This window comes from Anastrepha ludens, chromosome 3 (genome assembly GCF_028408465.1).
Source record: "Anastrepha ludens isolate Willacy chromosome 3, idAnaLude1.1, whole genome shotgun sequence".
NCBI lineage: Eukaryota > Metazoa > Arthropoda > Insecta > Diptera > Tephritidae > Anastrepha > Anastrepha ludens.
In genome coordinates, this window is record NC_071499.1 from 121,659,783 (window position 1) to 121,731,871 (window position 72,089).

At 36.5% G+C, this 72,089-nt stretch overlaps 2 protein-coding genes across 3 annotated transcripts in view; both read right to left on the bottom strand.

Moving 5' to 3' along the window:
- LOC128856739 (sodium/potassium/calcium exchanger 3-like) overlaps positions 1 to 218 on the bottom strand; it is a 12,621-nt gene extending 12,403 nt beyond the window's left edge. Inside the window, exon 1 of the mRNA XM_054092054.1 lies at positions 1 to 218. This exon is cut by the window's left edge and continues 116 nt beyond it. Coding sequence (XP_053948029.1) covers positions 1 to 71 — 71 coding nt within the window. The 5' untranslated portion in view covers positions 72 to 218.
- Positions 219 to 20,033: 19,815 nt separating this feature from the next.
- LOC128858953 (sodium/potassium/calcium exchanger 3-like) lies at positions 20,034 to 57,872 on the bottom strand. Of its 2 annotated transcripts, XM_054095569.1 has the most exons (8): positions 56,856 to 57,871; positions 32,592 to 32,765; positions 30,642 to 30,829; positions 30,332 to 30,518; positions 30,081 to 30,161; positions 23,180 to 23,734; positions 23,010 to 23,111; positions 20,034 to 21,175 (listed from the first exon to the last, which is right to left on the bottom strand). In XM_054095569.1, exons 1-8 carry the CDS (start codon positions 56,887 to 56,889, stop codon positions 20,838 to 20,840), a joined length of 1,659 nt encoding a protein of 552 aa, XP_053951544.1. In that variant the 5' UTR covers positions 56,890 to 57,871; the 3' UTR covers positions 20,034 to 20,837. The 2 variants fall into 2 exon arrangements, with proteins under 2 accessions (XP_053951544.1, XP_053951545.1); XM_054095570.1 differs by lacking the exon at positions 30,081 to 30,161 and having other exon boundaries at positions 56,856 to 57,872.
- Between the last annotated feature and the right edge of the window lie 14,217 nt (positions 57,873 to 72,089).

Consider the following 72,089-nt stretch of genomic DNA (forward strand, 5'->3'; position numbering starts at 1 on the left):
CGCTTTGATGTGGCAAAAACGCTTTTCACGAAAGCGCGACTTTCACTTTTTCCCAACAAATTTTCGCCCATTATTCGCAGCGCAAGATGTAATGGCAATCTCGTTTGAGTTTTAAAACGCAACTACTGTCTATTTTTTTTTCTCCAAATACGAGCAAATATTTCTATTTTTTATTTAAGAAACACTTCACTTCACTTTGATGCGGTTTGGTAGTAGCCTTGCTGCTTATCCGCGTTCTAAAATGCGTTTCAGGGATTAGCGCAGCATTTATACGAGTAGCAGCAACGCATAGCAGCCCAAGCTGAGTTTTGTGTATTGTTTATCGCCGAAACAATGAATTTCCATGATAAGCGCTATTGTTGTTTCAATGGTCGTTAGAAATATGTAAACAAAAATTGATTGTGTATGTATATATGTGTACATGTATGCATGTATATTAACTAAGTGTGGGTGTAGCACGTGCGTGGAAAATTTTAGGTTGACACAGCGGTAGACTCATAGTATGATCATAATTATCGCCTTGGCTACCTTGGCTACTTCGACCAAAAGCGGCTGCAGGTAGGCCATTTTGCGGCATCCTTTGAATTTTCGAGAATACTCGATTTCAGCCAAAAGCGGGAAATTTAGGTAGTGCAAAATTCTTCTGTTTCTTAAAAAACAGGTTTTATAAGCATAGTTTTCTTTAAATAAAAAAAATATATATTTTTCTTTTTGTTTTTTGTAAATTATATTCTTCTCAGCTTTTATCAAAATTTTTTTTTTGTTATTTGCGTTTTTTTAGAAAGAAGAATATATCTATACCACTCGTATAAAGGTGAATGTCTGTACGTTGTCCGCGCATCACTACGAAACGACAACACCAAATGGCGTAAAAATTTTTATACATTCATATTTTCACCCAATGAAGGTTATAGGCATGTTTTTATAATGAATTCCATAGCCCCCAGGCCGCGCCACCACTCTCATTCGTCACTAATAATAGAATATTTGCTTAAATTTAATCTAAAAATTTTAGTTTTTCCTATTTCCCACTATTTATAGCACACCCTAGACTTCATAATCCGCATAAGCTGTTCAACTATGACCCAAATGCAAAGTTCAAAAACGGTTTGAGATAGAAAACTAATAAAAATAATTTTGCTTGATATTTTTCTGATTGGTTGTTTTGATTTTATTCAACGAGGCATAGCAACGGATACCGGGTATTGTAATATTATGGTTATTAATAAAAAAATATTTTCTATGAAATTATTGTTATTGTAATTCTTCTACTATATATACATATCCTAAATCCCTCAAAACTACTCCTACGCGAGCGGGGCCGCGGGTTAAAGCTAGTGAATGTATATGTATATTAAAAAAAAAGAGAAGTATAAGCCAGTTAACCGAAATACAAAATTTTTCTTATATAAGTTTAGTTTTGCTGAACTTTTACCAACAATTTTTAGAATTTGGTTTTTTACAAAATTCTTTATGGCACATTTATAATCGTTGGAGAAATGAAAGGACATTTTCGTATAAAAGAAAATATGTTTTATTTTTATTTACTCTTTTTCGCTTGATTTTCTCGTTTGTTTTTATTTCATAGAAGAAAAATACTTAAAATCTTTTCTTATTTTTATGTGTTAGAAAAATAGTTTTTTGTTTTAACATTTTAGAAAATATGGAAACATATTTCAGAAACCTTGTTTGATCAAAAATTATTAGTATTAATAATATTTATAACAACCTTTGTTTAAAAGAAAAAATGTTTTATTTACTTTAAAGATATTTTTTTGCTGGTATTTTTTCGTTTAGTTTTATTATTTAGAAGATAGAAAAATTAAACCTTTTGTATTTTTTTCTTGTTTCAACATTTAGAAAATAGAAAAATATTTATTTCAGAAAAATTTTTGTGATAAAAATAATTTTTTGAGAAATGAAATCTGAATTTTCGTTTTTAAAAGGAAAATATAATATTTTTTTTGTTTTTATTTGAAAAAAAAAATTATTTTTGTCACTTGAATTTTTTCGTTTGTTTTTATTTTTTAGAAGACAAATATTTTAAGTCATTTTGAATTTTATGTTTTAGAAAAAAATAGTTTTTGTTTCAGCTTCTTAAAAAATATAGCAATATATATTTCAGAAAGCTTTTTTACAAAAAAGTTATTTATGGAGCACTAATAATTGTTTGAGAAATGAAAGGATATTCTTTTTTTATGAAAAAACAATTTTTCGCTTGAAGTTTTTTGTTTATTTTTATATTTTAAAACACAAAAGATGTAAACATTTTTTAATTTAGTGCTTTTGTTTAGGAAAAATATATTTCTGTTTTAATTTGTTAGAAAACATAAAAACCTTTACCTTAGAATTTTTTTACAAAAGTTATTAATGAGCAATAATAAATGTTCCGGAAATGAAAAGACATTTATTGCGATTTTTTATTTTTTTAAAAGAAAATATTTTTTTATTTTTATCAAAAAAATTTACGCTTGAATTTTTTTTGTTTTTTTGTTCTTTTTTAGAAGACTAAAAATTTAAAACTTTTTGTATTTTTTTTGTTTGTTTTTAGAAAACGGGTTTTACGCTTGATTTTTTTGTTTGTTTTTTTTTGTTCTTTTTTAGGAGAGTAAAAATTTAAAACTTTTTGTATTGTATTTTTTTTATAAAAATTATTTATGGAAAGCAGAATTAGAGAAATGAAAGCAGAACTTGATTTTCACTTTTTTATTTATTAAAGGAAAAATATTTTTCTTTTTTAAAAAGGAATATTTTTGTAAAGATATGAAAAAATTTTAAATTTTCAAATTTTGCATCCATCATAGCGGTCGCCCCTGGGCAGGCAACGACGAGCTGTCGAGTGTATTTCTGTCATGAAAAAGCTCCCGATAAGAAACCATCTGGTGTCCGGAGGCGGCATAAAACTGTAAGTCGCTCCATTTATGGAAAAACATCAAAACTCTGTCAGGAGGAGCTCTGTTAAACACCTAATAACGAGTGTAAGTGCCATTGTATATATATATTTAAATACATATATATAAGATTATTCTATAAAATGTAAATTTTTATTCATTATTCAAAGGATAGTCAACTTCTCTCCACTTGTAATGATTCAGCAGACTTTGTATAATTAAGGAATTATTTTCAATAATTTAGTTTTTAGAAAAAAAAACAATGCTTCAATCCTTCTTTATTGATATATTTTAGGTAAAATATTTCCTAAACTATTTAATTTTTTTCATACTATTAAAACATTGTTTTATAAAATATTTGTAATACTGCTCACTCTAATGCTTCTTTGTAGTCAACAGTAAGGTAAATATTCACCAAATCACGTTTAATGTAATTTTCAGACATAGTTGTTTAATCAAACTTGGATTAAATATCCATCATATAAAAATGAAAGTCGAATATTTCGCTGTATTTTTTTAACATTTCATAGATAACTATATATCTCATATTTATACTCATATCTTATTATTTTTCGTAATCTTGCAGCGCGATATAGGACTGCAAGAGAAGTATATACGGCTATTTCGGCTTCACGAATTTCGCACGCCATCCGACAAACTGAGTGCTGCACTATTCGGATGGCTACCTTGCGTTTACGCATTAATTGGTTCTGGTCCGTTATTTCCGACTAATCTCCGATCTGAAAATTTTTCATTTTAATAATTTTTCTTGTAAAGAAACATCCATAAATTGTCAAATATCTGCACTAATTTCCAATGCTAAGGGCTTGCGTTCAAAATAATTATTTGTTTTTTGAATTCAGGTAGATTTGTTTTCACTCTTTCATATTTTTTCTGTCAAAAAAGTACCAGCAATTGTTAAACAAAACGCAAAATACTTGATTAAAAAAATCAATAAACATAGTTATCAAAGCACCCTTTAAACACGTTTGAAGAGATCATCTTCAGCTCCTTCAGCGAAATCTCCTTAATGGCCTCTACCGACTCAAAGCGGCATACGCGGAGTTTTGGGAAAAGGAAAAAATTCTGCAACATTTTCAACGATTCGGCACACGACATCCCGTTCAAAACACAAAATTTAAGACAAATTCTTTGGTCGATATTTTTTCCATAATTTCCAGTAGTTTCCATAATCCAATTCTTGTAGGGCCTCTATTTGTCGAAGACTCTGAAGCAAAGCAATCAGACACCCGAGCAAGAAAGAGGTCGCACAGTGGTGAAGCTAACCACACGTGACATATTGGCGCTGCCACTACCTCATACCTGAAGGCTAAACTAATTATTAAAAAATAACAGCTCACAACAGCAACAGCAAAGTAATCCGATAAAAAAACGGCAAGTAAGCATAGGGTTTTAATTTTAAAATTTCTTTTAATGTTGGCTGCGCTATCATTATGATTGATAAGCTTTTTTAAGTGCCAATTTTAAATCACTTTGTCATACATACTTGCACATGTGTGTGTGTGTGCAATAAATAAATGATAAATATAGTTTACGCATTTCAAAGTTGATCTCCCTGATTTGACTTGGCAGCCACTTACCAACGCAGGCAATGGCATTGATTACACTATGCAACGAAAAGAATTTACCGCCGTCATAAATAGTTATTAGCATTAATTGACGGGAAATAAAGTAAACAAATATGAAAGTCAACATAGTCCTTGGTAATATTAGATGCCTGTACCCGGCTAAGTGAGAGCAGAGTGGGTAGGGCAAGTAAATCTAAACTGAACAACGTTGAGGGATCGTTATTATATACTTTAATGTAAACTCAGTAAAAAAATATATTAATTTGTTGCTTAGTGTAATTATATAAGACAAAATAATCAACTTGTTTTTTTATTTTTTAATTATTATCAGCATTTACGTTATTGTTATATACAATCGATAAATCATTTTGTAAATTAATGCGTTACTTGTCGATCAAAAAGTGAAATCAAAAGCTTACAAATGACGTCCGAACTTTTTGGAAATAAATTTTCAGAAATACCTTTACATACGTCATAATTAATACAGTATTTTCTGCCTAATTCCAGTAGATAACTGGTCAGGTAATTAAAAAATGTTTTCTAGTAGTGAGTAGTAGCGTATATTGAAGGTGTGGAAAGGCGATAGACTTCTGTGTTGTTGGTACTTACCTGTATAAACCTTAGTATATTGCGACTGTTGAGCGATATCCTTTTTCTTATGTGATTTTTTTATTCCTTTATTATTCCACTTGGGAATATAGGGCTTCACTAAAAAATTCATATCTTATTCGATTCACAGCTGTTCGCTTTCCGACATCCCACGTTCGGTTAACTGCTTTTATAGTAAATCACGAAGGTTAGAACTTCTTCTTCTTTATTTGCTATTTGTAATCGAATGTAAGCGATTACACAATTTAAATACATTTTTTTTGTCTATGTTTTTTTTTTATTTAAATTTTGAACTCTATTTGAGAATAATTCGCGATCTCTAGTTGCTTCCAAGAGGGGGCCCAAATGTGGTATACCGGTCCACTACCTTATGTTCCTCAACCAAAAAAACTGCTTACGCCCGATACATTTTCTCCCTTCAATCTTGGTTCATGGTATATTGAGCAATCTCCGGAGAAGCCACATTTCAAATGCTTCCAGTCTATTCATGTCGGAGAGTTTTATGGTCCATATGTCCATGCCATATAGCAAAACTGACCATACATAGCGTTTTATGAAGCGCATTTTTAGTTAAAAATGGCCGCCGTAGCCGAATGGGTTGGTGCGTGATTACCATTCGGAATTCACAGAGAGGTCGTTGGTTCGAATCTCGGTGAAAGCAAAATTAATAAAAACATTTTTCTAATAGCGGTCACCCCTCGGCAGGCAATGGCAAACCTCCGAGTGTATTTCTGCCATGAAAAAGCTCCTCATAAAAATATCTGCCGTTCGGAGTCGGCTTGAAACTGTAGGTCGCTCCATTTGTGGAACAACATCAAGACGCACACCACAAATAGGAGAAGGAGCTCGGCCAAACACCTAACAGAAGTGTACGCGCCAATTATTTTTTTTTTTTTATTTTTAGGTAAAGACTGAAGTCGCGATGTTTTACGACTTTACCATATATAAGAGATGCCAATTATGCCATTTCGATGCGACATCTTATTTTTGTTTGGGCATCCCAGTTTTCATTCAGAAGACAACCAAGTTATTTAAATTTATTTACTCTTTCTACAGGAGCATTGTTGATTGTTAAATAAGTGTTGTTGTACGTATTTCTTCTGCTAACAACCATGAATTTAGTTTCGCTGATGTTGATTTTGAGGCCGTATAGTTGACTGTGCATTGCAACTTTGTCGATCAGTTTTTCAAGGCCAGTCGAGCTGTCACATAGTAGAGTTGTATCGTCGGCGTACCTGATGTTAATTATTTTATTACTTTCATACTATACTCAATGTTTTCTACTGCTTCCTGAAATATTCTTTCGAAGGTTAGAACGTCTCGAAGTATTTCGTGGACGTCCGTGTCCTGGAGGGTTGCATTCCAACGCTGTTCTGCTGATGCTTTCCCTGTCCTTTTCGAGAGTGTGTGCGATCCATCGCCATTTACGACCTCCCTTGGATTGGATCTTATGTGTTGATGAGGCTCTAAAATTATTTTTTGGTTTATCGCCAATACCAAAAAAAAATCTCTTTCATTTGCGAGGTGGCTTACACTGCCTTCAATTTCCTACAGCGCAAGAAAACAGCAACCGGCAGAGATTCTCTTTTATTGACTTTTTTCCAGTCTTTTGCTGATGCTGTTTATGATGGTTTCTGTTGTTGTTGTTGAAGTGGTTGAGTATTTCTACTGAAATAATTCTAATTAGCGACCATCACTTGTATGATGATGTCTTGTGTTTTCCCAGTTTTTTTGTGGTTTCTAAGCCAAACCCATTTTGTGAGATGCTGATTTCTAACTTGATGGTTTCTAACTAGATAAAATTTTCCCAAATTCAACAGCGCTGCTTGCACCATTTTGAGATGACGCTTTGTGCATTGCCAGCGGGTACTTTGTTTTACTCTTAACCGATTTTATCTGACTTTAGCATCAGCTCTAAATTGATTCCTTATGCTTAGGGTGAAATGAGGGCGCTTTGACTGTGCGCTGAGCTTGGGATATGTCATATAAAAACAACTACCAATGAGAATTTTTGCAAACCCCCTTTTTATGATGAATGTTTTAATCGTTTTAATGACTATAATTTGTACGTGGAATGTCGGTTGTCTTAGAAGGAAATAAAAAACTATAATTATAGTTACCGGAAAAAATTGTTAGTTTTTAAACAGGCCTTTAGTTAGTAAAAAGCCTTTATTGATCCTGCTAGGTAGACCAAGATAAGTTTCAAAAGAGTAAATTTACTTAGACAGTTAGTGTGCAGCTTAGACTTTCACCTTTTAGAAAAATTGTAGGATACGCTGTGCGTAAAGTTCTTGCAAATGGGCGTCGACACAGTAGAGTAAACCACCTCAAACCCGCTTGTAAGCTCGCATTTGACTAAGAGTAGTTAAAAAATGTTTCGTAAATTCTATGCTGATTGGGAATCGAGTAGGTCATAAAAAGTGTTTTCTGCCAACTACAAGTGGAGTACGTTAAAGGAATGTCTCGCAAAACACCTGTATTTTCGAAAATTTTGTAATTGAATGTTCATGAAAAAATCATAAAGGTATTATTTTGAGCTCACATACTTATTATAACAATAAATTGAAATGAAAAAAAACATGTGCTAAATAAAAAAATAAAATTAAGAAAAAGTAATTAAAAACTAATATATATAAAAAAACTAAAAAAATTATTAAAAACAAATTTTAAAAAAAATTTAAAGAAAAAATAATTAAACAAAATAATAATAAAAAAACAAAAACAAGGAAAAGTAATTAAAAAAAACTAAAAAAATAATAATTAAGAAGCAAATTAAAAAACAAAAACAAATTGCAAAAGAAAACACAATTTTAAAAAATTAAGAAATGTATTTAAAAAATTATGAAAAAAGTAATTAAAAACAAAATTAAAAACAAAAACAATTAAAAAAAAATTATTTAAAAAAATTTAAGATTGAAAAAAAATATAAAAAAGCTTAAAAAAATAATTAAGAAGAAAATTAATCAAAAATTAAAAAACAAAATATTTAAAAATAATAATTAAAAAAATTAAGAAAAAGTAGTTTAAAAAAAATATATAAGAGAAACCATAATAATTAAAAAAAACTAAAGAAAAAAAGTTAAAAAAATAAAAAATAAAAAGAAAATTAAGAAAAAGTAGTTAAAAAATATATCAGATCTAATCAGCTCTAATAGCATCTTGCTGTACTAAGTTTTAAAAAATTGAAATCACCAGGTCCTGACAACATCATTCCAGCAGAACTTCAAGAAGGACTGGAAATTCTACTGCCTTGGTTAACAAGGATCTTTAACAAGTGTTTAAATCTCTCTTACCTTCCGACAATTTGTAAGAAATCGAAGGTAGTATTCATTCCGAAAACGGGGAAACCTTCACACTGCAAACCAAACGATTTCAGGCCCATTAGCCTAACCTCTTTTTGCATAAAGGCTTTTGAAAAAGTCTTAGATGAGCAAATCAAAACCCAACTTGATACTAAGTTGATCTCTGAGGCACAACACGCCTACACTAAAGGTAAATCGACTGAAATGGCACTTCATTCACTGGTGCAAACAGTGGAAACTTCCCTTCACAATAAGGAGTACTCTCTTGTCGCTTTGAACCCAAAGCTATTTTGTCTGAAATTGCCAAATTGGGTATTAATTACTCCATCCGAAAGATGATCGAACAAATGCTCCAAAATAGACTAATCACTTCAGAGCTTGGGCTAAGCCGCATGAGAATGTTCGCCGTCAAAGGCACTCCTCAAGGCGGAGTAGTTTCACCCCTTCTCTGGAATCTCGCTGTAAACAGTTTGTTTCGAAATTTCGAAAAAGCAGGCTGCAAGGTTGTAGCCTATGCAGATGACATTGCTCTCTGCGTGTCAGGCAAACACCTGAATACCCTCACTGAGCTCATGCAACGCTCAATCAATATTCTGTCAAAATGGTGCACCGACTGAGGACTAAATGCGAATCCAGCAAAGACAGATCTTGTTCTCTTCAATAGGAAACAACAATCTCCTCCACTGCAAACAATAACTTTAAAAGGGAATCATTACTTCTATCAGATTCAGCTAAATATCGAGGAGTTATTCTAGATAGGAAGTTGAGTTGGAAATTGAACATTGAAAACAGATGTAGGAAAGCTTTCATAGCTCTTTATACTTGTAAGAAAGCTATAGGCAAAACCTGGGGTTTTTCACCTCGTATCATTTATTGGTTATACACCTCGATCATCAAAACGATACTCTTCTACGGTGTGGTTGACAGCATTCGAAAAACGGTGGACAGCACTCGAAAAACGGTGTAGAGTAGACACAATTGATCGAGTTCAAAGAACAGCCTGCCTCCTGATAACAGGATGCTTAAGTACAACACCTACTAAGGCCTAAATACGTTGCTTTACTTGTTCCCTATCGATCTGGCTGGTAAAGCGATTGCCGCGACACGCATGACTGCTAAATCGAAATGGAATAAGTATCCTGACCATTCGGCCATACTGAACAGGAACACTGTTATCTCTTCCGACATAGACTATCATGTAAGTCTTTCATCACCACCCTTACTATTCTCCTGTTCACTTCCAACCAGGGAAGAATGGAAAACAAATCTTACCGAAATCGATGGCCCTCTGATTATATATACAGATGGTTCAAAACAAGACGGGAAGGTGGGATTTGGAATCTTTTCCAATTCCCCTCACATCAATCTATCATTTAGATTACCCGACTACTGTAGTGTATTCCAAGCTGAAGTATGCGCTACCTGGTATGCTGCGAAAACTCTCTTAGAAAAGAGAATATCACTAGAGGATATCCGCTTTTTCACCGACAGTCAAGCGGCCGTTCGAGCCGCTTATTTTAAAATAATTTAAAAGAATTTGAGAAAAAAGTAATTAAAAAAATAAATATATAAAATATAATTCAGAAGTAAATTAAAAAAAAAATAATTTAAAAAAATTACAAAAAAAATAAATAAAAAAAAATTAAGAACAAAAATCAAAAAAATACGCTTATACAAACGTTGGTTATTAGATGTAGGAATGTAAGGAATTAGAAAATAGGTCAGCAAGTATTTTAGATGATAGTTCGTAAAAAAATGAAACAATTGCTTGGCAAATACGCTAGAAAGTGCACTATCCTTCGACAAAAAAAAAAAAAACAAAAATTAGCTCATTCGACTTTTTGCATAGCTTAGGGACTGAGTCCATAGCCTATTGGGAGCTCTGATAGTGTGTTTGTCTATAAGCATCTTACAAGCTCCTAAAGGTATATGTTAGCTTGATTTTATTCATTTAATCTTGTTATGTATAATAAAGTATGAAATTCACGTGGTAGATAGCAAGTGGGTTTTCAAATGTGTGTAGTTGCCAGATTTTTACAAACTCCGCCTCAACCCAATTGCTTTACAGTATTGTATGAATAAAAAAAAATAACACTTCAAAATTTTTCTTACAATACATTATACAATTAAAAAAAATACATCGAAAAAAAATTTTATCGGCTCGATACAACAAAAAAATTTAAAAAAACATATTCAAAATTTCAGCTTCATAGCGCCAGTTAGGTATTCGTGCCGGTCCTTGGGAAGATTCTTCGTAAGTATATCCGCTACATTATCTTCTGACGGGACATATTCAATATTTAATTCATTTCCATGATATTTGTCTCGAAGGTAATGGTAGCGAATGTCGATGTGCTTGCTTCGCTGATACACAATTGGATTTTTTACTAAGAATTGCGCACTCTGGTTGTCGAACATGATTGTTGTTGGCTTCTTAGTGTATTCATGCAGCAGACTTCTATGAAATGTAACTTCTTTTGCCCCGGATCACATTGCGATGTGCTCCGCCTCCATAGTACTAAGTGAAACCACCTTTTGTTTTTTGGATTCCCACGGAACAAAGCGAATCCACTGTAAGATTTTCTACCCGTACTATCAGAAGCCCAATCAGCATCTGTAAAGCAAATAAGACTATGGCTGTTAGGTAGAAAAGTGAATGTACCCTGAGGCCTAGATTTCAGGTATCTAAGCACTCTTTTTGCTGCCAACATATGCTCTCTATGTGGATGTCCATGAAATTGAGCTAGTTTGGATACCGTGTAAGCGATGTCTGGTCTCGAAACGGTATCCAAGTATGTCAAACCACCAACAAGCGATTGATAGTTTTTAGTTTCGTAGCCAAAACAGTCTGGATCTGAGCATTTACCCAGAACTGTGCCGCTAGCGAATGGCGTTGACGCTCCTTTGCATTCATCAATGTTCCATTTTTTTAACATTTCCGCCACGTATCTATGTTGGCATATAGATATAGAACCGCGCTGTCCATCACGACAGATCTCCATCCCCAAATAGTATCTAAGAGGGCCTTTGTCGACTGCCTCGCCGTGTGACTGAAGCTTTTTAATGATATGTTGTAATGTTTCCGCCGACGAACATGCTAGTATAATGTCATCGACATATACTGAAATTATGTTAACCCTACAGTAGTCGCGCCCCTGAAACTGACGTAATTGGTCGCGCGGTCTACATATGTAATCCATTTTAAAATTAAAAAAACCAAAGGTAAATATTTAATTCTTCCATTGCTTTTGTTTTAAATATTCTTGTTATTGTTTAATTTATTAATATTAATGAAAAATAACATAAATAAACTTTCTGTTCTTACATAAAATAAATCAAAAACCAAAACTTCATTTTTTAACAAAAAATTAAGATACTTCACAAAAGTATAAAATATATATAAAATAACCAGAAGATAATTGAGATGTTTAAATTGTTTTCGAAACATGAAAAACATACAGTCTTGGAATGATCAGGACAAATGCGTTTATTGCAAGCGTTACACACTTTACGGGTGCTTTTATTACGGGCCCTTCCACAATCGTAGCAACGACCGACGTAGTTATTTTGCGTTGGACCTTGATGAGCTACAACTTGTGGAAGATCCAGGAAGTCTTTTATTTTAAATGTCAGTGTTCTAGGTAGCGTGGTAAGTGTTAATCTTTGGTGAGCCAGTGGTTTCATCCAAGACAAGGCTAAGTCTATGAGAAAATCACGCCTTTTGACAGATTCATAGTTACTGTTTGCAGTGTAAATGCATAATGCGTTGAGAGCACTGAGGTTTACAAGATTATAGAACTTAGTCAGCGGCCACCTTCTCGAATTCCTAGATACGTCATAAAGAGAACACATCTTGTCAACCAGATCAACGCCATTTTTTGTGCGATTATAGTATGTTATTATTTCCGGCTTCCGTTGATCTCCGGTGTCAGAATCAATCGCTGTATCGTTGTGCATTGTAGACATGGCTATTACCACTTTGTTGGCTTTTGGTACATACGAAACCAGAGTATTTGGATAGTGGAATCCAAATTTTGAGGAGCATATTGGATTGTCTTTAGCTATTCTAAATTCCCAGGGAACTTCTCTTTTATCTTTTCGAACGGTAGCAACCATTGTAATTCCATTATCAAATAATTGCTTTGCAATTTTCAGAGAGGAAAACCAATTGTCCATAGTAATATTGATATGTCTATTTAAAATTGGTTGCACCATTCTCATCACGATATTAAATCTCTCGTTGCTTAACCGAAATGGACCTTCGGGTTGTTGGCCGGCGTAAATTTCTAAGTTATATGTGTATGGGTAATGAACATCTACAAGTGCAAAAACTTTCAGTCCATACTTAGCAGGTTTACTTGGAATATACTGCCGAAAAGAACAACGCTCTCTGAGTGACAGGAGTTGTTCGTCCAAAGTCATTTCAGCACTTGGTGTATAATACTTTTGAAAATTTCCAAGAACCAAATGAAATATTTCGCGAATAGGCGCTAGTTTATCGATGCTTGCACGATCTTGACGGTTAGTAATATCATCAAAGCGTATAACTCTAAGAAGGAACTTAAATCGTTGTTCAGACATGGTCAAATATATTGAACCTATTCCAGTGTGTTTTTCCTTATCAAATATTTGACTTGTACTTGAACGGCTTACCTTTAACACACTAGCCATTAGTAAAATTCCTAAAAATCCTTTGATTTCAATTGCATCTGTTGATTTGGCATCCCTTTCACGTGCATATTTAGTCTTAATATTTTCAATTTTTATATTAATATATTTTATAATGAGGCCAATTATATCATCGTTTAAAAAAAGTGGCATGCAGTCCTCGGGTTTGGTTTTTTGTCGAGCGATTCCTTTAGGACCGGGGGGCGCGAACACAATATTATGCCTTCTTATTCTACCACTATTAGCGGGGTCATTCTTTGTCCACAAAGTATTATCAATACCTAGATATATTTCTCCACGTCTGTCTCGCTGAGGGGGCTCATTATCGTAGTCAGATAGTTGATTACAAACGTCTTGCTCTTGCTCAGATTCTGTATCAGACCACTCCTCTCCAATAAAGTCCTCTTCGTCTTCTGAACATGATAAATCGTCATCAAATTCATCACTTTGAATTTCGTTAAACCACGCTGCAATCTGATTTTCTTTTCTATTTGCCATGATCTTCAAACCCAAAGAAATGTATATGTACGAGTAGCATACATATGTAAAAAGAGATAGAAAGTTCCACAAAATTTTAAAGTGAAAAAGTATGCCACAAGTCCACTTTTCTTTACAAAGTATAACTAGCTATTAGCATAAAACCTAATTTAAAATACTTACGTAATCGATCGCGCGGCATACACACGTAGACCATGAATTTCACGAACCTCTAGCGACACAACTGCACGCGACAATTAACAGCGGAACACTGAGAGGGACTCTATTTGTTAGTTACAAGTAGCAAAAATCTCCGATGAAATCGATGCACGATTTTCAAGAAATTTAAAATTTAACAATGGTGGATTACATATGTAGACCGCGCGACTACTGTAGGGTTAATCTCCTTGTCTGTCATCAAAGTGTATACGCAGTTGTCGACCTTGCATCTTTTGAAACCGATTTCGCATAGTATAGAGTTGACCTTCGTGTTCCAATTTCGCCCAGCCTGCTTCAGCCCGTACAATGATTTGTTGAGATTGGACACCTTTTTAGGAAAATTGTTGTCTATGAAGCCTTCTGGTTGCCGCATATACACCTCTTCCTCGAGATCGCCATTAAGGTACGCCGAAACGACATCGACGTGGTTGACTAGTAGCTTACACTGCACTGCCAGCGACAAAATGAGACGTATAGTAGAGTGCCTTACCACCGGGGCGAATGTGTCTGTGTAATCAATGCCGGCCACTTGTGTGCAGCCCTGCGCCACCAAGCGAGCTTTATACCGATCAATAGTGCCGTCAGCGTTATGTTTCGTAGTAAATACCCACTTCGATCCAATGACGTTCTTGTTTTCTGGGCAGGTTACAAGGCTCCATGTGTTGTTTTTCGTAAGCGCGTTATACTTAGTCTGCATTGCATTTTTCCATTCCCGATTTTGTGACGATTCGTGTGCTTCTTTAACCGAATTGGGTTTCTCAACTACTGCGTGTAAATAACGATTTTTATGGCCCATGACTCTTTTTGATTCACCGAATCTTCCCGAAATTGACCGATTGTGCTTTTTTTGCGCCACAACTCGATTTGCAATTGTTTCTATGTCATCATAGTCATGATCATTATCGCCACTACTCGCACTTAAAAAATTTTCTTCGAGTTCCTTTTCTTTTGCTTCTTCGCCACTTTTATTTTCTTCTTTCATCCCGAAATCTATTTCATACTGTTCTCCTTCTTTTCGTTCTGTTTCTATTTTGTACTCGTTTTCAGTTTTATCGAAAGTTTCTTCAAAAAATAAAACATCTTTTGCAATTACAATTTTTCTTTCTTTTAAGTCAAAAAATCTATAGCCTTTTGTGCTAGACGCGTATCCAACGAACACCATTTTTACGCCTTTTGGTTCAAATTTAGATTTTTTTTTCGCTTATCAAGCTCAACGGCCTCACAACCAAATACTTTAAATTGTTTTACACTAGGCTTTTTCTTCTTCTTCTTAATTGGCGCTATAACCGCTTACGCGATTTTGGCCGAGTTTAACAAAGCGCACCAGTCGTTTCTTTCTCGTGCTAACCGGCGCCAGTTGGACACACCAAGTGAAGCCAAGTCCTTCTCCACCTGATCTTTCCAACGCAGAGGAGGCCGCCCTCTTCCTCTGCTACCACCAGCTGGTACCGCATCGAATACTTTCAAAGCCGGAGCGTTTGTATCCATTCGGACGACATGACCCAGCCAACGTAGCCGCTGGATCTTTATTCGCTGCGCTATGTCTATGTCGTCGTAAAGCTCATACAGCTCATCGTTCCATCGTCTGCGATATTCGCTGTTGCCAACGTGCAAAGGTCCAAAAATCTTACGCAGAATCTTTTTCTCGAACACTCCAAGCGTCGCTTCATCGGATGTTGTCATCGTCCAAGCTTCTGCGCCATACGTTAGGACGGGCATGATGAGAGTCTTGTAGAGTGTTAGTTTTGTTCGTCGAGAGAGGACTTTACTACTCAATTGCCTACTTAGTCCAAAGTAGCACTTGTTGGCAAGAGAGATTCTACGTTGGATTTCAAGGCTGACATTGTTATCGGTGTTAATGCTGGTTCCTAAATAGACGAAGTCTTTTACAACCTCAAAATTATAACTGTCAACAGTGACGTGGGTGCCGATACGCGAGTGCGCCGACTGTTTGTTTGATGACAGGAGGTACTTCGTTTTGTCCTCGTTCACCACCAGACCCATTCGCTTTGCCTCTTTATCCAGTTTGGAGAAGGCAGAACTAACAGCGCGGTTGTTAAGGCCGATGATGTCAATATCATCGGCATACGCCAGCAATTGTACGCTCTTATAAAAAATTGTGCCTGAGCGATTAAGTTCTGCGGCTCGCACGATGCTCTCCAACATCAGGTTAAAGAAGTCACACGACAGGGAGTCACCCTGTCTGAAACCTCGTTTGGTATCAAACGGCTCGGAGAGGTCCTTTCCAATTCTGACGGCGCTGTTGGTGTTGAGCAACGTCATCTTACATACCCGTATTACTTTTGCGGGGATACCAAATTCAGACATAGCGGCATACAGGTAACTCCTTTCCGTACTGTCGAATGCAGCTTTGAAGTCGACGAAAAGATGGTGTGTGTCGATTCTCCTTTCATGGGTCTTTTCCAAGATTTGGCGTATTGAGAATATTTGGTCGATGGTAGACTTTCCACTAGGCTTTTTACCGACCCAATATTCAAATGGCGTTTTATTTTTTAGTATTTTTGTGCACGAACGGTTTCGTATGTATGCGGCGGTATTTACTGCTTCGGTCCATAAATACCGAGGAAGGCTTGACATTTCTAGCAAGCATCTTGCCATCTCCACCAACGTCCGATTTGACCTTTCGGCAGCACCATTCTGCTGTGGAGTGTAGCTGACGGTTGTTTCGTGTACGATTCCGTTGCTATCCAAAAAAAATTTTAAATTAGAATTCACATATTCTAAACCGTTAACACTTCTCAATTTTTTGATTTTGATACCCGTCTGCCTTTCAACTTGATTTAAAAATGTTTTAAATGCATTGAATGCATCTGATTTTCTCTTTAAAAAATCGACGTAAACGTAGTGAGAGAAATCATCGATGAAAGTGATAAAATATTTTGCACCACCTTGTGAAGGCACACGCATTGGGCCACATATATCACTGTGTATGATTTCTAGCAATTTCGAGCTGCTGACACTGGAATAATTTGGAAATGGTTTACGACTTATTTTACATAACGCGCACATATTACAGTTTATATTTTCGGATATAATTACTGATCGAAATTCCAATCCACGGATCATTTCCCTTTTCGACAGATTCAGTAAGTCCGTGCAATTTAAATGACCGAACCGTTGGTGCCATAATTTTAATTCGCTCTCTTTCATTGACATTAGCTGCTCTTTGTTGTTGTTACTAATTGTTTTTTCTAAATAGGTATAAAACACACCGTTGTCTTCTTTAGCCGCGAAAACCGTTCTATTGTCTTTGCTTTTTACTTCCGTTTTCGTTTCATTAAAATACACTTTATTTCCATTTTTTATCACTTTGCTCAATGACATAATGTTTGCTTGTAAATCCGGAATGTACAACACTTTATTTAAAATCATTTCTGTGGAACTTGACTTTAATTTTATCGTACCTATCCCCGTCGCGCTCACTTCTTCTCCCGTTGCTAAGTACACTTTTTGCGAGTGTTTGCTTAACTTATTGAAGAATGACTTGTGTGGGCACATATGAGACGAAGCACCACTGTCCAATATCCACACTTTTTGATCCGTTTTGCTTTGCAAATTTACTACACTTAGTGCAACTGGAGCAGGTTGATCTTTGCGCCTTCTGCATTCAGCACGTATGTAGCCTCTTCTTCCACACTCGTAGCACTTGACTTTGCTATTTTGCTTATCGGCTCCTCGTGATCGTTGTTGTTGTTGTTGTTGCGAGTATTGCAGTTTTTTATTTCCTCTTTCACCATTCCTTGAGTTCATCGCTAGAACTTTCTCGCTGTTTGGTTCGTATTTGTCACCACGTCTTTGCTCTTCTTCGAGTATTTTACTTTTTAGGTTATCCAATGTTGGCAATTTGTCTCTGCTTTCGATTGCGATGACGAAACTCCGTCCGGTAAGCTGCATAAAAGCAAAATTGAAAGCAAGTCACTGGGAACCGTAACTGCAATTTCGCGCAAGTTTTCTGCTATTGAGCAGAATTCAGTTATTTGAGGCGCAAACTTTTCACTACTGTGAAACTTGAATCTGACTAATCTTTTGAAGAGATTGACTTTCCTAGCAGGTCCACATGCGTTATACAACTCGCTTAATGCCGTCCAAGCATCTTTCGATATTTTACAGTCTTTTATGTTCAATAATTCCGATGGTCTTACACATAGAGTAACTGTAGCCAGAGCTTTCTCATCGTCCGACAACCATCGATCTCGCTCTTGACCTGATGCTGGACACTCTGTATTTATTGGCTTCCACAAATCTTGGGTAATTAAACAACTTTTCATCTGTAATACCCACGTGGAATAATTTTCGCCGTTAAGCTTTTCAAGCTGCATCGCGTGACTCATGTTGAGTAGAGGTTATGTTTTTTCAATCGACGAACGAAATTGATAAAAAACTGATACCGCGTTTTATCGCGCACAATCGACAAACGATTCACTTTAGTGTTCCGCGAACAACGTTATTATTTTAGACTTTTTTTTTTTTTTTTTTTTAACTTTTACTTGGGCGCTGGGCCCATAACCTTTGTTAGCTTGATTTTATTCATTTAATCTTGTTATGTATAATAAAGTATGAAATTCACGTGGTAGATAGCAAGTGGGTTGTCAAATGTGTGTAGTTGCCAGATTTTTACAGTATAGGTATGTTCGCTTTGTCTGGTTGGATCGGTAATGTTGTACCCAATCTTGTGGGTTCATCTGCTTTGCAGTTGCCTTCAGTCTCTCTATAACCCGGCTTATGTTGAAAAGGTTGACATGGAAATATTATATTTAAAAAATTTATTGGCTAAATCAAAATAATGAGATTTTTGGAGGCCTTTTCAAATTGCAAATCAAAGATTAACGTGAATCTTAATAATTTTCCGAAATATTTTAGCGGAAGTCTTAAAATAAATTCACAGTGGAAAAACGGCACCTTTTTTATTTTTGTATAGAAAATGATGCACCCTAATATACTTATATCTGCAGTATACTCTCTCTCTCTCTTAGGCGTTTGCTTAAGGGACTGAAAAAATTGGAGGTGTTTGCTTATGAGAAAAGTATACAAAGAGTTAATAATCTGTTATGGGAGAGTTGTCCGCTTAAAAAATAAAAAGCTTAAGGATTAGTGTCATGTACCGGTAAAAGTGAACGCTTATGGGAGGTGCCCGCTTAAGTAAGGTGTCCATTAGGATAGAATTCCCTGTTTATTTTTACCTATATAAATAGCTAAATTTAAAATTAAAATTTTTTTCCTAGCCAAAAGTAGAGTCAACTATATAATTTAATTTAGTTTTTTATTTAATATTTAAAATTACAAATCTTAGCAACTAAGGATCTAAAAACTGCGCTCATTAACATTATTATTTGATTTTTTGCTTTTTGTTCTATTTATATATATATAAAACTTTCATATAATGCGCGATTCGGCATTATATAAAAAATATATTTCAACACTGCGGGATAAACATAAATATTGAACATACATACATATATTTTGAGAAAAAATTGTAAAGTTACATTTTTATTTGCAAGCAAATTTATTCGGAAAACAAAAAACGCAAAATATATTTTATGCATTTTATTGAAACTTATTTTTTAATGTTAATTACGTTCGATTCCAACTTTCTGCTCTAATGGAAAAAGAGAAAAAAATTTTAAATTGAAATTTTAATTAAAAAATTAATTTTTAAATTTAATTTTTAAACTTGCTCATTAAATTAAATGTTTTTTTAATTAAAATTTTATTTTTAAATTTTTTTCCCTTTTTAAAATTTAAAATTTAAAAACAATTAATAAAATTATTTTGTGAAAAAAAATTAAAAAGTTTTAAATTTTTTTTAATTTAAAAGTTAATTTTTGTTTTTAAATTTTAAATTTGAAAATAAGAAAATATTTTAAGAATAAAATTTTAATTAAAAAAACATTTAATTTAATGAGCAAGTTTAAAAATTAAATTAAACATTCAATTAATTTTTTTGTTAAATAAAAGTTTATTTTTAAAATTTTTACTCTTTCTAAATTGTAAAATTTAGTAACAAAAAGGAATTTTCAAACTTAAAATAAATTTTAAAATTTTTGCCCTTTTTAAAATTTTAAATTTAAAATCAATTAATAAAATTATTTTGTGAAAAGAAAAATTTAAAAAGTTTTAAAATTTATTTTGAATTAAACAATTTTTTTTTGTTTCTAAATTTTAAATTTTATAAAGAGAAAATATAAAAAAAAATTTAATTAAAAAAAAATATTTTTAAATTTAATGTTTAAATTCGCACTTTAAATAATTTTTTTTTTTTTATTAAAATTTTATTTGTACAATCTCTCTCTCTTTTCTCTTTTTCAAATTAAAAATTTAAAAACCAAAATCAATTTTCAAATTTAAAATAAATTTGAAATCTTTTTAAATTCTTCTTTTCACAAAATAATTCCATGGATGCTCTTGCTTTTCTAGTCCTTTTAAGATATTATGAATAAGACTTATTTATTACACAGCTTATTTTTACATCATTAAGCATTAGGATTGTAATTTGCATATATGTATGTAAATTTTTCTGTTGTAAGCATTTTTTTGTATTTTCTTTGTGGATTCGATAATTTTGTTATGTTCTTTTAAACAAAGCAAGCGATTGTAACGAAAAGTTTGTTTTGAATTTATTTACATAAAATTATTGAATACACTTTTCTCTCGAGCCAACGCGCTTTAGCTGTGCTTTAGAAGCACAAAAATGAAAAAAAAAAAAATCAAAAATTTTAACCAAAAACGTAAATACAACTTATACATATAATACCCTTGTACAACAAAAAGAAGAAAAATATATTTGCAAGTTACAGAGTTACACAATCAACTCATTCCTCGAAAATCATAAACTTTCCGCTAGCTTTTGTTGTTTTTTTTTGTTTTTAATCCTTTTTGGAAAAGTCGCAATACTTTTGCTCTCATTTTCATTTGAATTTTCACTATTACTGTTGCATGTTGTTATTGGTTTTTTCGTCTAATAAATTTGTACGTAAAAACGCGCACACGCCGTTTCTTCTCTCCTTCTCTCTCACTCTCTCTCTCTCGTTCGCTCGCTCTCACGCTCTGCGCCTGTCGGCGCTTCACGAACGTCCGCAAGTTGGCAAGTTAACCCGAAAGAATACATTCAACTCTATCAGCGATGCGAATATCATAAAGACCAGATACATAACCAAACAGGCCATGCCCACTTTTCGATCCAGTTTGAATTTATTGAACGAGAATGTGATATAGAGCAAAAATAGTGTGGAGAGTAACGTTATAGCCGAATACTCCAGACCAGCTGAATTGATGCCGACATAGTTTTGTCCTTGTTGTATGGGAAAGAAGACAGCTTTGATGAGCCAAGGTACACCTAAACAGAGAAGTATATCGAATGTGTTTGATCCAATCGAATTGCAGATGCCCATGGAACCGTGACCTGAAAGGAAAGGAACAAAAAAAAAACAAGACGGAAGATAGATGGTATAGATACATAAGTTAGAATAGTTTAATGTGGAAGAAAAATAAATAAATGCAGAAAATGATGAGCACCAAGTGCTTGCAAACTCGGTTTAGAAGAAATGACCCAATTATACAATAGCTTAATTGTCAGGGAGCGCTACAAGCTGTAAGTAATCAAACTGATGGCTACGGTTCATTAACGAAAACTGAATCTAGACTTTTACAAATATTCTTTTGAAGATACTCCAGTCAGCAGTGATAGTTTGTTTAGAGCTGCAACTCTACGAAGTATCTACGATTTTTTCGTAACGAGAACTATCAGACTTATTTGCTTTATAGAGAGTAGGCGTTCTCCTTGTCGTTTTTCCGATAATGACCACTTTTGTACTTAAAAATTTTATCATAGAACCCAACAATATCTTCCATATGCTGTTGTACCCTATGATCTGAAAGTTCCGGGAATGTTTAAATAAAACAAAACAGAGCTAAATTTCAGGCAATTTTATTGCATCTCCTCCAAAATATGACCCGTCTGAAGCAACGCACATGGGCCAACGTTTAACCCAGTCCTCCATGTACCCCTGGTAGACCGACGAAAGGATGACCTTCAGCTCTTCGTTCCATTCTCTTTTATTTCCTCTATCGACTGAAATCTTCTTCCACGAAGTGGTAACTTCCTCTTGGGAAACAAAAAGTAGTCGTACGGGGCCATATCAGGTGAATGCGGTGCTTGCACGATGGTATTTACTTGGTGCTTGGTCAAATAATCCAGGAAAATTTGGGCTCGGTGCGGTGGCGCGTTATTTTCATGCAAAATCTAAGAATTGTTTGACCATATTTCCGGCCGCCCTGGTAGACACTAATGATCCGATGGTGCTAAAAAGGGAGAGATGTGTGTCTTAAAGTCCTACCAACATAAGAAAAAAATATAAAATTAAACATTCCCGGTACCTTCTGATGATAGGGTAAATCTTCTGAAGTTCCAATCAAAAAGATTTGCAGAGGATTAGAGGAGGATACTGTATAATTGTTGATTTTAACTTTTTTCACTTTTCTACTTTCAGCCGGTGTAGTATTCGTATCGCACAACAATAATAATTAGTTGCTATAGAACTAGAACTCCGTGTGGAGTTCTCAGTCTCCCATCGGACGCGTCACCAGGTGGCGTATAGGGGAATGCTCGGCAGATATGCAGAGTAGGTGGGAAATAAAATACCAATCGCGGACTGAAAACTGGAGTACCGCACCGTCTGACAGATAATGGGATTTTGCAGAAAGCGTCTGACTCGGATCGAGCGGCTTAAAAACGAAACGCTCCTTCCCGCCAGCTATGCTAAAGGTGGCAACTCCGCCACGTGGATAGGAAATCCAGGCAAATAACCTATTACTTCTTAATCGAATACTGTTTCATATCCAGCAATTCTAGGGAAATCTGGATGTTCCTTGAAATTCGATGGCTTGTTCCTATGATCTTATTAATGTGTGCTGTCCGACTCCTCTGTTATTTATTTTGGATGGTTAGTATGTGGTGATCTGATTACCAAAAATTAACTCCATTAACACAAACTGAGTTCGTACATGACTCCAGCCACAACTTTGTTTTATCTAATCCGAATTTTTGAAACTAACAAACTTTTCTATACCTATACAAGAGACTATTTTCGGGAGCTCGAAATTGACTTTGCAGCTATGCTTTAGTGAAGTTTTTGTCTCAGAATTTCATGTAGAATCCACATCTGCTAGCAACGATGTCGTAAAAATTAACCCACCCTAATGTGCAATCATTATCAGCTTCTTCCTTCATTAATTACCTCTCTTAGCCACAATAACACTGGAAACCGCCTCCGGCACACTTGTACCTGCAGCAAGGAAGGTAATACCCATCACTGAATCTGGGATTTTCAGTGTGTCACCTGAATTAGAAGGAAGAATATTAGATAAAACCTTTTGAAAATGGACCTTCCTCATGCGCCTCACTCACCTATGATAGTGATCATCCAAGCGACCACATATGACAACGAACCAATCCACACAATGCACATAATGAACGTCAACGGGAATATTTTATTATTCTTTGTTTTTTTGCAATCCGGTATTGCTATACGAAAGAGTAAATGTATCGGCCAAATAATGAGCCAAGTGAATTGTGCAAAACAACTTTTATCCTTTGGATAGTGTAGCAAAGAGTAATGTTCCTCCTCTTCCTCTTCGTCGCTCGCTGCAGATGCGGCAGCCACAACTGAGGCGGGTACTGCTGCCGAGATGGCGCCGCCTGCTGCTGTCGGCTGTAACTCCAGAGCTGCTTTCTCTATGGAAATAGTGGTGGGCAAGAATTTGGCATCGGGCGGTGGTTGTAGAATGGCTGCTGTTGTAGTTGTGGTTGTTGTATTCGAATTGGAATTTGTATTGGAATTCGTGGCTGCAATTTGTGTGGGAGGTGGTGATGCGGTTGGCTGCAGCTTTGGTGGCTCATTATTGACGCCACCATTTAGTTGTATGGTAGAGAGCTTGTGGCAAATGCGATTCTCGACGAGGTCTGAAAGGCAAAAGGTAGAAGTTAGTGATTTAAAAAATGCGCGAGCGTGATTTGTTGGTAGTAAAAGTGTTAATGGAAATGTGGTGTTTAGAAGTTTATATTCAATTGTTAGTGTTGGAAAGCACAAAGGAGAAGAGCTCATGCGGCTTGCAACAAGTAATGGAAGGTACAGAAATAACACAAAATCTCTTTAAAGTGGGCCACCTAAGCTTTTAATGCTAATTGATCAGACAGAACCTCAGTGCTGCGGAGCTTAGCGTGAAATAATCGGTATTTTGATGGATATTTGGATTTGGTAATTTGATATCTGGAGCAGCAAATTCTTTGAGGAATTGAGTATGTGAAAACAAACCGTCTCGTGCGTAAAAATAGAGCCCACTTAACCTAGTTTAGTGAAGTGGCCAAACATAACCTTACTTTTTCCAAGCTTAGTGTAAAATAGTCTACATTTTGTGCTGATATCTGCAGCAAGAAAATATTTGAGGAAACTCAAAATATTAAGACAAACCGGATAATAAAAACTTAATAAGTAAAAATGTTGAAAGCGTTGCTGAGATATAAAAAGAGCTTTATCAGCGTATTCCAGTCAAACATAACCTTACTTTTTTGGAATTTTTCTGTGATATTTGGAGAAAAATAATAAAATAGTTGTTCGGTGCTTAGTTCAAAATAATCCAAACTTCGTTATAGTCTATAAGGCAAAATACAAAGCACTTCATGCATAAGAAACGAGTCCAATTGGTTCAATATAACCTTACTTTTTCAGAATTTTGCTGTAATATCTGGGGATTGAAAACAAATTGAGCAAAATAATGCTGAGGGAAAAGTGCTCGTGTATTAAGGGGTTATACGCAGTTATGACTTTCAAAAAAATCGATTTTTTTTATTGCATTTTTGTAATGTACATAACTATATTCAAAAGTATACGCACGAAATTTGAAGTAGATCTAAGCAATACTTTCGGAGTTATACCTAAATATGTAGAGATGCCTCGGCACGTTTTAAGGTAGGCATTGAAACTTTAAACGTGTTTTTTTCAAAACAGCATTTTTCAAGTCGGTGTACACGATGTCTCGAAAACGGCTTGTTTGATCGGTCAACCGTTTTAACTCAATCTTTAAAGATACATTTTCTAGTAATTGATCGTTCCTTTTGTAAATCTGATACTTATTTTCCATTTTATAATCAATTTACGGCGAAATTTTAACGTAAAAATCGAAATCATTTCTTTTAAAAGCTGCCATTTTGTGAAAATTCACTATTTTGATTAGCCGAACGATTAATTACTAGATAATCTAATATATTAACAAAATTTGTTTGGTTTTTTGATTTCAGATAATCCAATCCTGAGTTACGATGTACACCGTAAATCGTCTTTTTTTAAAGGAGGTTCCAGAAATCGCCTGCAGCGCGCTCTATAATCAACATTTTCATAAATAAAAAATTTTGTTACGTTCTTGAAGGATGCTTTTATAACCGCCAAAAATTTTCAAATTAAAATATTCTGAAGTTTCTTCAGGATAAATTCTTGACAACCCGTCTTTTATTTGCTTCATAACTGCGTATAACCCCTTAAGAGTGAGCCAAATTAGCCTATTTTAGCCAATTGGTATAGCATAACCTTACTTTTCCGGAGCTTAGTGCAAAAAATAATCAAAATTTTGTTGTAATATCCGAAGCAAAGAAATGTTTGAGACAAATCGCTTCGTGCAATTAGTCGAACATAACCTTACTTTTTAAATTAAAGAAAAAATATTATATATATAATTGGTGCGTACACGCTTTTTGGGTGTTTGGCCGAGCTCCTCCTCCTATTTGTGGTGTACGTCTTGATGTTGTTCCACAAATGGAGGGACCTACAGTTTCAAGCCGACTCCGAACGGCAGATATTTTTATGAGGAGGTTTTTCATGGCAGAAATACACTCGGAGGTTTGCCATTGCCTACCGAGGGCGACCGCTATTAGAAACATGTTTTTCTTAACTCTGGTGTTTCACCGAGTTTCGAACCAACGTTCTCTCTGTGAATTCCGAATGGTAATCACGCACCAACCCATTCGGCTACGGCGGCCGCCGTATAATATTGCTGATTGCTGACAAAAATTATTATCTACTAGCAAACCCGGCCCCCTTCGCTGGGCACACTAAAATAGAATAGATATGGTTTAGAACAGAAAATATATGATTTTCATATTATTTATTTCTTTATTCTTTATTCAAGCGCTTTGGCATAAACAATATTTTTTGTTTTTCTATTTGTTTTTGAGTAAATATAAAATATAAATTGAAAATCAGGAAAAAAGAAGATTGTTTTTAAATTTCAAATCAACGCATATGAATAAACAATCGTCTTTTTTCCTGATCATCCATGAATTTTTCGTTTCAATTTATATGTTTTATTAAGCATTGGAGCTTTTTTAACCATTATCCATTTATATTTTTCAAAAAAAAAACGAATTTATATTTTTCCAAAAAAATTCACAAACAATTTTTACACGTTGCACTTACGTTTTTTCCTTATGGCATCCAAATCAGAAAGAAATATTGACACATTGTAACTCACACTGTCAATTTGACAGTTCAGTTCCGCCCCAAGCGTTAAAAAAGTAAGCGACATTATGGCTGGTTCAAAAGAACGCTGTACCCGTTGCCAGTGCTCCGAATTACAACCAAACTTTACGAAACCCATTTTCAATACTTACTTAACAATGTGCGTAAGTTTGGTTTAATTCGGTGCAAAGACACGGCGGGTCCACGTTTTGGCATATATTTCGAGACCCTAGTCATCAATAGGTATGAAAATTACCGTACTAAAGCACTTATCAACAGCTTTTATTTGATACCCATATTGCACATACACAACCAAAGGTTACCCGGGTCCACGTTTTGACCTATATCTCGAGACCCCAGTAACGGAGCGGCATGAAAAATACTCTGTACTAAAGCATTCACCAACAGCTTCAATTTGATATCCATATTGTACAAACACATTCTAGGGTCCACGTTTTGATCTCTATCTCAAAACCCTAGTCACGGAGCGGCATGAAAAATACTCTGGACTAAAGCATTCACCAACAGCTTCCATTTGATACCCATATTGTACATACACATCCGAAGGTTACCCGGGTCCACGTTTTGACCTATATCTCGAGCCCTATTTCCAAAATAAAATATAATCCATGTTACTCTGGATGATGTAACTTTCGAATGGTGAAAGAATTTTTAAAATCGGTCCAGTAGTTTTTGAGCCTATTCATTACAAACAAACAAAGTTTTCCTCTTTATAATATTAGTATAGATAAATAGTGTTCCCAATTAGCCTATTTTAGCTAGCTGGTCAAACTTTATCTTACTTTTTGAAGGTTACTTTGAAATAATCAATTTTTATCTGTTGTATCTGAAGCTATGGTAGAAGAAAATTTGAAGAAAACAGAGTGCTGACGCGAAGCTGTAGGTATAAAACGAAAACCCAATGAGTCTAGTATAGAGGTCGGCAAAGCTTACTCGCACGCAACGCACGTATTTTTTCCCCGCGAGGCATTTCTTCATGTTAGGGAATAAGAAAAAGTCGCAGGGAGCCAGATCGGGTGAATACGGTGGGTGCGCCAGCAATTCATGCAGTTCGGCGGTGACAGCTCCGGATGAATGTGCAGGTGTGTTATCGTGGTGAAACAGCACCTTCTTTTTCGCCAAGTGGGACCATGTCTCTTTCAATTTTTTGTGAAAGTGGTCGAATAACTCACTGTAGTATTCCCCAGTGATCATTCTTCCTTCTTCCAAAATATCCATGAGGATGACGCCGTTCGTCGCCATTACCTCTCCTGCCGATGGGACTGTTTTCACCTTCTTTGGAGCAGATTCACCGCGAGAAATCCATTGTTTTGATTGTACCTTAGTTTCTGGTTTGTAATGATGAATCCAGGTTTCATAAATGGTGACAACTCGGCGCAAAAGTTTCTTCGGATCTCGCTTAATCGAAGTTAATAGGCAGCCGCTTGTTGTTGCTTGTGAGCAATCGCGGCACCCATCGGGCCGACAGTTTTTTCTTCCCCAACTTATTTTGTAAAATATTAATTGCCATTCTGGTCGTCACACCTATGGCCTCTGTTACTTCGCACACTTTCGTTCGTCGATCATCGAAAATCATGTCGAGGAGTGTTTAAATGATTTCCTCCATAACCACGTCTGCCGGGCGTCCTGGTCGCTCTCCATTAAAAACGGATGTTCGCTCACGTTTAAATTCATTAAACCAATATCTAACTGCGGTCATAGCTGGCGAAGCGTCCCCATAGACAGCATCCAACTTTGCTGTTATCTTCTCGCATTTTTTTCCACCAAAAAGCGAATTACCGAACGATGCTGCTCTTTTTCTATCTTAGCGAAAATCACAAAACACGCCTTACTCGAATAGCTGCCAACTCCAAACTAACACATCAATCAGTCTGAAATTTATTTCGCCGCCATTGGATAGATGGCAGCACTCGATGCCAACAGGAACTTCCCTCAGGAACGCTCTCTGCCATCAAACACCGGGTGCTTATTGAACCGCCCTCGTATAACATAGTGGAGTTTCATTTCAGTTTTAATTTTTCATTGTTGACACATTTTCACCACTGTGCAATGCGATTACTCTGTGCTCACCAATATACTCGCAAAGTCAATTTTGCCGACCTCTGGTCTAGTCTATCGTGCCAGCTAACCTAACTTTTCCGGAACTTAGTGTAAAATAAGCAGAATTTATAGAGTAAGAAAAATGCCTATATATATGAGTGTATAAGACCTCATATAAAAAGTGAGCTTTAGATCGAAATTAAATTTTAGAGTTCTTACTCATGGGTTATGCTTGATCTGGAAGAGTGAGCTTGAAGTCGCTAAATCACATATTTTGTGCGAGCATATCGGGTATTTTCAGTTGTTAAAAAATTTACAGGCGATCTTATATTTCACCCAAAAGAAATCAAATATCTTGGAGTAATCCTCGATAGTAAACTTCTTTGGAAGTCACACGTTGAAACAAAGACATCCAAAGTACTGACAGCTTTCTGGCGGTGTAAGGGTGTCTTGGAGAAAACGTGGGGTCTTTCTCCTAGCAAGATCCTATGAATCTACACGGCTACGATAAGACCTATTAGCACCTAAGCATCAGTGGTCTGGATGAGCAGACTCTCTCTCGTGGGAGTCAGGAGGATCTTATCAATACTACAACGCACAGAGGCCATCTGTTGTACCGGAGCTTTTTCGACTACTTCATGCCCGGCATTAGATGCTCTGGTTGGTCTACCATCACTTGTTGCTTTCATTCAAGGAGAGGCCTTCAAGGCCATCTGCAGACTGAAACATAATGAGAACTGGTACGGCCCTTGTCCGGCTTTGAAAAACAGAGAACGCATGGACATCGATCCAACGATTCTCTCCATGCGCCTTGACTGCATGCCATCAAGAGTCGTACTTGAAAATAGATTCAGTGTGGTGATGCCAGAGGCTCAATTGAGGTCAAACTCTGAAAATGAGCCCAGCAAACACTGTTTTCGCATTTTCACGGATGGCTCCAGGACCGAGCACGACTCCGCCCCTGGGGTCAATATGGAATCCAGCGGGACATAACTGTACTTTGCTGTTGGAATGCATGCATCTGCGGTTGAAACGGAGATCTATGCTCTGGGGTCTGCGTAGAATCCAGCGGGACATAACTGCACTTTGCTCTTGAAATGCATGCATCTGTGTTTCAAGCGGAGGCGTATGCTGTTCAAGAAGCGATGAACTTTGTTGTGGAAACACATGGAGAGACAGATCTGTATGTGTTTGCAGTGACAGCCAAGCTACTGATGTGTTAAGACGCGACTACTTGGCACCACAAGATCTACTCAGATTTCTTCAGAGGTCGGGTAGATTTAATGAAAATTAAAAAGGAATCCGAGCGCAGTACAATAGACTTAATTGTGTCTGATTGCTGTACTTGCTAGTTGTTCCGACAAAAAAAAAAATAAAAAAAATATTTCACCCAGAGCGATGAATCTCAGCTAAAGGCAATACATCGGGTATTTTCAGTTGGTAAACAAATTGAGGAGGGCTTTTAGGAGCAGCTCAATAATGAAATTTTTTTTATAAATTTGTCATTTTTAACAGATTTATTGTTGATGAAAGATGAAAAATAATAAATTTTAAACAACTATTTGGATTTGGATTTTCTCAGTAAAACAGGGATACCTTGAAAATTATGTACATTGCGAGCTTTTTTGGCACCGTGACTTTATAAATAGACTCTTAAGTATGTAAATATATATGTGTATGTGTATTAGTGTATATGTGTTAGTATGCTTAATATGTATGTAGTATATGTCCATCAACCTGGTTCCTTTTCATTGCTGTTTTTTGCCTGTATGCTGCAATTGGAGGAGCGACTGCGCGTGCGGGCCTGTTTCACGCCACCTAAATGAGTTTGTGTAAAAGCGTGGAAATATACACATAAATATGTATGTAAGTGTTCATCAATTTAACCATGTACCAAGTGTAATATTTTAGAGTATTCTATGCTATATATGTAAGTATGCAGTAAGCATTTATCGTTAAAATCTGCATAGAGCAAACACTCATCATACCTTTTGCGCATTTTTGAAATGATTTATCAAAATACATCACTGCCAAGTAAACGGCATAGAGTGAGACCAATATCAGCGCCTCATACCATTCGACACGTTCATCGTGCATGACACATATCAATATGGCTACTGTGACGCCATACGCTATGCTATCGCGCGTCAATGGCCACCAATCGAGCGGAATAGTCTACCAATGAAGAGAAGTAGAAGAAGCAAAGAAAATTAAAAGTGAAATAAATTAAATGTACGAACGGGTGGGTAAAAGTTACATTCAAATCTTAATTCTTATGTTTCAATCTTAGCTACTCACCATGCCAGCGCCGATCCCACAACACGCAGCCACCGCTAAAATATTGAACACCGCCGAACCGACGATGGTGCCCACACCAATGTCACCCTCTGTGATGAATGTGCCTATCACATTGACGAAGAGTTCGGGCGCTGATGTGGCCGCAGCCATGAAAGTGGCGCCAGCCACATCATTTGACATGTTTAACGCTGCGCAGCGTGGGGAAAAATAAAGTAGAAAAAAATTTATAAAAAATTTAAAAGAAAGTAGTACATAAAAATACTAATAATGAGAATATATTGTAATTAAAATTAAATATAATTAAGTATTTGCTTAAAGGATTACATACGTCCAGAATTAAAAAAAAATTGATTTTTTTCGATATTTGGAAAGTATAGTATCTTTTCATGTGGAAATTCCCAATAATACGAGGCGTGTTTTTAAAGTGAGTGCCGTTTTTAAATTACGCCGCCGCAGCGCTGTAGTCGCCGTTTAGCGCATGCGCGTCGTGTAGCTACATCTGTTGGGAAGCCATATACGCCATTACGGAACTATCCGACCAAGTCTACATCTGTTTACGTGATTTTAAAATGCCTCCATCTATTGAGAATCCCGCCGACTGTGAAGTGCGTGCTATAATACGGTTTCTTTGTGCTCAAGGCTTCAAATCAGTTGACATTCATCACCAAATAAGTGAAGTGTATGGATGATTTTCTAAGCTTTATTGCCACAGGCGATGAAATATGGGTAGCCTACGTTTCACTGGAATCGAAGCAGCAATCAATGGAATGGCGCCATTCATCATCCCCTAAGAAAGTGAAATTCAAACAAACAATTTCTGCTCAGAAAATCATGCGCACTGTGTTTTGGGACAGAAGGGTGTGTTGCGGGTCGATTTTTTGACTCGCGGCGACACGATCAATGCAGCAGCGTTCTGTGCGACTTTACAAAAACTGCGTCGCGCAATTCATAACAAAAGGTGTGGCATGCTGAGCGCAGGTGTCGTTTTGCTCCACGATAATACCCGTCCACCCACAGTAAATCGAATACAGGACCTTATATCTTCTTTTGGTTGGAAACAATTGGACCACCCTCCATACAGTCCCGATATAGCGCCGAGCCGACTACCATTTGTTTATGCACTTTAGGAAGCATCTGGCGCGGCAGCGCCATTCCGATGATGACAAAGTGAAAACGACTGTGAGCAGTGGTTGTCTAATTAGGCGGCAATCTTCTTTTGACAAAAGCTCGTCCCAAGATACGATAAATGCCTTAATAGTAATGGGAATTATGTAGAAAGGTAGAGTAGAGTATGACCTTTCAAGTGAATGAATTATTTTTGAAAAGCTTCTACAGCCCATTAACTAGGTAGAAATCGGTCCGCGCGCTCCGGCACCTCGAACTGTAAACTCATTTATCTCGAAACGACTTTTTTCGGCTCGGTCTGCATGATAACTCATACAGTTTTTAATATTTTTTGATGCGGTTTTTGTTTTAATATTCCAAAGTGTTTTCTCTATAGATTTGATTTTTGATATTTTTATTAAAAATTTTTAAAAACGTAATTAAAGTGTGGCATTTATGACGTTAAACCTTTTTTTAAATGCCGTAAATTGCAAAATTTTTCGAAATTCAAAAATCGGGCTCGACAGACTATAACTACAACTTTATTTTACAAGAATTTAGAATTTTCTTACTTTTTACAGATCCATTAATATTTGAAGGAGAAATGATGCAGACCGTGGAGCAACTTTTTTTCATTGTACTTTGGGTCATGTGATTTTTTATATATTAATTTTTGTAAAGAAAAATTAAAATAAATTTTTGTTATAAAGTTGAAGTACTAATAAACAACTTTTTATATTTATTTCTAAAAACAGTTTTTCTTTTAGCGCATATGTGGCGCTGCTGGACGTATGTAACCCGTTAGTAACTTATGATTTTTTTATTTTTTCTTCATAGATCACTCACCTGCACATATCTTTTCGACTGCAGGCACAAAGTACTCATCACATACTACCGCTAATGCTACAAATAAATATAAACTGGCTATCACATGAAGTACAACAGCACCTGACTGTCTCTGCGCCTCGGTGAATAGATCCTTGGGGAAGTCATCGATGGCGGGTTGTGTGCAATTTATATCTAAATGGTAGAAAATTACAAATTTTTACGCATAAGATTTGAAAATAATATTAAGAATAAGCAAAAAAAAAAAAAGGTTTAAAGACAAGGGGATGCAGTATGGATCACGCCTGGTTGCGACTACCTGAACTGTTTGGCAAAGGGTAAGTATTCATTCGATGGAACTCTTTCTGCTCTAAAAAACTGTGTGATTTGCATGTTTGAGTTATTTAAAACGCTTATTCAATGCATCAAAATAACTAGAATAGTCATGAACAACTTCTAAGAGACCACTCCTATCCTTTGGATATGCCAGAGTCTGTGTAAGTGCATCTTTTTGCAGCCTTGTTTCATACTAGTGGATAAAAGGAGCCTTGCAGAATAATACTAAAGATATTAAGTCTTCAATAAAGGTGTGGTGCATGACTGTTGAGCTGAAATCAACAGCCACATTAAGATTTCTTCCGAAGCTTGGAACGTAGATTTCAAGGATCCAACGGAAAGGATTATTTTATTACACTGACTACATACAGTATATTTGTGATAATGTTAAAAATATTTCTGTGATAATGTTAAACAAATATTTTTTTGAAAGTCATACAATTATTTTCTTCACAACACGAAATTTTCTACTTTTTTAATGAAAATATGATTATCACCTTTTTAGGTATATTATTATTATCTTTTTATCATATATTTTTATTATAATTAGTGAAGAGCTTATACTTAATTTTATATATTTAAAAAAAACATTTTGAGTTAAAATTATTTCTTAAAAATACGTTTTTTTTTCAATGTCATAAAATAAATATTTTTCATTGGCCAGTTTTTTCTCAATTAGAGTCGATAAAATTTGTTAAAGGCCATTGTTTTAAGAACACATGCGTGATTTTGTTAATTTTTAAAAACTGTTCTTAAGAAAATATTTAATTATGTAAAAAAAATCTTTCTTCCTTAAAAAAAATAATAGTTAGTGCCTATTCAGTTAAAATATGCGCACATGAAAATTTATTGAAAACTATATTTCTTAAAAACAACATAAATCTCTCCATCCCTTCTGAAGCAAATATAATAAAAGTGTCTAATTTTCTTAAAGCTATAAATATCTTTCAACTTATTTAGTCTTATAATTTATATTTACTTACGTGTACTATCATTTTTCTAAGCCGATAGCCCTGGTAGCTAGAGCTTTTATATTAGAGTAATCTATAATTTTAATTATATTTTAATAAACAATAATAATAACAAAAAATCAAGGGCGTGTTTTTTGAATATATGTATACATAGATATGTACAAGGTGGCGCAAAAGTAACCTTGCGATGTTTTTTAGCTGTAATTTAAAAAAAATGAAAAACTTTGATTCTTCTTGTGGATTATTTTTATTTGGTCTTTTAATTTTTTTTACATCAAGCTGAGAATATGATGTCATGTAAATGGCCGCCGCCACAATTGATTGCCATTTGAGCTCTTTTTATGGCATTTTCCATCACTTTGGCCAAAACTTCCGGCGATAGGTCCTCACATTCTTGACGGATATTGTCTTTAAGAGCTGCAAGAGTCTGAGGCTTGTTGACATAAAACCGCGACTTCAAAAAGCCCCACAAAAAGAAGTCTGGAGCGGTCAAATCAGGCGATCTTGCTGGCCAGTGCCAATCGCCAAAACGGGAGATTAGGCGCCCGGGAAATGCATCCTTCAGCATATCGGTTGTGGCACGTGCAGTGTGTGCCGTTGCACCGTCCTGTTGGAACCATATATTTTCCAATCCCAATTCATCAAGTTGCGGCAAAAAGAACTCGTTGATCATTGCTCTGTAGCGCTCACCATTCACAGTAACCGTTTGGCCCGCGACGTCTTTGAAGAAAAAAGGTCCGATGACTCCTCCAGCGAAAACAGCACACCATACAGTGCCTTTGAGCGGGTGTAATGGCTCTTCGTGGGTTACACGCGGATTTTTAGTGCCCCAGAAGCGAAAATTTTGCTTATTTACGTACCCGCTAAGATGGAAATGGGCCTCATCACTCATGATTATTTTTGATGAAAAATCATCTTCCTCTTGGTGGTGAATAAGGATGGCTTGAGCGTATGTTAGACGCGATTGGCGGTCAGCAGCTAACAGCTGATGCACCGTCTAGACTTTGTACGGAAACATCTTCAAATCTTGTACCAAAATTCGCTGTAAAGACCGTCGACTGATACCCATTTGCGTGGCTCGTCGTCTGGTCGATGTCGACGGCGCTTCCATGACATCCTCGGCTACAGCAGCAAAATTCTCTGCAGAACGGCTACTCCGGGGTCTGCCACACCTGGCAGCATCTCGTGTTGTGCCAGTCTCTTCGAGGCGAGCGGCTAAACGTCGCAGTGTTTCTCCAGTAGGCGTTGGACGGCGAGAAAATCTGCCACGAAATTCACGTTGTGCCAAAGTCACCGACCGATTATTGGTCAAATAAATAGTCAGCAATATTCCGCGTTCTGGAGCAGTGTAGCGTAACATTGTTTATTAACGTGTATTTCGCATGTGTTTACTACACAAATGTCAAAACAGAACTGACATTACGGGCCAATTTATAGCATTTTCTGATAGGAGGATTACTTTAGCGCCACCTGTTATGTACAACCAACGACCAACCGCGCTGGAAACATCGTCTCTCGTCCGATCACCGAAATTAAGCAACGTCGGGCGCGGTTAGTATTTGGATGGGGTCCGTTTAAAAACACCGCGTGCTGTTGATATTTTTTGTTTTTATTTTTTTCCGCCCTATGCTCCAATATTAAGACCGATGCAGCTTCCAAATTTATGCAAGTAGCTTTGAATTCTTACTGTTTGTATACTTTTAAGATGTTTAAAGAAATAAATATCTATATGTACATATATCATTTTTACTTAAAAAAAAAAGCATTAACAAAAAAAAAAGTAATCGTTTGTTTTTTTTAAATAACACCGATTTTTTTTTTTTAATTTTTTGTTAAGCAAAATATTTTCACTTGAATCAAAAAAAATTTATATTTTCAGAAACCACTTTACTAATTTCCAAAAAACAGTGCAGCCCACAAAATTTAATAAAATAAGTTCAATTCTGATTGTATACACGCACACGCAAGCACTTGTTTGTGCATGTGTATGTATGTATTTATATGCACGAATGCGCTAATGTGTAAATAAATAAATTGTCATCTGCTTATGCGCGTCAAAAGCGCGCGTTGAGCTAAGCCACGCAAGCGGCAAGCCATCAACACAATTAAAACGATGAGGCAACAAATGGAAAAATTAAAAAAAATGCGAATGAAATTGAAAATTAACTTAAAGCACAAATAAGTATAAAAAATAGAAACAATAATAAACCGAATAGCAACAAAAAGAGGCAAATGACGACACAAAACAATTAGAAGAGGAAATGCTATTTGATGCCCAGTTAAGACTTCTGAGGCAACTAAATGTTTATTCCACATACATACACACTTATATTTGCAAATCTTTCTACATGCATACCATACAAACTTATATAGTATGTATATAGCAGCTACATTAGAGTGCAAAAATGCACGAATGAGTAGGAAAAAATTTGTAAAAATTATATTATTTTTAGGAGGTTCAGTTTTAAAATTTTTTCGCATTTTGTAAAAATGAAATGCCTTCTGTATATCTGGCTGCAGTAAAGGGGCATTGGGAAGTATGTCTTGGGCTTAAAATCACCTTTTGAAATTATTTTACCAATTTAAAAAATTTATAAAATTTAGTTTTCTTGACATTTAATATTATAGGCGACTGCCCGCAAAAAAATATCGCACTTCAACGTTTTGACAAGATTTGACTATTTCTTTATTCGTCTTTTAAATTAAATTATATTTTATAATACTATAGTTCATTCTATAATAATAACACCATAATAACTAAAACTTCAAAATTTGCACAAAATTTGTAAAAATTCCACAAATTTTTACAAAAATTTCAGCATTTTTAATTAGTATTTAAATAGAAATTTGGGTATGAAGTTTTATATCCCTTTAAATTTTAGTACTTTCACAACAAAAGCAAGTTTGAGGTGGCTGAAAATTCTCTTTTATTTTTGATAATTTTTTTTCCATGGCGGTGTTGCATATTTTCTACATATAAGCAAACAATTTCGTGGGCTCTATTAAACATTTTTTTTATAACTTTAGGAATTTTTTTAAAACGTGTTACTTAAAGGATACGAAACGTGTTGCAAAATTTGTTTGGTAAAATGGGCTATTGTCGGGCCAACCCCAACGATCAATTGAATGATGTTGTACTCTGCAATTTATCGGAAGGCTTATTCTTTCTAATGAACCCAAAATTATTGAAAAATGTTGAATTATTTATTTCTAAAACTTTTTCAAAAAGAAAGCAGTTGATGGCGTACACCTCGAAAGAAGAAGGAACTTAAGATTTTCAGCTTCTCCCGCTTGATTTTCAGAAATCTAGCAGTTATGAAACTCTAAATTACCTTTTTCCAGATTTCTTTCATTGCATTTAATACTGCGAAATGGTCAAAATGTGCTACACAAGACTAATGAGCCTAAGTCAGGCGAGCAGTTACACAAAAAATATACCATTCACCAACCCACATCCGACAAACGGACTGTGCAGTTGTTTAAATTTTCAAAACCAGTTTTTCAAATAAAAATTAAAAAATTCAAAAAACAAAAAAAAAGTTGAGAGTATACAAATTATTTTTTTCACTCAGTTTTTCATATAACATTTTAAAAATTCAAAAAAACTAATTTTGAGAGTATAAAAAATTATATTCTTCACCATAATAAATAAATTTCTAGAGTAAAAGTATACCTATGCTTCTTCACCAAATTTTTCAAATAAAAATTCGAAAATTTATAAGAAAAAATTGTAGAGTAAACAAAAATTTTAGCGAAAAATTTTGAGTAAAAAAAATTTTTTTTCACAACACGATTTTAAAAAATTTTTCAATTTGACAAGTTTATTTATTAATTTTTAACATATTTAGTGAATTTTTTTAAATTTGTTTTGAAAAAGAAATTATTCTTAAAAATTAAGTTTTTGTAGAATGTCAACCAAAAACAAATACTTTATCTCAATAAAATTTGTTCGTTTACCAACTGGCAAACTACGCATCCGTAGCTTTAGAAAATTTGTCTTGCAGAATTCATACCCTAGGTTTGTCTAGGGAGCCGACGAACTGCCGGCTGAGCTATGGCCGGATGAAAGCATACCTACCGATTGGAATTTAAGTGTGCTCTGCACAGGAGAATCGGCGCACACGATCTTTGTGCCGATTTCAAAGCTGCATTCGACAGCACGAAATGGAGTTGCTTATTTTATTGCGGCGAGGTTTCAGAGAGTGTGACTCGCTGTCGTGTGACTTCTTTAATCTGATACTGGTAAAGTTCGTGCGAGCTGTAGAAGTTAATCGCTCAGGCACAGTTTTTCATAAGATGATATTGACATCATCGGCCTTAACAACTGCGCTGTTAGTTCTGCCTTCTCCAAACTGGATAAGGAGGCAAAGCGAATGGGTCTGGTGGTGAACGAGGACAAAACGAAGTACCTCCTGTCATCAAACAAACAGTCGGCGCACTCGCGCATCGGCGCCCACGTCACTGTTGACAGTTATGAGCAGTTATAGGCAATGGAGTAGTAAAGTCCTATCGAACAAAATTAACACTCTACAAGGCTCTCATCATGCCCGTCCTAACATATGGCGCAGAAGCGTGGACGATGACAACATCCGATGAAGAAACGCTTGGAGTGTTTGAGAGAAAGATTCTGCGGAAGATTTTTGGACCTTTGCATGTTGGCAACGCCGAAGGCAGGCGATGGAACAGTGAGCTGTATGAGCTTTACGACGATTCGCGCAGCGAATAAAGATCCAGCGGCTACCTTGGCTTGATCATGTCATCTGAATGGAGACAAACACTCCAGCTCTGAAAGTATTTGATGCGGTTCCAGCTGGTGGTAGCAGAGAAAGAGGAAGACTTGGCTTCACTTGGTTTGCGCAATTGGCGCCGGTTAGCAGGGGTAAGAAACGACTGTCGCGCATTGTTAAACTTGACCAAAAAATGGCTTAAGCGGTTATCGCGCCGCTCAAGAAGAACAAGAAAAAGTAAAATTTATTATTAAATTATTTTTTTATTGATTATTTTGCAGTATTTACTAAAGGAACTGCATAGCCAAAAATACTAATGCACTTCGTAAATAATTAAAAACAATTTATTTACAACAACGCGCCACGTCGATCAAAACGATGCGCTGTAACTCATCAGGGCGGATGCGGTTTAATACGCGCTGAGGGGCGCCTTCCTCAGCGCTTGCACTATTTTTATGCAAATGACATTTCATTGAGATTACAGAGCGTCGGCAAAGATAAGCATCGTTACTGCATACACACACACACACACGCCCCTATACGTAAATACACAAATAAGCAAGACATAATTTCGCTGTCATTTGACTTTTTAATTATTTAATAATCTTGCATGCCGCGCATTTTGCCCTTTTTAAATGTTTGTTTTTCCATTTTCGCGCATATTTCAATAAGCGGCATGCCACATTGACGCTAATGAGCAGAGCGCCACAAATTGTTGTGCGCCATTTATTGATAGCGCCAAAAGTGCAGTTGTCTTCATGAGGGACCACATGCAGCGCCTTTTCTTGGTGAGAGCTCTCGTGTGTGTGTGTGTGTGTGTGCATTTTATTGTCAAATTCAGCACGATCACTAATAGAGCGGTAATTACGCTCATTAGCCGCGGCGGCATAGCTAATCGTACAGCAGGGCGCGCGCAATGTTGGCAACGGCGGCTCAAGCGATTGAAGCAATGAAAACAACTCACTAATTTGCATATGTATGTATGTACGTGCATATATTTGGCATTTTGTGCACCCTGTACATGCGCAAACAAACAGTAGTCGCAGCGGCTCAAGTATTTGATACTAATCGTTTCGCTAAATTACTAAATTAACAGTGAAATTTTGCGAGTGACGTGGCTGCGCTGAACAAACTTAGAGACTTGCATTCATATAAAATCTTAGTATTTGTACTTTTCAATGGCTGTATGTATTAGGCATGTATGGGTAATCATTGTTTCCAGATCTGCTGCATTGTTGTTGATTTGGTTTATGTTTCCGAAGCGCAATTAATTTGCCTTTCACATTGAAGTCCAAATTGGCGCTTTCTTTACAGCTTTTCATATTCCGTTTCTAGTAATTTCATAAATAAAAATGTAATTTGGTAGACTTTCAACAAATTGCATATATTGACGCTAATCCACTTTTTCACATATTTAAAAATGAGGAAAATCGTTTATGACTTTCAGTAAATTTGAGTTGTATTTGATTGATTTCCTTCCACATTCATAAACTCAGTGTGAAACTATGGAATTTGTTAGCGTTTTGTTTTCTCCGTATATCACTTGATTTGTGTGTAATTATTTGTGACATTTAAAATAGAGAAATTGTTTGTAAAGCACTTGAGTTGAAATTTATCATAGACGCCACTCGAGTCGCTGAAAGCATTTCGCTGCTTGATTTTTGAACAGTGCATTAATCAGACAGTGAACGGAAGTAGAAATTCGCATTTGTAATCCATTGAGAAAAATGTTTAATCTAGAATACGGTAACAAATGACTTATTGACTAACGGAAACGAGTGCGAAATCTTGCAAGTCCCGCAAAGCTGTCATAAATTGGTATTCTGCTATTGCATCAATGATTCTGCGATAGTAATATAGCTTAACCAATTCGCGCAATTTGTTTCATTATTTCCTTCGCCTAGAATAAGCGCTGCAATTGACAACAGGCCTATGAAATAATTTGAAGACATGCAACAAGTGACTTCAGCCAAAGGGAACTATTTAGCTACAATAATAAGACAGTAAGCGAGCTCACTAAGAATCCACAGAGCTGTTCAAAGCTTTGAAAGGAAAAAATGTAAATATAAAGCTTTTTAAAGCTTTGAAAATCTATTTTTTCTCTCCCTGATAGCAGTAAGATACCTCACTCAAATAAAACTATTGAGTTTAAAATCAAAGAGTATCCGAACTCGCTAAGGACTCATAGAGCTTTTCAAAGCTTTGAAAAAAAAAAATTATCCCGCAGATGCCCTCATAAACTTTCCTCCCTAATGGGACTTTAGTAAGTAGAAGAGTATGTGAGCTCACTAAGGATCCACAGAGCTTTTCAAAGCTGTGATAGAGAAATTGTACGCTTAAAGGCCTTCAAAAACTCGTCCTCCCAAACGGAATTATCGAGTTTTCATAAATAAAAGACTATGCGGGCTTACTAAGGATCCACAAAGCTTTTCAAAGCTTTGAAAGCAAAAATGCACCTGCAGAGCTTTGCAAAAAATGTTAATTTTTCAGCATTACATACACAAACTACTTATTGTACTGCTTTCATATTTCTTGCCTCTGCGGCTTGTATCTTAAAAACGCCACACCAAGCTCTACCGTGGAAGAGCAGAGTGTGCACATAGAAAATGCTTTGGCGTTTTATATTTCTCAAGGTAGGCAAGGCACAAAAGCCTGTTATGTTAAACAATATAAGTAAAACGTGACTAGCATTCCCGAACAAGTTTAGAAGTGAACCGATGGATCCAAGATGGGTTGCGGTGTCGGCGCAGGTGTATATTCGAAAGATCTCGAAACTTCCAAGTCCTTTCGGCTGGTGGATTGGAATATCATCTTTCAAGCAGAGGTTCTCGGGATAAAGGGAGCTTGCGGTATAATCAGAAGTCACCCATAACAACTATCAGAATCACTTATTTTTACGAATAGTCAAGCAGAAAACTTAGCTATAAAGTCACCAACAACCAATTCAAAAATTGTCAGATAATGCAAAGAAGTATTAAATGCCTTAGCACGCAAGGCAGACATCACTTTCATAGGAACACAGAAGGAAATGAGAAAGTTGATGAGCTGGCAACACAGGGGTCTTTCTCTATAGCATCCGAAGTGGTAGCAGGGAGCTGCCCCCGAAGCAGGCTGTTGACAGATAGAGGAACACCGATACCTGCAAAATAGCAAAGGAAACGTGGCCAAAGTACTGGCAAGCTTTTGCGAAAGCCAAGAACAGACATCTTTAAAATTACAACATTAACCAGAGACCATGTTAGGAAGATGGGGGTGGCCGTATAACGAAAGATGTAGAAGCTGCAATCAAGAGGATTATACTATGCCCAAGTCTGGATGTTCTACGACATAGAATGCTGGTTAAATTCCCGATGGACGACTAGGTAGAAATTGCGGGAAAGAAAATAGATGACATAGGCAGATTTATAGTCAAATCAAGGTGGTTTGACTAAATAACAGCAGTAGTTTTACTAGAGGTGCAACAAAATGGCACCTTGTGTGCTAATTGAGCTTGGGGCGTGTCACCTAGACAGCACCTCAACCAACCAACCAACCAACCAAAGCTGCGCTCGATTTTGGGATCAAGCCAATCTCAAACATCCTCATTTGTATAAGTCGTAAGCGCTAAGTCTTTAAAACAAAATTATATAATATATATCCATATGTCCGCATGTCGGAAGCTGAGCTCGTTTTATGCAGTCCATAAGAAAAGAGGCTCAACACTCGTCTTCAAGAAACGAGATATAAGCCTTCTTCTGATGCATACATTCCCACAAGTGTCTTATGGTTGATACCTCATTTCAAGATTTGTCCGTTCAATGAGCTTGCAGAGCTTGTTAATGCAAGTCCATCACGAAGATAGATTTCGATGAAAATATATTTAAGAACTGCTCCCTCAGCATCTTTTGCTACAAGTAAAGGGATCTCCTGAGTTTATTTCTTACATGAAAACGTTTCTCATAAGAACCTGCGGTCAATAGGTGTGGCGTTAAACAGTAGGTCGCTATATTCATGGAACAACATCCAGCTAAACATTACAAGATCCTCCAGCTCAGAAGCTCAGCCAAATACCTAGCAAAGTCTGTACTTTAAAACATGAGAGTGTCCATTTGGTCGTAATAGGTAACGAAATTGAGTCCGTTGTCCGCAGATACCAACGATAGTATGAGGCTTACATATAAGCCTCGGATGCCTTATTTCCACAGAAGTTGTCAAGAAGAACAAAGTTTATTCTTCCTGTAGTAATAATCATGGGTGCAGCAGAGACTACTAAAATTTGTGGACAGCGTACATGAAATCACTAAACCACCACAATGTAAGAGAAAGCGAAAGTGATTCATCAGATACTATCTGCAACACAATAGCATACTTACGACTGAATGCTCTACAAGTCGATTGGGAAGTCAGATTTCCCCTTCAGCCAAGCAGTTTGTAAACCTGTTCGAGGATGTTTCGAATAAGTCAGACCTTACAAGATATTAGTTGTCCGCCCGCACCAGGGAAGGTATTGAGTAATGACATGGGGAAGAGTAGTTTCTTTTCTAATCACTCATATGCTGCTCAATTGCCAGTTGTCATTGGTTAGGCACTCATTACAAAAGGCGTCTGCTGTATTTGACGAACAGCTCAATTAGAGCCGGTCTACAGTCGATCGCCTACTTCAATCGAATTTTCTTAGCAGTGAAGAAATTGACTCTGACGGCCCTGTAAATAGTCCCTACTCTCAGTTTGAGGGAAATCATTGACCAGATAGAGTTTTGTTCCATGCATTACTCGAAGAACACTGGGCAACTGCAATCACCAACTGACGAAAATTAAGGTTTATTGAAAGCGGGTATATCCCACTTTTAAGTTTTTTATCTGCAAATTACAGTTTAGAGCCATGAGTACAGATAATTGTACAAAACCATATTTGCAATCATTTTTCGATGGAATACATCTTCAAGAGCGAAACTCGGAGTTGAGTGGCTCAGAAACTGAATCTTGGAATCCGTCTTATTAACGTGTTGAAGCTGACTATAGTACAGCGTTTTTCACTCCTCTCATCTAAACGATACGAGGAACGCAGTTTATATGACACCCGGATCAGTTTTTTTAGCCCTTGGCTCATAGGTAGGAGTTTATTAAGCTTGAAGATATAAATTGGTCCGCTACAGCGGAATTCGAAATTTGAGACATCAGGCAAAATGGAACATTAGGTGCGCAAAGGCGCTACTTCCTCGGTTCAGAAAAAATCTCTCTATGTTAGTTGCTTTGATGAAAGGCCACTGTCTCCTAGGTCGGCATGCTCAAAGATTGCACGTAGGTACCTCATTTCGACTATTGCAGAAGCTGCAAGAATGAGGAGGATGAAGGGTTGGTCAAACATCTTCTCTGACTCTGTCCTGCGTGGTATGCCTCTGGGCTTAGGTACTTTGGCTCGGAGTTCTTGAATAACACTGATGACCTTAAGGATATACTCGTAAGTGTCAGCCAGATCAACGGTGGGTTTGCACTTAAAACTAAAGATTTAACGAGTAGTAGCAGGTAAACTGTGCTTAGATAGTTGGCTTAAAGACCGACTTCTACTTCTACTTACCTACCTAACTACCTACATTTCCGGCGGAAAGCCAGTCCGATATATCAAAAATGCCGGAATGACAGTAAAATCTTAGCACAAGGGTCGAAAGGATGCAATAAGGTCGTAATTTGTTTTATAAGCCTTTACAAGAAGAGGCCTAAAGTGGTTTGATACGCGAGAGAAGGACTTTGGTTGAAGTTTGCTATAAAAGTCTACAGGCAAATGCTGAGTAAGTTTTCGAGGAATTTTTTCGTCCACTTGGCTTATGAAAGTTTAATTTTTTTCCTTGTTCACTACTCTTCCATCCTGCACGGTTCTGTGCTGTTTGCACTGTCCCATGAGATGTCGGCATCTGCTAATTCGCGCAGCATCGACCTTCTCCAAGTAATTTTTGGTCGACCGCGACCTTTGCTCCCTGGCGGTTTCCAGTCCAGTGTCATTCTTGTGATGCTATCTGGTGGTTTTCTTACTGATTTGATTTGCCTAAGGATGGGTTCCTCGAGAAGAAACATACATTTCATAAAACCTATCATTTAATATCACTTAGCTGAAATAAATTTTATCATTCAATGCAATGCCGAGGCTTCCTCTTCTCGCTTTAATTTTAATTTGTACTTCTACATCTGCTTATTATTTCAGCTTTTATCCGTCAAATTGAGATCAATTAATTTAACGAAATTAGTTGTAAAGTCAAATGAAAAGTTGACGTCGGCTTCAATCAAAAACAAAGCGGTCAAGCAATTATTTAATTGTGGAATTTTTTCACGCGCGCAATATTTAACGGCAATTTCAATTTATTTACACGCCAGATGGGTATAAATAGAGTGGGATATTTGCGTATGTGTATGTAAGTGAACATATGTATGAAATATAAACATAAATGCAAACATTTTGGCATAAGTGTATTTTTGAAATACTTTAAAATACAAAAAAATTTAATGCCATTTTGTGATGGAAAATTTGTAGCAATCAATGCCCATTCATAGGCAGAGGTAAGGACCCACATACCATAGCTTCCCATTTTATATCGTTGTAAAAGTAATTGAAAATAGTTATAAAAGAATATCAGAATATCATATAGAACTAATACCGAATCGCCAAGTTTAAATCAGTGTTCCATTTGCAAGGCATCAAAGGGATCCGAAAGAAATTGTGGCATACCGACGTGGCAACTTTAGAAGCTGCAGTGATGTCTTTTTGAAAAAGGGCTCATACACATCAATATGACATTTTTCACACCATGGCACACACATGGGTAATTTCTTATTTGTATGACATTGAATGCGGCAGGCTAATCACCTACCCTGTCAGAAATCAGATTGACTAACGAAACCAACGCAAGATAAGTCTTGTCGAGGTCCAATGCTCCCGAGAGGAGTGAAGCAAACAAAAACAAAAAAATGACATTGAATGATTGGTGACAATGAAAGAACTGGTCGCCTATCGATTATCTCCAGAAAAGAGTGAAAATAGAAAATAAGAAACTATCTGTTAAAATCACTGAAATAGAAATTGATGAATCCTCCGACAGAAACGCACAAAAAAATTCTTGATAGATTTAGAAGCGAGCAAAAAATACGTTGCCTCTTTCGCCAATTACAGGGTCCGGCACTCGAAGTGTAACCAACTTCAGACCGCTCTCGCAATGGCATCAGCTGTCTGTTAGTTAGCTAAATGACTGTCTGTATTGTATACAAGCGCCCGGGAGTAAACGCGAACAAAGAACATCAGTAACGGATTTCAAACGTAATAGTGTGATTGCATTATATTTGGCTGGAAAATCATAACTAGCGATTGTTCGTGAGCTCGAGCACCTTAAAGTAAAAAAAGTTTTTTTTTTATCGCACCATTACTCGTTACAATAATACTGGTAGCATCGCGAAACGTCATGGAGGTGGTCCTCAAAAGACTGCAACGTCACGTGAAATGGTTGAAAAAGTACGAAGCGAAATACCCAGCGAAGTGCCCATGAAAAGGCGAAAGAACTGAAAATATCTGACCGTAGCATCCGCCGCACACTGAAAAATGGTCTCAATCCTCACAACATCCAAAAGGCGCACGATCTCACACCAAAGCAGCAACAAGTCAGACTTGAGAGAGCGGAGGAGTTGCTTCGCTTGGCCGACAGCGGTAAATTTTCGAATATTGTATTTTCTGACGAGAATATTTTCCAAATGGTAATTTTTAAACTCTTAAAACGATAGGGCTTATTTGACCGATGGTTCGTACGAGAATTTGAGTCATCGATTGGCCACCAGGAGGCAGCACCCGCCACAGGTAATGATTTGGGCCTCTGTAAACGCAGATGAGCGGGAAAGTATTCTGGAGATTGCTTTAAATCTGTGGGCAGACAAAAATTTCGGTGGCATACCTTCGACGTTTCAACGGGGCACGGTCTCATCCCTCAAAGCTCGAGTGAACCAAGAATGGCTGAAAAACACGTTCCGAACTTCATGACGTCCACACAATGGCTCTCAAATTTATCCGAAGCGAATCCGATGGATTATTTTCATTGGGCTATTTTGGAGAGCAAGACCCAAGTCTCGAGGCGCTGAAAAAAGCCATTGTCCACGAGTGGGCCAAAATACCTGCAAGTCACATTCGGGGAGCTTGCGATTCGTTTCTGGACCGTTTCAATGCACAAACACATTAAGAGGCTTACCGAAGGACGACTGCTATTAAAAATAATTTTTTCTGTCACTTGGGTGCTACGAATCGTAGTTACACATCAACCTATTCGCTGCGGCAGCCACCCCTTTCAATGACAAATACACTGTGGAAAAATATGTAATATAGTTAGTTGACAAGAAGTGTTAGACTTCCCGAATGGTAGTGTAATCATTAAAGTGTTTTTCTAAAACTTAATAAAACTTAATTTGCAGTGAGTGACAGTTTCAATTTCTTGGTCAAAACTGTATTTAATTTATTTGAAAATATATATTAGGTGCTCAACTAAGTTCCCGCTGTTTGTCAATAGATGCCGCCAGCAGTGTGTGCTAGTCGATTTTAACATAAACATAACTGAAACGTCATAAACCAAGCTTTGACATATGGTAAACAAACTGTTTCGACATATTAGTGATTTTGTTTTGGTATCATATACTTTTGGTTTTGTGAAAATGTCTTATTTTGTGCCGAATAATCGTCATTTGCGGGAAGTGTTGATTTTCCTCTTTCATTCGAAAAAACGGCGGATGAAGCGCATCGAGAGCTAAAAAAAGTTTATGGAGATGCTGCTTTAAGTGAAACAACGTGCCGAAATTGGTTCCTTATGAGTTAAAACCAAGGGATGTTGAAAGTCGTTTTTTCGCCTGTGACTAACTGCTCCAGCGGCAAAAATGGAAGGGTTTTTTTCATCGCATCGTGACGGGTGATGAAAAATAGATTCATTACAGCAATCCAAAGAAAAGAAAGTCATGGGGACTGCCCGGTAATGCTTCTACGATATCGCCTCGGCCGAATATTCACGCTGTGAAGGTTATGCCATGTATTTGGTGGGACCAAGTTGGTGTTATTTATTATGACCTATTAAAACCAAGCAAAACCATCACTATGGATCGGTATCGACTTCAATCGATGCGATTGAGCCGAGCACTGCGCGACAAGCGGCCACAAAACGCGGAGAGGCATGAAAAAGTGATTCTTCACGTTGCCAAACCCGTTAAAACCTACCTGGAAACACTGAAATGGGAAATCCTAACCCACACGCCATATTCTTCAGATATTGCGCCGTCCGATTATCACCTGTTCCGATCGATGGCACATGGTCTAGCTGACCAGCAGTTCCATTCATATGAAGACATCAAAAAATGGCTTGATCTGTGGATAGCCTCAAAAGATGAACAGTTTAACCGCGACGGTATACGAGATCTACCAGGGAGATGGGAAAAAGTAGTAGCCAGCGATGGGCAATACATTCAATGATTCACTTGTAACCATTTTTTCAGAATAAAGTTGTATTTTTATTAAAAAAAAACAGCGAGAACTTAGTTGCACCCCTATATATATTTTCCCGAGGCTCCCAGATGGAGCATAGGGCCTCAATAAACAAATTATAATTAAATGGGGGAAAATGGGGTTGGTGACGCGAACACATAGCCTATCCCACCCAAACGTACCCCCCGTTTAGAACAAACGAGGCTCTGACGATCGAGTGAAGGCGGGATAACCTTTCCACCAGCGAGGAGGAAATTCCTACGCCATGCCCGCCTGGAGGCAGATCGGCAGCCCCCGAATCCTGGCTCGGATGCAGAAGGCCAATCCCCTACTCATCTTAAATTAATGGATTACAGAAACCACAAAAAACAAAGAAATTAATAAGTTGCACACCTAATAGTTTCAAATATATTTCTAAAGCAATATTTAGCGAGCAATTTTTTCGTAGACTATTATTTTAACCCTCTGGTCACCATGTGCTTGGTGGGATCCTTTGACCCTTCTTTGAAAAGACGTTTTATAAAAGTTCTTTAGAAGGACAACTAAACAGAAAATTTTACTAAACTGAAAAAATATTAAATAAACCTCCTATGGATGAAAGAGAAAGCGCAATTACATGCATCGCAGAGTATTTTAACGCCGTAGCTTCTACTTGAGACGATCTTTTCTACCCTTTTGCAAAAGAATTTTTATGAAAATTAATTAGAATGATTCTCTTTGAACTTCTTCCGGAAGAAGTTCTATTGACAGCTCATTAAGGTTTCTGTTCAGCCCTGTTTCCACCCGAAAAACATATATTTTTTTCAATAGTCCGCCATTTTGTTATTTTTCAAAAAAATTTCTCCATTGTAGCATCTGCCAGAATGACAAGCTTATATGTAGAATAATCATCAGTTTAACTTTTTTGTTTCAGATGTCCTGAAGAGCCAAAATCCTGTTGTCAAAAAAAAAAATTATTTTTGTATGCTATTTGATGTCAATAATAACATACTATAAAATCAAAACGATTTCTTTTCTTAAAAAAAAAAAATCCTAAAAAATATCTATAAAAAATTAGTATTTGGCCAGACTACTATCTTAGAAAGGTAAATAGTTAAAGTATGTTACAAAAATTTTAAGCAGAACAGATCAAGGAAGAAGCGTAATTCAACTTCTTAGCTTCTACGTGAATATATCTGTTTGACCCTTTTTCTAAAGACATTTTATAAAAATTCATTAAAATTACTATTTTTGATCTTCTTCCAAAAGAGGTTTGATTAAAAACTTATTAAGAGGGTAAACAGAGTGTTAAAACGTTCTACAAACATTATAAACTGGAAAATGGTCACCGGAGATGAAATACTTCTACAGATGAAGGAAGAGTCTTTTTGAGCCCTTTGCAAAGGAATTCTGCGAAAGTTAATTAGAGTTGCGGTTAGAGAGTCAAATCGTTCTACACAAATTTTGCACTGACAATTTTACTAGTCGTTAACGGTCAACGCCATTCCATTTCAAATTTAAAATCCTGCTGGCTAACTTCTTTCAGTCAAAGTTCTATAACTCCCTCAGTTTTGCTCCGATTTGCTTGAAATTTTTACGCAAAATTACAAAAGCGTTACCCTTTGCAAATATGCAATAAATATGCAACAAATTAGTTTAAAAACAAAACTCGGTCAAATGAGCCTAAAACCACACTAGCACCAAGTTACCCTGGTGAGATATCGTAAAGAAACTTAGTTCTCATGTGTTTCTTAAAATTAATAAAGTTAGTGAACAACTGGGCTCTCCTTTAATTTAATGCGTTAGTTCTGTAATCAGCGATTAAAATGGCTGGAATTTACAATCGAATTAATGTGTATAAAATCAAATCTTTGACGAACTAATGCTTTTCACCAACCCTTTTTGATGCTACTTTCTATATCTTCTCCACATAACCTCTACTCAGTGGGTGCATTTTTAGTGCAGAACAACAAAAATTTTAGAAAATTTTAAATACAGTACTACAGTACTATCTCGATAATCCGGACACCCTTAATGTTAGGGGTCGTCCGGATTATGGGGGTGCCCGGATTATAGATGATTTTTGTTTTTCAACTAAACGTTGAACATAACGCAATTCAGATATATGTATGTACATAAATAGTTTTATTAAATTTTTTTCAATATTTTTTAATATCATACTTACATAATAATATGTACATCTGTACATAATCAAACATTTTTTTTATTTAGTATGTACTATTTCATTTCACATTTAGTCGCGAATTTTCTAATGGCATCACGTTTCTTTTTTTTGTCAAAAACAGTAGATTTGTTGACACCAAATTCTATTTCAAACCATCTTAATGACTTTCCTTTATCAAGGAGATCTAAAATTTCACATTTTTTCTGAAGAGTAAGGGTTTTATGAGCCCTTTTATTAAATTTTCCACTGCTCATAATAGTAATGTCCACTCAATTCAGTTTGTCACTAAAGAATAAACACAACGCGTGATTTATGCTGTTGCATTTCGTATACATATATTGTTGTTAAAGTACCGCTATTTTACGAAAAACTCACAAAGCAAACTAAAAATTAAAATACATATGTATGTACATATTGCGAAGCAAATTTGAAAAATGTCCGGATTATAGAGTAAAAAATGTTAAACTGTCCGAATTATGCAGTTGTCCGGATTATAGATGTGACCGGACTACCGCGTGTCCGGATTATCGAGATAGTACTGTATGCACAACAATTCATATATCAATGTTGATACATGCATACATACATACATACATACATATGTATTCACTATGTTTAAATATACAATTCCCTTATTTAACTGAATAATCATTCAATCCTGATTTACACGCACACATACACATACATGTATGTATATATATGTATATAGTAACAGTATAAATTATCCATAAAGCAGGCAATGTCTGCAAAATACACAATTCTCTGCTTTAATGCCGCTTAACTACTCTACAAGTCTACTCAGCTACATACGTTCACATACACATACGCATACAAGTAGCAGAAAAGTAGTTAATACACATGAAAATAAAGGCATGAAAAGAAAACGATATCAATCACGCTAAATTAAGTTCACTTTAATTTAATCAGTCGTTTATGAATGTATATAAATACATACGAACATATGTATGTGCAAGTATTTGTCAAAAGACGCCAATATCACCGCAACGTCGTGAAGTTATGCGGCTATTCAGTTATTTACTTGAGCACATGAACTACCCTGTCTTACTTGTATGTGTATATGTTAAACGGCTGTAGAAAGTGTGAAGGCAAGCGACACTTCAGTAATCCGCAAACGCACTAATACTATGCGCTATACACACATACCTAGTATGTATGTAGGTATGTATGCTACTTTCTTCTGTTTAGGTCGCTCACTAGCGCAATAGCTCTCTCTCCCTCTTGCTCTCTTGCTCTCCTTTTCTCAACAGCTTCTTTTCTTGTCTCATATTTTGTTGCTTTACAGCTTTTTTGTAGCGCGACAATTGTGCTGCTCTTTGCAGTTATCCTTTTTGTTGCTAATCTAGTGAATCAGGCATTCAAGCGCTCTCCATTCCATTCTCAACCCATGCACCCATGCACGACATTGATCGTGACTCTAGTTCTGCCATGCATAACACACATCTTTCTGTGCTCTCCTTTTCGCTCTCTCTTGCTATACAAAATTGCCCTACCGCTCGCGTAACGCGTCTTGCACCCGTCCTTGCATTCAACATTTCTTGATATATTTTAGTTAAAACATTCTTATATATTTACATGGCGATTTCTGAGTATACGACCGTGCATACATATGAATACATGTATGTATGTATGTATTTTCTTTAGCTAGCGCGCTTGTGTGTTGGTAACTGTAGTGGTCTGGCATCATATGGCACTGCTTTAATTTCATTTCTAAATTGTTCGCCTTTTGTATGACAATTTACGTTGATTTAGACGTTGAGAAATTATACAAAATAGAAAGCCAAAGATGAGCTACAAAAATTTTCAAACTAAAATGTTGTTAAAGTATTTAATTCATACCAGAAGAAGAAGAGCAAGAAGTGAAGGAAGAGAAATTGGTTTATGTAAAAATAAATCTATTTATCAAAGAAACAGCATCTCAGAATGTCCTGCGCCGCAGGGTGCCAGTGCACTAATGAAGGTTTTATTCAGCACTCTGTGGCAACTTCAGCCACTCGAAAATTGACGGGAAATCGGCGTTCATTCCGAACCCAATCGTTTTCAATGCAATCTTCCAGGTTTCGTAGTTACATCAACGAATGATGTGATCAAGTAATGTGTCTTCTAACATCTTATTGTTCAACTTGTTTCCTAAAATCAGACTTAGGGGTGCGATGTAGTGAGTATGGGTAAAGTTCATACTCTTCCTCTTCCGGATCTCTTAAGATTCGTCAATGAGATTTGCGCAAGAGTGACCTAAAAAATGTTTCCGTCGTATCATCCATACTACACCTATGCTGTCTCTCTATTCCTTCAACTGTAATCCATCCGAGTGTAGTACAATGGTCTTCCTGATTGAGTGCTTGAACTTGTCCAGCACCCCACAAATCTAATCAAATCTAATCTAAAACTTCCTGGCAGCCTATCCTGGCTTGACAACCGTTTGCATCACCTCACGCGATTTCAACACGATGTTTTTCGGTTATTGTGCTTCTACACGACTCGTTTTCCATCGTCAGTCACCATCCGCTTGAGAAATGTGTAGAACTGTACCCACGAAATGATAGATTACCAGGTTTGGCCATGAGTTATGGTGAAAAACAAAACTGAGCGAGTCACCTCGGCTGCCACAACACCGGGTACTCCGCAACCGAATTTTCCGCGCACGTATTCACATTTGACCAATCAATCGTTGTTCAGACGCCAATGAAACAATATGAACGGAGACTATGTTGATTTTCTTCATCTATTACCAACACAAACGAACTTTTTTCGTAAACAAATCGTTGCTAAGACGCCGATTACTTCAGCCCATCGTCTAATTCTTTCAAATTCGCTAAGAGGCGATTACCGGTCTGATCTTGGCCACATCTTTTAAAATCTTTTCACCATGAGCTATACCGACCTTCGTTTTTAGTATTCAGCATTATTCGAGTGGTTGTGAAAGGTTTTACTCTTGCAATGAATGTTCAACTCCTGTGCAATCAAGCAAGACGGCCAAAGGTCGACGATATGCGCCGGCTGAGCGAGATTTGGCTGTTGTCCTCCCATATGACTTATTTTCAATTGTCAGTTGCCATTCGCTACAGAAATGGATCGATTTCGTTGCGATTCAGCATCGAATCGCGGTTGGAGATTTGAACAACCCCTTTTTGTATTCAGTCTCAACCAAGTGGGTTCAAATGGTTTATTAGTCAGGCAATATTTAGCTTCTAGCCAACCGAAAAAGTGCAACTTCGCTTACTTTATCCACATTTTCGACAATTGGCCTTACAGCGTGTGGTGTATCTTTTTGTTCAAAATTACCGGAAGGGCATCGATGAAGCGAAAATTTAAACTGTTGCAGTATCACGCCTACAGACATTATTTCTCACAGGTTTCCCACCGCCTCGCTTGTGTGTTCGCTAATATCGAGCAAAAAGTATAAAATGTACCGTATTTTAATCTACTGATGTGCGTTCCTCTCTGACGCACACTCAAACACTATTGAGTTGGGAAATCACTAAACTGTCTCAGAAGTTATTTTAGCAAAATGTATTATCTTTCCAATGCCATTTAGCGTAGCCCGATCACACTGATTCTTTGTGATACGTAGATTGCTGCGGCCAGGCATCTATTACATTGCATTCTTTTTACTACGCTATAACTGTCATCGACTATGAGTTTGCTTGGTGGCAGAAAAGACTGGCTGTCTTGATTAAATTTTAATAAAATCTGCGCATTTATAGAAGTTCGATACGAACCGAATTTAGCACTTCCTTACTTATTTAATTTTGGTTCGTTCGTAGTTGCTTTGGTTGTCATTTATTTCGTTTTGTTTCAGTCATTATTTTTTATCTTTCCATTGCCGTATTGCTGTACTTCTGTTTCTGTTGTTGTTCACTATGTTTTTCCTATGCAGTTCCGCTTCAATGCATCGCCGCTTGTTTCTTTTTGTAATTTATATGCGCTTTACTGTTTACACAGAGCTCGTATTGTTTTTTCGGTTACGCATACGCCACGTTGTACATTTGATTTTATTTCATTTCACGTCATCGTCTGGAGTAAACGATACACAATTGTTCATCGATTTATTTTAAATGATTTTTGGTCTTTGTTTTTGAATTTGTCTTTTTTTTTTGCTACTATTTTTGGCGTTCATTTTAGTATTGTATTTTTTTTCATTCGTAGTACGTACGTACATATATTTGTTTATTTTATCATTTAATTTAATGTATATTTCATTGCATTCGTAAATAGTTTATTTTCCATTATTTTTTGAGCATTTGCCTGCCATTTTATTGATTTTTAGTATTAAATTAGTTTGGAATGTTTGTTTATTTATATAGGATTTTGGTGACGATTTTTCAAGTCTTATTCATTACTCCAATGCAAAACTCGTGCCACGAAGCTTGGTGTATAATCAAACAAGGAAAACAAAACATGGAAATAGCAAATGAGCTGATTGGCACATAAGTACATAAGTGGAGTCTTCGCAACGTTGAAAGACGATTTTGTATGTAAGAAATGCTTCTTCAATACCGCAAAGAAATATTTTTCTGCATCGAATGTTATTCTTGGACAGAACCTACATTTAGTATGATAACCGTATGCAGAAAATTGTACGTATGAAGCTGAAAAAGTTGGTATGTGAAATACTTCGTTTATTTTGCTGTTGGTGTATGGAGCACGGAGCAATTATACCTTGAACAGTTGATTCATTTGATGACTATAATATTCAGCCAGACATGGGCTTGGTCTATCATAACAATTTACGGTCTTATGTTGCTGTATCAGTCAGAAGCCATTTAGAAAACTGTGGATAGGAACTATTATATCCTATTACCCCCATCGTATTCGCTGGACCTGACTGCTTCTGATTTTCTCTTATTCCGTTTAATACAAAATGTTGTTTCAGAAAAGGAATGTGCGCAACGTCGTATGCAAAAGGTCGGGGACAAAGCAAGATATACCTTCTAAAATATATAGCAGCAATGCCGGAATTGACTGCAAAGAAAGATCATGTCAAAAAAGCTTGAGTGTGTTTAGTAAGATTGTATAGATTGATAGTATATAACTCTATGAGCTGCTCCGGTTGAAAGGCACTGATTACTGCTGGCAACTAGAGATAACATTGGAATAACCATTTTAATTGCGAGATGATCGAGATAATGATGACTTAGCCTATCATTTATGTTGGTTAGTTCAAAAATTTACTAATAGAGAAAAATTTAATTCTATAACGGCCAGCAAGCAACCTTAACAAATATTTCGCTAAGTAAACTTGGCTGCTTAGAAGCTGTGTGCTATTGAAGTAATGATGCTATCGGCCTGAAAATCTTGAACTATTTTTGATCGACTAAAGGGCGTCCTAGTATATTTGAGTTAATTGTATGTACAGAATGTGAATTATGGGTGTAATGATTCCAATGGGTATCTACCCAACAATCTTCCAGACAGAAATATAGGAGGTGTGGTAGGAGAAGAAGTTCGTTGAACACTGCTGAAATCCCATCGAGCTGCGACAAGTGAAACAAACACAGAGGAATTTCTGGTAAGCTACTTTCACTAAGCAGATCAGCCTTGAGACTAACCAACTGATTACTTTACAGGCCACTGCAGCCTGAGATAGCACTTAAATAAAATTGGCCCTCTGAAATCATTATCTGCTGATGCTGCGACATGCACACTGAACATTCAGAAGACATCCTTTGTAAAAGCCCTGCACTAGGCAGAAAACGGCTACTCCACTTTGGTGGTGCTTGCCTCATATAAATTTTAAAACAATAAGCCCCAGATTGTGTTAAAATTAAAAAAAAAGCCTTAAAATATAGAGTACCTCTACAGGCTTTGCACAATAGATGACTTTTAGTTGCAGTGCGCAGGAGCTTAATAAAGATAATTATAGTAGCATTGGAATGAAATTTTCGAAGCACCAATAAATGTACAAGAATTTTGTGATTTTCATCGAATCGCTCTTTTATTGCAGTCTGTTCTGCATTTCGCTTCCAAAATATTAAAATATCGCATCTTAACTTTCGATGATGTTTATGCACATTGAAATTTTTGAATTGGTCTTTAGTCAGTATTTGGAAAAACTACTGATTCCGAAATGCTTTAGATATTTTATTTTTTTGGTGATTTCAAGGTGAAAATATTTGCTTCGATCTTAGTACGAATTGTAAAAGTTAACACAAGAAGGTTGACGCACTGCACCTTTTTGCTTTCAAAATCGAATCCCAACGCAAAAGAGGCCTGCTTATTATTTATTCCTCCAAACTTGTTTTGCGCGATTTTTTGAAGTGAAATATTTTCTTTTATCTCTTAGCTCTTATTGTGCTTAAAAAACTGCGACTAGAAAACATGAATTACAAAGCGACTAAGGACTATTAAGTCAGCAGCATATCCGAATAATTTTGCGTAAGTTTTTTCTGCAGTGCAACAGCATCAATCGTGCACTTTCAATTTTACAATAGTTTATCTCCAACTGCGATTTAAAAAAAAATATTAACTCATTTTCAGAAAAAAACAATTATTTACATCAAATAACTAGTTAAATCACCGATGGACCTCACGTAATAGAGAGCAACCACACACTGATTCTTCAAGTTATAATTTGCAAAATGTCCCAAGTACCATTTGTGCTGCTGAGGCCCCAATAGTCCTCCATGATGCTGCTTTTGAATGCTCCTTTGCTGCCGTAACGGGCTATATCTTCACTTTTATGTGTACAGCGCTGAGCGTTGCCAGTTAAGTGCGCGCGTACTCAGCAATTTTCTTTTTATGTCACCTTTAACGCAAACCACCTTTCGGTTAAAGCAAAACCAAAAACACTTTTTTATGCAGATTTAACTTTTTACGCGGTTTCACATAAATATCGTTTGTTTGAAATGAAAATAATAGTGATTTCAAAAAAGTTAACTTTTTTCAGTACTGTGCGCTTTCATAACTTTTTTTTAACGCTGCCTGCTAAAACGTTTATTTTCGATGTCCACTCGCGTACTGTTCGACGAATAATCCAGCCGCCGCAAACGAAATGCTCGCACTGCCCGCAATCGTTCACTAATTCGTTCACTGCACCACCGCCGTACGCGTCTTTGTCGCCGTCGTCGTCGTCCGGATCGAGTGTACGCCACTCGCTACTAAACGCGACCGGATACCGTTCAAGCTCATACAGAGGCTTTCGGCAAATCTTCTGAGATGGCTGTGCAGTTACTTAAGCAACCGCCCAACGAATGTATGTATGCATGTGTGTGTGTGTAAATATGTAATAAATGCCGTCAATGATAATCGGTTGCGCCTTTCCGTCTTCGTTTGTACCGCTCACGTTGTCGGCTTATTTGGATATTGTCGTTGTACGTAGTAGTAGTCGTCGTCGTCAGTGCCGCCTTCACCGAATAAGTGGTGCGCGTAGTCGAATTCGATTTGCAACGCCTTACTACCGAATAAATTATTCACTGTTATTGTTGTTCTTTTAATAATTTAACTATCGGTGGTTACTCAAAGGAATTACATAGCTACGTGAAAATCGACCGCGCACTAAACCGCCGCCGCCATTGCCACAGCCGTCACACAACATACTGAACGTTGGATGATCGTGATGCACCGTTCCGAGTTAGTGACTACTAAGTCCGACCACTCAACAACCTAACGCGACACAGCGTAATCCATGACAATTGACAGTGATGGCAGCAATTGCCGCTGCTATAGTAGTTACCGCGCTGCGGCAAGTCGCATGAAAAGCGTGGCAAACGGAAAGCGCTATTTGTTGACGCGTTGCGGGTGTAGGTACGGTTGAATGTCGTTGGGGTATTTGTGTGTGTGCGTATATATGTTCGCCTATGCAGGCTGTTTAATGTACTGTGCGCGCTTGTTCAGATCGTCGTTTGTGTTTGCAGTTGCGACGGCGCGGTCGCGGCAAAGCAGGGCTTGAATGCGCACCCACCCACCCAGCAGCGCAACATACTCGCATCCAGAAGCTAGATTTTTGAGTTAATTTACATATTGTATTTAGGCATACTTATATGTATGTATGTATGTATATGTACATGTGCGAAAGTATGTGTTTGTATATAAGTTAATGTGGATACGTCAGACGCGAAATTTTTTATTTTTATCTACAAACATACCTACGTACATACATACATTTGTATCTAATTCAGCCAAGGCGGCGCGCCATACAACTGAAATTCAGGTAGGCTACATTCGTTAGAATCAAAAGCGTACTATTGAACTAAGATGAGTATTAAAAATATAAAAAAATACAAAAACAATGAAATACTTCAAAATAAAAAAAAATATGTACTGTAAAATAATATAACATAAAATAAAATATAATAATATGAAACGAAATAAATATAATAAGATGTAAAAAATAAATAAACTAAAATTAAATAAAAAAATTAAATTCATTAATAAAAAAATAAAATAAAATAAAATAAAATTAGATATAATGAAATAAAAATAAATAAACTAAAATTAAATATAAAAATTAGATTCATTAATAAAAACGAAAATAAAATAAAATTAGATATAATAAAATAAAAATAAATGAATAAATAAAACTAAATTTAAATAAACTAAAATTGAATAGAAAAATTAGATTCATTAATAAAAAAATAAAATAAAATTAAATTAAATATACAATAATAAAACAAAAATAAAGTAATAAATAAAACTGAATTTAAATAAACTGAAATTTAATAAAAAAAATAGATTCATTAAAATAAAAAAAATAAATTAAATTAAATTAAATTAAATTAAATATAATAAAATGAAAATAAATAAAACTAAATTTAAATAAACCAAAATTCAATAAAAAAATTTGATTCATTAATATAAAAAATAAACAAAATAAAATAAAATTAGATATAATAAAATAAAAATAAATAAAGATACCAGCTGTTAAGGGCTTAGGGGTAGTCAGAGTTGTCAAAAAATTGGATTTTTTTACATATTCTTAAAGTATAATATCGTAAAAATATTGTGTGAAAATTTGAAGTGAACCCAACAAATACTTTTCGAGTTACTCAACAATTAACGAATGGCGTTCAGGCGCTCCGGAGCGTTCGAGAACAAATAGCAAAACTTTAAATGCGTTTTTCTCAAAACTATATTTTTTGAATTGGTGATCGCTGTAACTTAAAAACCGCTTGGTAGATTTCAATAAAATTTATACTGCTTTTGAAAAATATTCGTGAATGATCGAAGAATTTTTTTTTTCAAAAAATTCGATTATTTTTTAACAATTAATTGTCGGTTTTTTTCTCGAAAATCTGGAAAGTATTGTTAATTTTGAAAAAAATAAAAAGCATCGATGAGGTAGACGATTATCTATTATAAAACTAATTTCCGATGTCCGATTGATTTAATATGAATCTCCAAGGGCTTGTGATGATCACCGCAACTTCAAAGGATTTTTGGAGAAACGGGCTCCACACAAACACCGATTATTATTATTATTGATTTTTTTTTTGGAATTTTGCTAAAGTCAGTCGAAACATGTTAATGCTCTGTTTTGGTTTTTGTAAAATAAAGCAATTGACTAGCAAAAACAAAAAAATTATTGAAAATCATCATTTTTTCGGGCCTCGGACTATCCCTAACCTCTTAAAGCTAGCATGATTGACTATACAATTTTCAAAGTTAGCTACGAATTATTTAAATTTATTTCAATTTGTATTTATTTGGGGTTTACTTTCTTTCTTTCATTTAACTTTCTATTTCTTAATTTTTATATAATTTTTGTTTTTTTAATAATTGGTGTATACATTTTTATTAGGTGTTTGTCCAAGCTCCTCCTCCTATTAGTGGCGTGCGTCTTGATGTTGTTCCCACCATTCTGATAAATTAAAAAAACCATTGATGAAGATGGGAACTAATTTTTTATTTTTATTTTTAATTTTTAATACTTAACTTTTTTATTTTTTCTTTTTTTATTCTATTTCATGTTATTTTTATGTTTCTATTAATTTTTTGATTCATTCTATTAAATTTTTTTATCATTTTTTTATTTCCTTCCATTCTCGGAGGTTTGCCATTGCCTGCCAAGGGGTGACCGCTATTAGAAAAAAACTTTTTCTTCATTTTGGTCTTTCACCGAGATTCAAACTCACGTTCCCACTGAAAATTCCGAATGGTCGACACACACCAACCCATTCGGCTACCGCAGTCATAGGTTGGGCATATAAAATTCGGTTCGGTGCCGTTTTTCACTTCATTTCCTCGAATATTTTTCCAATACGCCATACTATTGTATTTATTATTTGTCTTTAACTATTTCGGTTTTAGAATTTAGCATTGCTTTACGCGTAAATTCTATTAAGTAATTAAGCTATAAATTTTTCTCTTTTTTGCAGTCGAATAATCAGGCCGTATCTGTAATATGCCATTAAATTTGTGCGCACATGTATGTATGTCACTAAATACTCATTTGTATTAATGTACCGTTATATATGTACATACATTGTCGTACGTATATTATAAGTGCAAATGTATGTAGGTTTGTTGTATGCACTAAGGGGCTTGGCTAGCTACTTTTGGGTTCGCTTCGCGTTACGCACACGCGCCATGGCATTCAGCCATTTTGAATGTCAGCCTATTGTTTTTGTATTCTTATTGTAATAGAACATAATTGTTGGAAACGAATTGCTCGCATTATTAATAGTTTAGTTTGACTAATTGTTAAGCAGTGCGTATGAGTAACTTGGGCTACGTGCTCTGTTCACATATGCATACGAGTATATACTTACGTGCAATAGCCCGCTATTTCGGTAGATGTCACTTTTGAAGTTGTAATTTGTTGATATTTGACAAGTAGAAACTACGCCATTAATAAAAATGGAACGATACACGCTTAAACAACGCATTGAATTATTAAAATTCACTATAAAAATGGTGAAAGTTTGGCAGAGACGGTTTGTAAAACTCGAACATTTTTGGATCATCGTGAAACACCTTGTCGGACCGCAATACAGAAACGAAAATATTGCTGTTGTAGCCCAAAGTGTTGAAGAAAACCCAGGTTTGTCCATTCCTCGTCGTTATTTGGAATTGAGCATTCCACAAACGTCATTACCCCGTATTTTGCATAAAGACTTGGGTCCTAAAGTCCAGTTAACAAAAGAACTCAAGCCGACCGATCATCAACAACGTCGTGTCATTGCTATGCTAAATTGTCGGATCTGGGGCTCAGAAGATCCTAGAGTTATTGTTGAAAAGCCTCTCTATCCTCAACGTGTGACTGTTTGGTGCGGTTTATGGTCCGGCGGAGCCATTGGACCTTACTTTTTCGAGAATGAAGCTGGAGCAACAGTTACGGTGAATGGATTGCTCTATCGAGAGATGACTAATGATTTTTTATGGCCGCAATTGGAGGGGGTTGATCTGGACAATGTTTATTTTCAACGAGACGGCGCTACGTGCCACACAAGCCACGAAACCATTGATCTTTTTTCAAAATAACACCTCTTATTGCAAAACCCTTTAATACAAAGTGCGCCATCCAATTGTAAAATTTCTTTATTTTCAATTATGAAGAAATTTTTTGAAAAATGAGTCAAAATCCAGAGAGAATGAAAAAAAATGATGCCCAACTACCAAGTCTGTGTACTGAAAACTAGTGTCATTTTCATCTGAGATGCCATGTATCATTACACTCCGGTACCAGCAAGTAGCTAATACTTCTAGGGGTTTTATTTACTGTAGTTTTTTAAATTGAAGAAAATTAATTGCCGAAAATGTTGGGAGAATTTCGGGATTTTAATAAGCAACAATGTATGGATGCAAGGGCACCATTGGCAAAATATGGGGCCTCTCGCCTAAAGTTGTTATTTGGCTGCATAATAGCATAATAAAGCCAATTTTGCTATATGACGTCATTGTCTGGTGAACTCACTTAAGAGGATGACATAGTTTGAGAAACTAGAGAGAGTCCAAAGGAATCAGTGCGGCGCTTCGAACCACTCCTATTCTAGCGCTTAATGTAATGTTCAATGTGGTACTTTTAGACATTGCGGGCAAAACTGACGCTGTTCGTACTGCAATCAGGCGGAGAGGTTTGGGTCTCATGCTCGACCTCACTTGCGGACACTCAAGTATCCTCAGAAATTTTGGGTTCATGCCCCCGATAACGGACCAGTGTGTACCCTCGTTTAGTCCAAGCGGAACTTTCTCCAGGTGTACCTGGTGATAGTGACATTGCGGGAAACTGCGAAGCGATCGAGCTGGCCAGTCAAGGGACTTGTGAGGTATTGTCGTCAGGAAAGGAGAGAATCGGGATCCCCTTGACAACCTGCGCTCTACTCCTGGAAAGATGGGCTTCGCGCCAACTCAGCGAGCGCTGGTCAAGTACACAAACATGTAAAGTCGCGGCGGAGGTGGTCGAGGGATATTCTGAGGATGACAAAATCTCAGCTCTTAAATTTCGTATACATGCGCGGGGAGACTCGGAATTACTGCGAGCCCTTTTTGTGGCTGCTGTAAGGCGGATGAAGTGGAATCATCTCAACTTGCGGGACTAAGATTTAAGCATCTTGGTTCTCACTTCTTCCCTACGCCTACTGACATAGCAGGCCTTGATATTAAAAGTCTGATGAACTTTATCAGCAGCATAAAGCGGCTAACACAGCCGCAAATTAGTCACCATGCATGACCTCTCCTTTCGTCCTATCGACTTTTACTTCATATCTTTTCCCCCTGCAACAGTATCGCAAAGGATGAAACTAAACTTCTTCGTCCAAGTGGGCCCACTTTCTGGGCAACCATTGCAACCTAACCTACGGCGAAGTTGCAAAAATGGCAAATTTAAGTCGAGCAATGGTACCAACGAATGTTAAAAACTACGAGGTGACTTGAATTTGAATTTGAATTTGAAAAGGTCGAGCCAAGGAGCACCAGGAGATTTGGTGGCTCCTAAAACACTCAGGCTAAAAAAAGCCCATTGTATTTAAAGCTCTGGAAAGGGGGTAGATAGTCAAGGAGGGAGGGAGAAAAGTATCATAGAAAGAGATAGGAAAGAATAGAGACAGAGATAGAGATAGTTAGTCCTGTGAGAATTTTTCAGATTCTTTGACAAATTTGTAAATATCCTCCAGTTTTAGAGAACGAATAATACTCATTCTCATGACATCGGAACCCAATACTCGTAGTCGCGCTCTAGCAAAGGCAGGACACTCACAGAGAAAGTGCTCAGTGCTATCCGCCTCCTCCAAGCACGACAGGCATACTGGGTCCTCGATGATTCCAATGGTGGCCATATGCTGACCCCATGAGTTGTGTCCTCTAATGATGCCGACCATCAACCGAATGTCTTTCCTTGGTGCCTTTCCGAGGTGACTAATTCGTATGAAAATAGAAAGCCAAAAGATGTCGGCCAAAAGAGATGTAAGCTCCGTTTTAAGAGAAATCGACCAAAATCCGAGAAAATATTCTGCTGTATGTAGACTTAAGTTCTTCATTGAAAATAGTGAATCATCTCAGCTTTTATTATCTTAAATCCGCGACGATATTCTCCTGTATTTAGATTTAAGTCCTTCACTGTTAATATTGAAGCATCTAAGCTTTTAATATCTTAATATTATTTTATTTTTTGTACAAGTTGTAATATCAAATACGTTATTCAGTTTATGCTTTAAGCTACGATAAACAAAACAAAAAAACAAAAAAAAAGCTAAGTGCCTGGTCCCTATTACTTTCAATATTTTCCCATTTCACCTATTACAGAGTTTGATTGAAAAGTAATGAGCCTTATTTTTTTAAAGCAGTTTTATTAAATCTTTTGGCTTATACAACCAATATTTTTCAAAATAGGACCCTTGAGCGTCAATACACCGCTGGTAGCGGTCCTTCCACTGCAGGAAACATTTTTTAAACTCATTCGCCGGATTCGCGTTCAATTCGGCTGTCGAAACGCCTCCTTTTCGGCTTTCTTTTCAGGCGTGGGAACTAGAAGAAGTCCGGAGGGGACAGGTCTGGGCTGTAGGGAAGGTGAAGAAGCACCGGAACCCCCATATTGGCCAATGCAGAGGTGCAGAGGAAGGCGGTATGCGCCGGCGCATTGTCGTGATGAAGGGTCCAATTGTTGACGAGGTCAGGCCGAACCCTGGCGACGCTGTTTTTCAACCAAAGGAGTACTTCTTTGTAAAATGCCGCGCTTACAGTGCTTCCTGGAGGTACAAACTCCTTGTGGACGATGCCTCGAGAGTCGAAAAAGATGATCAGCATGGTTTTGACCTTGGATTTCAACATGCGCGCCTTCTTGGGTCGTGGCGACTGGCTCGTGTGCCACTCCGCACTCTCTCTCTTGCCCTCAGGATTGTACTCGAAGCACCAGGTTTCATCTCCTATGATACAATTGTCTAAAGTATTTTCCTGTTCGTCACCTCCCAATACTTCACGACTCTTTTCCACACGCAATTGCTTTTGTTCATCAGTCAAAACCTTTGGAACCAATTTGACACACACTTTGCGCATTTCAAGTCTTCCGGTCACGATTTCCCGCACATTGCAATAAGTTAAATTTAACTCTTCACTGATCTCACTTAGACTAGCACGACGGTCAATGTTCAAAAATTCACGAACCCGGTTCACATCTTCGTCTGTTTGCGTCGTCGAAGGCCTTCCTTGAACGTCTTGTGCCACCGTTTTACCTGGGCACTGGACAGAGATTGGTCCTCGTAAGCCTCCTTGAGTAGCCCAATGGTTTCGGTATTGGTTTTGTTTAGCTTTACACAAAATTTGATCGAGTAACGTTGCTCCAACGATCGCTGCATTTTCGCCACTGCAAAATCCAAACACACTTTTAAAACAGCTTTCACGGGCGGAGCGATGTTGACATTTTCCCCCACCAGCCGATTCGGTTGATCGCTTGGCAGACGCTCCGCGCGGGAAGGCTCATTACTTTTCAATCAAACACTGTATATTACCTTCCAAAAATATTAAAATATAACTAACACCTACTTTGCACATTAAGTGTCACAGCGCAAGCGAGTTGCCAAACGAAAACTTTATCTCGTCTTTATATTCACGCTCGGAAAGCGACACGCAGCAAGGCCCAAGGCACATAATAGAAGCTCCTCGGTGATTTGGCCGGTCACGCTACTATTGTAGTGTACATTCGGGTACAAGAACACGAGTATGCCTGAATGATAAGAAGACTTTCTTCCTCTTTGTGCTGTGGCATCATACCAACAACAAATACAAGTCAAACTTACAGTTGCTTCAATTGATAACAACGAATGGCTAAATTAAATTTATATGCACGTAGAAAAAACACTAAAGCTGAATGGCAGTCAAAACTAAAGAGCAAAAAAAAAAACACAAAAGCAGCATTGCAGAGTTATGAGCATGAAGGAAATGGTGGCTGTGCAAAGCGATCAAATTCAGCAAAAGTGCGTGCGATGAAGTACAGGAAATGCACGATGCTTTGTTTAAGGTAGGACATAGGCGCACAAAAGGTGAAAGAGACAGAGCGCCGGATGTATTGTAAATATGGATAATGGATAGGTGGGCGACATTTTGACAAGTTTTGATGATTTTACGTTTGTTTGTTTCTTCGTTTTCTTCTTCGTAGATCACAGTCCTTGGTGAACCACTGCTTAATTTACAACCTTTTACCACTTTTCTAAGGCTACTTCCTTCCACCGCCGCACGTTTAACTTTGCAAGGCCATCTTCAACGTCTTCGAACCATCTCTTTCTGGGACGTGGGGTACGGTACACTGGGCAGGGCTAGTTTACTGGGGTGGCAGCCCTTGGTCGGGGAAAAACCAGAGTCATTCCGGTAACGTAGAAACGGCTGAAATGAGAATGTTTCTGAACCGTCCTTTGCTTCGACCTCCAACAGGACGCAATTCAACTGCGTTTCGAGTTTTTCTCTCTTTTGACATTCTTACCACGTGCCCAAGCCATCTTATGCTCTGAGATTTTATAAATCTTATCACAGTTTCGTTTTTTGCTAAAAGTTCCAGATGGTGATTATATCTTACTCGATAAGTACCGTCCTGCAGTCTTATTGGTCCATAAATTTTCTCTGCGGATGCCCTGGGTAACCTGGGTAAACCGCTGTTCGAAAGTCTGGAACAGCTGTCTGGCTTAGATGTCAACAACCTGATAAGGTTCCTGAACCGCACAGACTGGATATAGTCATGCTGTAAATAACTGGTAAACAAGTTGGTAACGAGGATGTGGCAACAAAATGGTGCGGAATCGCTAGTTGGATTCTGGAAGAATTACCACTTAAACCAACCAACCAACCTATACAACAAAAATCAAAAAAATTGTGTTTTCAAACTTTGTGCAAAAATTATAAAAATTCTGCAAATTTTCACCAAAATGACAAACTTTCAGTTTCAAGCCCATTCAATTTTAGTATAATGTGAGTGTAAGCTGTGAGGGTCTACAAAATAACGTTGATTTTTGACAATTTTTTAGCTTGACAGAGTCTCGCATTTTCTTCGATACAAAGTAAGTTTGACAATTTTGTTGTATGGAAGAAGGTACAGACTACATTCACCAAAAATAAAAAAATTCAAAACTCAACGCAAACTTTAAGCCACTTTAAGCTGGCACTTTATTGGACTAGAATTCAATGGGCTATAAAATGGCATACTGGAAATTTATTTTAAAAATTATGAGAAAAAAAAAATACAAATTTTGGGAAAATTGTATTCATTTTATTATTTAATTATTGAATTGAAAATTTTTTCATAATTAGAAACTTCAAGTTATATGGTTTTTTTGTGGTATGAACTAAAGGGTAGTTTTTTAGCTATTATCTTTTTAAACAGTTGGCTTAAACAGCTGGCATATGTTTCGTGTTTTTTTTTCACTGTCAAACATCTTCAGTTTGGTCTATAATTTAACCATGAATCGTCTTACAACGAACAACGCTTGCAAATCATTGAATTTTATTATAAAAATGAGTGTTCTGTTAAGAAAATTTAAAGTCGAAAAATTGTGTTCAGCGACGAAGCTCATTTTTGGATCAATGAGTACGTAAATAAGTAGAATTGTCGATTTTGGAGTGAAGATCAGCCAGAACAATTGCAAGAGCTACCAATGTATCCAGAAAAGGTCACAGTTTGGTGCGGTTTATGGGCTGGAGGTATTATTGGACCGTACTTCTTCAAAGATGCTGCGAATCGTAACATAACTGTGAATGGTGAGCGCTACCGTGAAATGATATCCAACTTTTTTTTGCCCAAAATGCAAAAGCTTGACTTGCACGACATGTGGTTTCAGCAAGACGGTGCCACATATCACACAGCACGCGTAACAATGGACTTGTTGAGAGGCGAGTTCGGTAAACATTTTATTTCACGTTCGGGACCTGTCAATTGGCCACCCAGATCGTGCGATATAACGCGCTTAGATTACTTTTTGTGGGGCCATGTTAAAGCTCATGTCTATTCAGACAAGCCTGCTTCAATTAACGCATTAGAAGACAACAATAAAGCATTTATATGTGAGAAAAAGAGCAACAAAATGCGTGGAAATGGATGGCTATAAAGCAGAACATATACAGGCGACTACAGTCTGCATCAACACTTTGACTGGTCTAATAAATATATCAGCTGTTTATTGTCCACCCAAGTATAATAATACAAAACACCAATACCTTGATTATCTTAAATCAGTTGGGCATCGATACCTAGCAGGGGGGAGACTACAATGCTAAGCACGTAACATGGGGATCTAGGATAACCACCACGAAAGTAAGACACCTATATGATGTCATAAACGAAACCATGGAAACTCGAGTCTCTTTGAAATCCTCCTCCGAACTGGACAATGCAATCGTATACTTAAACGATAAGATAATAAAAGCAGTAACACAATCGACACCAATATTAGAAACCTTAATAACAAACAAAATCCCTGCTTTTATTTTAGACAAAATCAAACAAAAACGCAAACTCAGGAAAAACTGGCAACGCTCGAAACACCCAGCCGATAAAACTAAACTAAACAAATCATCAAATGAACTCAAAAAAATTCTCCAAGAACATAATGACAATCAACTGAAAACTGAACTATTCCCTTTGGAAAGCAACTAAAAAACTCACTAAAAACAAATTCCAACACATGGGCTACAACAAGCAAAGAAAAGGCTGAAACATTAGCTGGCCACTTTAAAACAATATTTACAAATAGCATGGATAATAAAGACATTTAGCTGCCAAACTCAATTGAGAATGCAGACCACACAATACAAAACACGACAAAGAAGAAATCAAATATTATATAAAGAAACTTAAAGACAAACAGACACCGGGATATGACCAAATAAATGGAAAAATATTAAAGGAGCTACCCGATACTATAATAAACTACATAGGAGACCTCTTCAACGGAATAATTAGGTTACAATACTTCCCAAAAGCATGGAAAGTTGCACAAGTTATAGCGATCCCCAAGCCAAACAAGAACGCCACTGTTGCTAGCTCGTACAGACCAATTAGCTTGCTGCCCATCCTCTCTAAATTGTTTGAAAAAATACTGCTTGACAGAATTGCCCCGATTCTAAAACAAAAAGACGTTATCCCCTCACACCAGTTCGGTTTCCGAAAACAACATTCAACTGTGCAACAGATTCACAGAGTAGTCAACAAAATTATAGACGACTTCGATAAGAAGAAATATTGCATTGCTGTGTATTTGGACATCGCGAAAGCTTTTGACAGAGTATGGCACAAAGGACTTCTACATAAACTAAAAACCATTTTACCAATTAACATATTTAATGTCCTTAAAAGCTACATGACTGATAGACACTTCTTCATAAAATATGACGATGAGTGCTCTGTTATCTTGGCGGCTTCTGTTGGAGTACCTCAAGGAAGCGTACTGGGCCCCATACTATACTTAGTATACACAGCAGATATACCAACGCCAACTACTCGAGGATCAATGATAGCTACATTTGCAGACGACACAGTTTTAATGTCAGGTAACCACAATGAAGAAGCAGCAACAAAAACACAGCAAGATACGCTATCAGCTACAACACAATGGTTTGAAAAATGGGGCATTGAGGTCAATAAAGACAAGACACAACATGTAATATTCGCGAAGTGAAAATCTGCAAGATATCCAATCCAAATTAACGGGGAAGACATAAAAATACGCTCAAGTGCAAAATACTTAGGCATAACGATTGACTCAAAACTCTCATGGAAAAAACACATACTGAACAAGAGTAGCGAGATGAAAAACAAATTCCGACAACTCTACTGGCTACTAGGAAAACAATCAACCCTATGCTTACTTAATAAACAAATGATATACAAATCAATAATCAGACCGACATGGACCTACGGACTAGAAATTTGGGGGACTGCCAAATCAAACCTACAAATCATTCAGAGAAGTCAATCTAAGATGCTAAGGACAATCACAAACGCAAATTGGTACAAAAAAATGGCGATATTCACCGCGACCTCGGCATAGACACTGTCACTGAAGCAGTAAAAACAAGCAGCAGTAAGCACATCTTGCGACTATTAGAGCACAAAAACCATGAGATGAGACTGATACCGGAAATGGAACTTAAACCAAGAAGACTAAAGCGCAAAACACCCACAGATCTTGTTCGTACTGTAGTATTTATAAAATAAAATATAATACAATAATATAAAATTATAGAAAACTATGTATTAGTAAAATTGTAACTAAATACCACCAAAGACAATAATGTTCTCTTTCAAAGGGATGGAACATTTTAATTCCAAACCCTAACACCAATTACTTGTTGTTAATATTAACAGATTGTAATTTATAATGGAAATAAAAACAAAAAACAAAAAAAAAAATATATGTGAGATACCGGCCGAAACATTAGAAAGAGTATGCCAAAATTGGACTAAGCGTAAGGACCATTTGAGGCGCTGTCGCTGTCAACATTTGCATGAAATAATCTTCAAACATTAAATTATTATATATGGACTGTACTATCGATTTAAATAAATTTTATGCATTTTTCTGAATTTTACGTGAGTTTTTTTGAAAAACTTAGCTCCTTAAAAAATCACCCTTCATAAAAATGATATGAACTATAAGAACCTTTATAAAAATTTAAAAAAGAAAAAAACTAAATAGAAACTAAATAAATTGCCGAAACTTTGCCATATGCCCAGCTGCTTTTACTTGGCACAGGTTTGTATGTTTGTATGTTTGTATTTATGTGTATAATATCACAATGCTTTGGTTGGCAGTATATTTGCGCAAACATTGTAAGATTTGTCGCAAGCTCAGTAGAAAGTCTTTTGAGTTGAGGCCTGCAAAAACACAAAAAGAAAAAAACCTAGAAAATAGGCACCCAACTGCCGTCCATTCCACTTAACTAGACGAGCGAGCGCAACACAGCCAGCCACCCAGCGGTTAGGTTAACATGTGTCGCGTTCAGCGGCGCAAACTAATGCTCGAGTATGTATCCAGTAATTTAAAAATTGCCTTGCTTTCTGCGCTGCCTCTGGCGTTATTAAGTGACAATAACGATTAAGAATAGTGGTAACAATAAAAATGGTTGACGTTTGGTGAATGCTGTACACACACATATAAAAAAACACACACCATTGATATGCTATTGTATTATAAAATTTATTTTATTTAAAAGACCACAAAAGTTAGCTGCTGTTTTTGAACGATTTAAAATGCTTATAAAAGAGTAGGATGAAAGACAGAATAAAAAACATACGAAAAATCGGGGAATAAGCAGATAAATCAGCTGTCGTATTTGTTATTTACCATACACGAATTTCTAGTATTTATAGAAAACAAAAAAAAAACTAAAAGCTAGTAGTTCCCTTTTGGTAAGCAAAAAAGATAGGAAGAATAAAATACATACGGATAGATAGAGAAAGAGGGAGGGAGAGAAAGAGAGAGAGGGAGAAAGGGAGAGAGAAAGAGAGAGATAATGAGAGAAAGAACGAAGTTAATTTGACTTTGAGTGATAGGTTCCAGAGAAAAGCATCTTTACAAAGCAGAGTTTACATATCATACGTGAAAAATTTAAAAAAATTCGATTTTTTGTTTTAAGATTATTATTCTTTATAGTTTTAGGCGTATTTCTGTGGAAGTCGATTGTAAAAATTCCCCATAGAAGCAAAGTTATGGTAGAAAATGTAACTGCGCGACGAGAGTTTGATGCGCACAAGTAGCTGTCCTTCGTTTGCCCTTGAAAGTTTAAACTCGTTTTTCTCGAAACTACTTTTTCCGGCACGGTTTGCATGATAACGCATACAGTTTTGCATATTATTTAATGCGAATTTCTTTAATTTTCGAAAGTGTTTAAGTACCAATAAACAATACATACAATTTTTATATTTATTTCTATTGTTATCCCTTCTAATAACTGATTGAGAAGCAGATCCTGCAAAACAATGGAAGGCTTATTTACCTGTTCTGAAATGTTGTGATTGCATTTAAGATTCGTTAGTAATATAGTAGTATCTAATTATAATTTTCAAGAAAAGCAAATTTTCTTTTTTCACAGCATTACAACGCGTGAGCTTTTGCTTCGTAGTTACCTATTCCCAAATCCTTGAGATCGTATTCCACCGCGTCTATCCATCGGCTCCTCAATCTGTATTTGGCGTTTACGTCCATTAGCTATTTTGTCATGGCTTTCTTCACAGGCATACGGATAGCCTGACCTAGCCATCTGATGCGCTGCACTTTAACAAAACGCACAGCTCTCTCGTTCTGAGTGAGATCATTTAGTTCGGAGTTGTAACGAATTCTATAGGTGCCATCATCTATTCTTATTGGGCCAAACATCTTTCTGACATTTTTTCTTTCCATACCGGTAATCAGCAACTTTAAGAGTCCATACCTGACATCCACACGTTAAGATTGGTTGGATTAGGGTGTT

Coding starts and splice junctions, on each gene's coding strand:
- LOC128858953 (XM_054095569.1), bottom strand. CDS start 56,889: ATGGAGGACTATTGGGGCCTCAGCAGCACAAATG. Junction 30,162..30,331: donor ATTTCAAAAATGCGCAAAAG/GTATGATGAGTG, acceptor AAACTCATTTAG/GTGGCGTGAAACAGGCCCGC. Junction 21,176..23,009: donor TGTTATTGTGGCTAAGAGAG/GTAATTAATGAA, acceptor CTTTCCTTTCAG/GTCACGGTTCCATGGGCATC.